This window comes from Palaemon carinicauda, chromosome 9, assembly GCF_036898095.1.
Source record: "Palaemon carinicauda isolate YSFRI2023 chromosome 9, ASM3689809v2, whole genome shotgun sequence".
NCBI lineage: Eukaryota > Metazoa > Arthropoda > Malacostraca > Decapoda > Palaemonidae > Palaemon > Palaemon carinicauda.
In genome coordinates, this window is record NC_090733.1 from 129095174 (window position 1) to 129156858 (window position 61685).

General features: G+C 35.9%; 1 long non-coding RNA gene across 4 annotated transcripts; it reads right to left on the minus strand.

The window, feature by feature from the left end:
• Window positions 1-19004: 19004 nt before the first annotated feature.
• LOC137647142 (uncharacterized) lies at window positions 19005-51960 on the minus strand. 4 transcript variants are annotated; one of them, XR_011045533.1, is made up of 5 exons: window positions 51821-51960; window positions 44661-44775; window positions 36498-36618; window positions 28198-28438; window positions 19005-20565 (listed from the first exon to the last, which is right to left on the minus strand). It is a non-coding gene; the product is annotated as an uncharacterized lncRNA (long non-coding RNA). The 4 variants fall into 4 exon arrangements; XR_011045532.1 differs by lacking the exon at window positions 51821-51960 and adding an exon at window positions 45237-45302; XR_011045535.1 differs by lacking the exons at window positions 36498-36618; window positions 51821-51960 and adding an exon at window positions 45237-45302.
• Window positions 51961-61685: the final 9725 nt, after the last annotated feature.

The window sequence follows — 61685 nt, forward strand, 5'->3', positions numbered from 1 at the left end:
GTTGTACGGAAGGCTAAGAAGCCTTTCGCATCCTGGTTGATTTGGCGGGTGGTCAAAGTCATTTCTTGAGAGCGCCCAGATTAGGGGTTTGATGAGGTCCTGTTGTATGGGTTGCAGCCCTTAATACTTCAGCTCCTGGGAATCTTTCAGCATCCTAAGAGGATCGCTGGGCTTCGTGAGGAAGACAGACTAATAAGGCAGAGTAATCGTCTAAGTCAACTTCCTTACCAGGTACCTTTATATATTTGGGTTTTGTTATGATATAACTGTCAAAAACTCTAAGCATATACGCTGTAAACTTAATTAACTCTGGTCTCTACCCACCACCATGGGTGTGAATCAGCTATTATATATTCACCGGCTAAGTTAAATATTTAAAAATGATATTTTAATTATAAAATAAATTTTTGAATATACTTACCCGGTGAATATATAAATTAAAGGCCCCCCTTCCTCCCCGATAGAGACCCAGCGGGATGAGAAAAATTGGGTCTGTTTACATGTATATGCGGTATCTGGCCGATAGTTGGCGCTGGTGGGCACACCCGCAACCTTCATAGCGATCGCTCGCGAGTTTTTGTGTGTGTTTTCTGTCGAGCCGCTGGAGCAGCAGCTATTATATATTCACCGGGTAAGTATATTCAAAAATTTATTTTATAATTAAAATATCCTTTTTGGGACCAACTCCAAAGGGATTTTCCAAATACAGTAGCTCTGTAAGTTTTCCGGAGAGGTTTACCATAGGAGGGATATTCCTTCACTCAAGGCTGTTAGTCCCCTATTTGTAGCAAAAGGCTATTGTTTGCCCTTGAGCTAAGTCTTTAGGCTAAAGGTACTCATCCTCTTCTCTTCACTGGGCCCTCAGTTCTCATCAGGAACTTCGAACAGACCTGCCTCCTCAGGAACTCAAACCCCCGCTTTGGAATGTGATTTAGGTTCTTGGATCCTTTAAGATGGCATTCTACAAATTCTTACAGAAGCCTTGGACAGTGCCCTAACCCTGTAAACTGTCTTCCTTCTTCCCCTGGCCTCGGCAAAGAAGGTAAGTGAGTTGCATGGCTAGTCTTTTTTTTTCCATGGGTGGAGAGAATTATCCTTTTGTTTAGTTCCCGAGTTTGTGGCTAAAACCTAAAATCCGGCTATCAATGACACCAGATTTGACACAAACTCGTCTCTCAAAGAGGTAATTGATGATCCGGTTAATTGTCCTGTAAATGTAATCAGGAAAGGTCTGAAGAGTACAGCCTCTTCCAGGCATGATATTTCTAGTCTGTCTTTAAGCATTGGTCATTCCAAAAGAAGGTTCCCAAAACACAATTCCTTTTAGATATTGGAATTTAAATTGACAGCCGATACATCCTCAGGGAGAGCGCCGCCTGCCTCCCCCCTCAAGCACATGATGTGCATGGTCTTGCCTCAACCTGGAGGTTCCACAAGAACCACTCGGAGGCCCAAGGCCGTATTGCATCTAGATCCTCAGGGAATGCATCGGCAGGGGCCTCCCCTCAAGCATGATGTTTGGGGTTTTTGCCACAACCTTAGCATTCTGCTAAAACCACTTGGTGGCACAAGTCCTTAGTGTGGGGTTTACAAGAGGCAGACCACCTTCACCATTTACAAGACTATACCTTCTCCTTAGCGCCTATTGTTACAGCACAACAATTAAACAATTCCATGCCCTTATGGTACACTCAACCCTTTGTCATGGTGTCAGTCATTCTCTGCACTGTTAGGGTATTAGAGCCTGTACAACCTCAGGGAAAGCGCTGCCAGAACCCCCCCCCCCCTTCGAGCACATGATGTGCATGGTATTGCCACAACCTTGATGTTCCGAAAGAACCGCTCAGTAAAAGTATTTGCCTCCTTCAAATAGGGGACCTGGGAGTACTCTTGTAAACCACACACTAATGCAGGTAAGAGTGACCTGTTTTTATCCATTATATTTCATATGTTGACATAATTCTCTTGATGGCTGTTTTTTGCAGTATTGCATTTTTAGTTAGGTCATTGACTTAGAGGGAACTGACACTTTAGCCCCGCCTCTGCATGAGCCAGCCGGCCAGTCAAATTCGTATACTTATTCATTTTATCATCTGGCCATTCCTTAATGGTATAGAGCTTAACGTGACCTCTTGACGGAGACTTCCTTCCACCTAAGGAAGACTCCTAATATAAATGACTAAAGTTTTTATCCACAGGAATGAACTACAAATTTAAAATACAATTTATGTTTTTCCTAGCATTACAAACCTGAGTCATTTATGCAAAGGCCCCACCTCATCCACCCCACAAGTCTTGATCGGGATAGAGTGAAGCTTGCCTCAGAGCAGCTTGTAGTACTGCCCGGCCGTGGATATGCTTAGTAACCTATTACTCTATATAGATGCTAGTTAGGCACCCTTTCTTTCTTTCTTTCTGGTCGTAGAGAATCGACATAGGAGTAAACCCCACGTAAATGACTTGGGTTTGTATAGCTAGGAAAAATACAAATTCTATTAAAAATTTGTAGTTTTGGATTTTATCTAACAGAAAATTCCCCCATCTTTCAGACAAATACCAAAACCTATAATGTTAGAATTTCTTTTCAATTGTAGAACAACTTGGGTATACATTTCCTTTTTACTTTATGTTGAGTTTTGTAGATTTTCCAAGAATCAATTTTACTATTTTTAGGTAGGAGACAGACAGAGTCCATTTACAAAGTTTTGACCATGAAAATTCTGTTGTATAATTATTTATGAAAAAAATTAGTTGAACATCTGTTGAAGTTACTTCATTTTTATTTTGTTATCAAGTTATAAGAAGTTAAAGTCCATCAAATTATCTTGATATTGTTAAGATCCTTTATGAACATCTTTGAGACCCTGCATGTTTTAATCTTGGATCATGACCACCCATATAGGAATATTTTAGCTATTTTGTTATACTCAAATTATGTCATCTCTTGTGATAATTTTTGGAGTCTGTAACTGAAACCCTTTCTTCTCAACAGCATTTGGAAAAATTTTAACTCATTACTCTGCCTTCTGGCACCTCTTGGGTTGCATGGGGCACGGAGTGCAGTGTGGCCATCCACTTGAAGAGAAGGAAAAAGGAAAGAAGATGAAGAGTTGGTGGGGAGGAGGTATGGCATCCCAGACGCTTCTTTTTCATTCCCCCCTACTCTCTCATTCTCCCTCTCCCTTTCCTTGGTGACTGTAAGTTTCTCTGATTCTTTCCCTCAGTGTCTCACTCTCTCTCTCTCTCTCTTGCCCAAGTGTTTGTTTCAACCATTTTCCTCCAAAGATTTAGTTCTGTAGCTTTGATCTGAAATATGACTGCTTAGTATTGCCTCTAGTCAAATTGACTTGAAGGAATATTTTATTTATGAGTGACCCTTAAATTGTTCTTGCCAGTAAGTTTGTTTATTTGTAAAAGGACTTTTAATGTTTTTTATAAAAAATATGTGGTTCACTGAAGTTAGTATTGCATTTGTCAAAATCATTTGCCTGTTACTCATTGTGTACTGCTATTTTGATCCAATTATTTTAGTACTTAAATTTTTTAATGAATACATATCAGTATTTCCCTGTGTTATTTCTGTATTTTAAGCAAATGTAGAAATTATTATAAACATTATTTGATGTGTATTGTATGAGAAAATATGACTTAACAAGTAGTGCTTAACACTTTTAAGGTTATATTTGAAATACTTCTTGTTTTTTAATAAGGAATATGGAAATCATTTACTGTCTCATATAACTGGGTAGCAAGATTGTAATTACTATTTACATTCTGATTTATATCTTGTTGACAATAATTGCAAGTCTTGGGTTGTTATATTTTAAAGAAAGATAATGTCATTACTTTTTTTAAGTACAGGGTATTGTAAAATTCTTGATTTCTTTAGCTGTTATAGATGCCACTTATTTTCAGTTGAACTGAGATGCAGAATGAAATGTAAAGTATCATTTAAGCAGGAGTCACATGAAATGTAAAAGTCACTTTTGTATAATGGTCTTAAAAGACTGTGTACAGCATTCTTTACCTGCAGTAATTGAATTGAAGTTCTGTTAAATTGTCATTAGGAATACACGTCAACTTTAGTCACCATTTGTGCGGACAGATGCATTGTTATTGCGGGTGCGTTTAGATCTCTTGGTCTCAAGAGGATCGTACAGAGTGAGCCTCAGTCAGTATATGCCGTTTAGACCTTTCGCGACCCTGTAGGAAATTCTGGATAGGGGTGTCATGTTGTCGTCTTGTACTTGTCTGTGCTATGTCACTGAATAGGTGGGTCTCCAGATGTCTGGGGATCTAGGAAGCATGGTTGGATGATTATGGATCTTGGAAGGAATTATAGGGAACACTGGTTTTTGTTTTGTGTATCCCAAAAAAAGGCTTTTATTCTTTTCCTGGTTTTGTTTCAGGAATATTTAAAGTTTTGGATGTTTGGGCATTTATTTCGTCTAATTGTTGTCCTGACAATCTTGTTTTACGCATTCTTATTCCCAGTTGTTTTGTTGCGTTTGAAAAATGTTTGGTAATGGTTTACCATGTTTTTTAGAGATATTTGTTAATATTACTCACAAATAAAATAGCCCAAACTCATTTATCTTTCCAGCTATATGTCTTGAGACAAATAAAGACAAAAATTTGAAATAAACTACATATGGAAATGATAAATAAACATACATATTCTGTGTGCAGAACACACATTTGGCTAGAGTTTTGAAACAAATTTAGTGCATTGGGAAAGTTCCTTCACTTTACTTTTACATGTTTTCGACAAGTGTGGAGAGAGATAATGGACAAAATAAAAAGGAGTGTTAACTGCGGTAAAATCTTAACTCTTGATAACTGGCTCGCTGAATTTGAGTTTGGCTTTAGACACGTTCATTTATCTGATATGTCAAAGAGATTTCCATTTGCATTGTTCTTTTACTAAATTTCTAATGTTCTTGTAATCTAAATGTTGTCATTCCAATCCAATCTCTTGCATTATATGCAGAAGGCTAGGACTTATTCCAGGTCTTTCCCCTTCATCAATTGCTATTGATTTGAGAATTGATACTTTGAATTCTATAGGCTTTGTCCTTAGAAATAAGAAGTGGGCATTGGAACAATGCAGTGTGTTGGAGAAGGCCAATTGCAACCAGACAGAATAAAGAGAGTAGAAGGCCATTTAAAACCAAGGGTTCTAATTGATTCTTCAAAGAGCTTAATGCTCTCACTTTTCTAGAAAAGCAAATTGTGTCTGGCTTCTATTCTTAGTCAGCTGATCACCTTCAAGTAGTGACTCATTGAACTAAAAAAGCACATGCTGTTTTCAAATCTTGTAATAAAGTCAATGAAGCAATTGTGATATTTATAACATAAGTCTTTTGGCAAGTTCAATGAAATATGGAAAGGAAAATACATAGAGATTCTGGTAAGATGTTTTCAGGAAATATTTTGTACAGTCTCATTTTCATATTGATGACTTGGAGATCTCTTTGTTTAAATTGAGTTTTGAAGACTGTTTCAGGTTAGAAAGAGCAGATATAGTATTTGAGAAAATAAGTGAGAGCTTAAGTTTTACAATCCATATTCCAAAAAGCTCATATGCAGTGGAGCTTTCTTCTTTACCATTCACATCCAGACTGTGAAATTTGGGTTGATGTTTTCTCAAAGAATAAGACCAGTGGGGAAGTATGCTTTTTTTATATGCATACAGAGTAGTTAATTTTGGACCAAAGAAGATCATATTCTTATTTTTGATATGGGACTAGGATTCAAAATATCCACACAGTTCCGCTGGACGAGACCTTTCTTTGGGATGGAATCTTCTTCAAAATAGAAAGTCCATACTTGAAAAAAGAGAAAGAAATATTTTCATACCCAGTTGGTAAAAATGCGGAAAACTTCAAGCCAAATGATATGTCACTTTAAAATACTGGACTACCCTGTACAATACCTGTATATTATATCATTACTACCCTGATACTTATGAGGTTCAACTTTTGAAATTGTCACAAACTAGACAAGAGACAATGATATCCTTAAAAATTTTGTGTTCAGGATGTCAATGGAAGCTTTAAAATCTATCTGAAATCATTTTTAACAGATGGTATTTGCCTGGATGATCTTCCTCCGGTTTCCTTTGACTGGTCATATTTCGAGATGAATACAAGTGTAGCATTGTCTTCCATGTTTTTTATGACTTACTACTGTTACTAGCCAAGATGTTATAAGCTCAAGTGCTCCAACAGTGATCAATAACATTGTTAAAATAGATCTGTCATATAATCTATGAAAAGAGATTCAAGTCAACTTGTTCAACAGAAAAGCTTTTGCAACAAGTTTAAACCTGAAATTCCACCGATTCAACTGTGATTAGAAAAATTAGTACACAAGCTGGTCCCAGCTGCAATAAAACTTCTAAAATATTGTGTTGTATTGAGCCTAATGATGAAGAAGGCATGACTAATAGAATTAACTGCATACCTAGGATTCTGAGTAAGATGGTACTATCTGGGAAGATCTGAATATAAAGGATGGTCAGAATTATGAGAAATCTTATGCATCATGCTCAAAGAACTAACCGAACGACAGTGTCAGAGTTACTATTTAGGTCAGGAATAAGAAATTTAATAGACCGTAAGTTCCTGTCCAACCAATTAAGATGATAATCAGCAGCTAAAGATCAGACAGGAGAACAATACTCAAAACTATGTAGAATGAAAATAATTTCTTCAGAAAAGATTGATCACCAAAAATCTACTAATTTTTATGGAATCGAAGAAGAAAGACTTGAATATGTTTCTCAAAAGTAAATTTGCAATCAAGAATCACATCTAGAATTGTAAATGAGTTGTGTATAATTAGAGAAACATTATCAATACTGAGATCTGCATGTCGAGGAGCCAGTCCTCAACCTACTTACAATCATTATTTGAGTTTTGTTGGGATTCAACTTCATCCCCAATAATTTGCACCTTGCACTAATTTTAGCTAGATCTCTATTAAGGGATTCAGCAACCCCTACATTCAGGAGGTGAAATTGATCCAAAGAGACTATACCCTTCCTTCCTTCAAGAGGTACAAAGGTGTCTTTTGTTGATAAAGGTTAAGTTTCCTTAACCTATCATTCTTTCTTTTCATTTTTCTTGCTTTCTTTTGGGTCCGAGCTCTGAATAGTTATAATTTCCATTAACATTTGAAGTTTATAAAACGAAGTGGTGTACAGTAAAGCACCTGTTTTTTTTTCCTTTCCTTGTTTCTGAAGACCCAAGGTTAGATTAAGGCCCTCATTTGCCTTTTCCTGGACGATGAGCTTCATCTTGAAAAAGAATTGTTACAAATTTTCAAACTAAATAAGCTTCAGTACTTTTCAAAGAGAAATCAAATTGTTTGATCAGTTGGGATTAATTTTCAATTGTTGGAGAAAATTTGATTGAAAAGTATTTTGCTTGCAATTCCAACATTATGAAAAAGTCTCATCTGTCCTCACTGAGAAAGAAAGTACATTAAACTCTCATCTTGTTGTAACTGAATATGAAGAGTGTATCTCTGTCTCCCCCTTTTTCTCTTTTGGTCTTCTCACCAAATGAATAAAAAGTGTACAATACGTTTCAAGTGTTAACGTAAATGTTGGTGTTTGAACCAGTCAGCATCTGAATGAAGTAGATAAGTCAGAATCAAATAATAGAACACCTGTATTTTTACCTGAACATTGTCGTCAAGAATGAAGTGACATAACTATTTTCTGCCACACTTGGATTTAAATATTTGTATTATGAACACTTGGCGGTGAAGAAAACTGCTTATCAAATTAAAAAGTGTCAAGTTAATAGACAAGCCTTCCTGTTTGTGAAAATATTGCAAGAACAATAAAAGGTTAATGGAAATACCTTGAGGAAGCAATCAGCCAACCAGTATTTATAGAAATGAACGGCTAATTTTGAAAGGTATCTACTGTTTACGGTAAACATGAAATCAAATGATTTGTAGCTCTATAAAAAGAACCATACATGATTATTTTATGTATGATGGTACCTTTTCATATGACATCTCTAATATGGAATCTATAATGCAAAATTATTTTTAAAAAGCATTTTCAAGTGTACTCATGTTCATGGACGAACTGTTACCGTACTTTGGTAATTATTTCTTATGTTGGCTTTTCAAACCTCCAAAGGTCTCTCTTAAAAGCTTCTGAGTATTGATTTATGAGATGAGGGTGCTCTGGCTATGCCTCATGTAGTCAAAGAAATTCTTTAGGGCTCATTCTGTCATCTTTATCTCTTCCGTAGTAACGGTTTCAGGTTTCGGAAATGTTGCACAGTCCTTGAGCTAGGCTTCTGCCAATGAGTTTCACAAGAGATATCTTGGTTAAAGTTGAGTCTTGTATTATGCATTTCTTTCCTCATTTTGGAATTTTCCCAAAAGAACTTTGCTCATCTTATGAATTTTATTACCATGTCCAATCAGTTTAGCTGCCAAGAAAAACCAATGCCACTTTTATCGAATAAAGGAAGGTAAAAAACTACCTGAATAGTATATCAGTGGTGGTTTTCATCCTTCTTTGATGTTAATTTGAAATAGAATCAGGCAATGGTTATGAGTCTTGTTTATTGACTACTTTTAATCTGAAGATTGGTTAGGATCTTCTACCTTCTTTCATTTTATTGGAGCTGATTAAAAAGGCTGTCTCCTTAAGCATTATTATATTAGTTGCTTTACCTCCTGACTACCATGTCAGATTATTTCTTTACTTTACACTAGTGAAGCATTTGTTCTTTATCTAGAGGGGAAATCTATAGAAAGAAAAAGCTGATTTGATAGCCATTTGTAGAAAGAGCAAAAGGAAATTATGAAATTCAGTTTTAATTAGAATGTTAAGAACATTATCGTTGAATATTATTCGTTTCAATTGTGTGATAAAATTGCCTTTGCTGTAGGCACTTTTTCTAAATGTATTTTATTGACGGACAGCCGTTTGTGTTGAGCATCTGACAATAGATTTAATCTCATCTTCATCTTCCTTTTTTCCATGTGTCTTGAATTGGTCACAAATAAAGATCCCTGGAAAGGAAGTATTGAAGGTAGAAGTGTCTTAGTAGATCTTGTTGATCTTAGATTCAATCTATTAAATTCTCTTCTTGCATTGAGTGAAACCACGTTGAAAGTGATGTTGAGAATCCAGACATTGTTGGTTAACATCTTTCTACTTATTTTTGAATTTGAATTCCCAATAATGATTAGGTAATAAATATCCTCTGGGGATATTTTATAGTCATCTTTACCTTTGTTTTGCATCTGGAACCTTAAGGGCACCAAATACTTCATAGCTAAAGTTTTGTATTACAGTATAAGGATGGAGAGAGCGGAGGAAGTAGATGTGACATTTCTGCTTTTATGTTGGTGACTTCATTTTATTTTATGGAAAATTTAACGTACTAGAAGACCTTCAGGTCATTACAGGCTTTGGGGTAACTTGAGTCATATTTATCTAAGTTGACCCCATTTACCAGGTACAGTGATGAGAGCTTGGTAGTCTTTTTCTGGCGTTGTACATTAGTTGGTAATTTGCAGTGGTGTTTGGGAAGGGGAATTACTGCTTTGCTTTTCCTCTTATTGCCTTTTCCCAATAGAGGTTTAGGAGGAGAATATTAATAGATAAAGACCTAGAGGTAACCTATGGCACTGAAAAAGTGTTGTTTCTATGTATACAGGTACTTGTATTTTCCTTAATGAACCTCATATTCTTGTGGGATTACCTTAGAAAACCTCATTGGTATTATCTCTTCAGTTTTTCTTACTTAATGTGAATATGATATTCTCATTTTTTTATGATCCAACTAAAGTTTTTACTGCATTGAGATGTCAAAAGAGTTTTTCAATGCAGGATGTTCGATGTCTCGTATGTGATTTCATTAACTTTCCTCCAATGCAATAATGTGAAGATTATTTCTAACCTAGAAGCAAAAGCTACATCTTACACAAGTTTGATGTGAAGCCCTTTGGCAGCTTGGCAGATGTACACTTATGGGAATACATGAAGTGATTCTCTAATTGTTCTAATAGATATTCTTTGTTTGTAGGAAGTTTTGTTGATATTGGTAATTTTATGACTATGATTTGCAGTCATATCTTTTGTAAAGCTCCCTCCTAGGTTTTGGTTGCTTTACCTTGTGACTACCATGTCAGCTTCCTTCTTTCCCTCAGCTGTAGTGGAGCATTCGTTCTTTATTGAGATGAAATCTATAGCAAGAAAAATCTGATGATTGGATAGTCATGTGTAGAAAGAGCAAGAGCAAAAGAAATGATGAAAATCAGTTGAATTGGAATGTTAAGAACATTATCTTTGAATACTACAGGTATTTGTTTCAATTATGAGATAAAATTGCCTTTCTTTTTGGTACTTTTTTTAAGTGGATTCTATTGACAGATCTCATCTTCATCTTCCTTTTTTCCATCTTTCTTGAATTGGTCACAAATAAATATCCCTGGAAAGGAAGTATTGAAGGTAGAAGTGTCTTTGTAGATCTTGTTGATCTTAGATTCAATCTAATCAATTCTCTTCTTGCATTGAATGAAACCACGTTGAAAGTGACGTTGAGAATTCAGACATTGTTGGTCAACATCTTTCTTCTTATTTCTGTAATTAAATCTCCAATAATGATTAGGTGATCCACATCTTCTTGGAATATTTTATAGTCATCTGTACCTTAAGGACACCAAATGCTCCATAGTTGAAGTTTTGTATTACAGTATAAGAATGCAAAGAGAGGAGGGAATGGACTTGAAATTTATGCTTTTATGTTGTGGTATCATTTTACTTTCTGGGAAGTTGGAGTTACTAGAAGACCTCTAGGTCTTTACAGGCTTTGGGGTAACTTGAGTCATATTTATCTAAGTTGACCCCATTTACCAGGTACAGTGATGAGAGCTTGGTAGTTTTTTTTTTTTTTCTGGCATTGTACATTAGTTTGTAACTTGCGGTGGTGTTTGAGAAGGAAAATTTGTGCTCTTTGCTTTTCCTCTTATTGCCTTTTCCTACTAGAGGTTTAGGAGAATATTAATCGATAGTGACATGGTGGTAGATTATGGCACAAAGTGTTGTTCCTATGTATACAGGTACATGTATGTACATGTATTTTCCTTAATTAGCCTCATATTCTTGTGGTATTACCTCGGAAAACCCCATTGGTACTGTATTATATCTACAGTTTTCCTTACTTAATTTGGATATGATATTCTCACTTCTTGATGATCTAACTTGAGCTCTTACTGCACCAAGATGTCAAAAAAAGTTTCTCAATGCAAGGTGCTCTTTGTCTTGCACGTGATTTCATTTACTTTCCTCCAATGCAATATTGTGAAGATTATTTCTAATCTAGAAGCAAAGGTTACATCTTACATATGTTTGATGTAAAGCCCTTTCTTTGTTGGGCAGTTATACATTTATGGAAATACATGAAGTAATTCTTTACTTGTTCTAATAGATATTCTTTATGTCATTCTTGAAAACTTTTTGTTGATATTGGTAATTTTATGACCATGATTTGCTGTCAAATCTTTTGTACAGTTTGCTCCTAGTTTTTGGACTTGTCCACCATGAAATATTTTTTAGCCAAATTTCAGTAGAGAAGGCCGTTAATATACGTATGGTTCTTTCAAATGAAACTACTTATAGTGAATTGTTTGAAGTAGATCTTTAGTTTTGTGGTCAAACATTCGAGAAGGTACAGTAGGTGCCTGGACTTGGTACTGTAGTGTATTTTTCTTTTTGGAATATACATTTGGTGGCCATTCCAAAACTATTTTATGTTGATGATCCAAAACAAATTTAATTGATTTATCATGAATTCATTTGATGAATTAATATTCGGAAATGTATTAGAGGGTGGTTCAGAAACATGTCATTTGTTGAACAGAGGTGACTCAAATACACTGGACATCAGCATTCCACTTAAAAGACTAGAGTCAATAGGCTGATTAAGTGTACCAACAAGGAAAAAGAGCCCTGTTAGGAAAGTGTTCCATAACTAGCTGATAATGTCTTCCTCACATAGCTCTGACAAGCACTTGGGGATACCATGGTTCTTCTATTCAGGATTTGTTACAAGTCTAGTGTAAGAGGTTCGCATAGGATTCGGTCGATTACGGACTGTGGTTTTCTTTGGAAAGTTTTCTTAGCTCAAGAGATGGAAGCGTGTGACCCATGAAGTATTGTGTGTCTTTGTCTGCACAATTTGGTGGTTATGGTTTTCGTGTAATTTTTAATGGAATTTGAAAAGAAATATTTTAGCAATTATTGCCGATGTGAGAATTGCCTTGTTATGTCTTTTGATACCATTTTATTGAAGTGACTTTTACTTGCATTTGATCGAGGATGATATTTTAGAGAAAGATTTATGTATCTTATCTCATTTGGACATGTGGCATTTTAGCAACCAAAGAAATTTTGTAAATTAAGTATTAAATTTCAAAAATTTAATTTTTGTTGAGTTTTTCATAAGATTGTCCAACCACGGAGATTGAGACAGAATGTAAGCAGTAAAATTAGCAGTTTAAACTTAATTGTAAAGATTATATGTAAATAAATCTTAAAAAAAGAAGGAAAAAAAATGAATTGAGAAAATGAAAACATTCAAGGACCTAGTAACACATTTATTTTAAGAATTAAAAGTGCTTTAATCATTTGTTACTAGGTGGGACTTGGGGAGGGCCTTGGTTGGGTTTTCATTTTCTCTTTTTATCCAAAAAAAAAAATCTTGCAAAGTTTATGAGACGGTGATTTTCTGTTCCTTTGTAAAACGAGATTTAAAATATTTCCTTATCCATGCAGTCTTTAGAGTTATTTTCTCATACAAATATATATATATCAAATCATGTGCTAGTGTTTCACTCAACATTTCTAGATTTGCATTTGAACAATCTACAGAAATAATATTGCAGGTTACCTCTGATATTTATTCAATAAGAAACTTCTGTTACAAAAATAAGTGGATCACATCCTCACAATGAGTAAACAGGTTTATAGATTTTACAAAAGTTAAACTTATTTCACCCACATTATTTTTTTCTGAGGAACATGACCAAGTCCTTTTAGATGGACACTTACAGACAAAGACATTAAAGGGTCACTCTAAAGTATCATATTCCAATAAGCTAAATTGACTAACTTAGAGGCAATAAGGGTCATTACATTCCAGACCAAAGTTACAAAACTGAATATTTGTTTGAAACTGGTTGGAACAGAGACTTGGGGAAGAAAGAGAGAGTGAGCGAGCAAGACACTGAGGGAATGAATCTGAGAAACTCACAAAGTCACCAAGGAAGGGGAGAGGGAGAATGAGAGAGTAGGGGGGAATGGAAAAGAAGTGTCTGGGAAGCCATTCCTCCTCCCCACTAACTCTTATTCTTCTACTTTCCTTTTTCCTTCTCTTCAGGGGGATGGCCATACTGCATTCTGTCTCTAATGCAACTCAAGATGTGCCTTTAGGCATTTTGACTTGTGTATAAGTATTTGGGATTTGAATAAAAATTAATATTTCTTTTGCATTTTATTGTTCACTTTTCTATACATTGGTTTTAAATTCTTACATAAAATTATTTCATATTTTAAAGTTTTAATACTAGTTGCAAATCTGCCTCCAACCTATCCAACTTGCACACTATCTAGCTTATATTAAATTGCACGAGCATATAGTAACCATGCATTGATTTTTACTGGTATTTATATTGAACAAACAAGACCTTATACTGTAGGCAGTTAAATTATTTTGTAATATCTGCCAATACTCAATAGACCATACCATGATCAATTTGCAAAAACTCACCTTGAAAATTCTTTTTAGCCCCATGACCCCTGCAAATTGGTAAAATAATGTTTTGAAAATGGCTAACATTTTAAAACTTTTACTTTCAACTTCAAACTATATAATGTATTGCAGATGTGAAGGAACAATGCATGAATATATCTGGTCTGGACTATTCGTCTGAGAGACTAAGGAGCTTTTTTTTTTTTACAATTAACTTCAAAGTTATTGGGGGGATAAAATATGACTGGTATAACGATGTACAAGGAGAAAGATTAACCATAAGAGAAACCTCTCCAACATTTCTCATTTGGACCATATGGTATTCTTAAGCCCTGAAAGGACATTAATCATATAACTGCAACCAAGGGAATAACACTGCAGTTGCACTACAGAGTAAAATTCAAGAGGTTGGGCACCTCTCTGGAACAAGGGTGGCCAATACAGAAGTGTAGCAACTGGCTATACACAGCTGGAGAATAGCAACTGGCTATACACAGCTGGAGAAAAGTAGCAAATAGAGAAGTGTAGCAACTGAAACACAGCTGGAAGATAACTAGCAAAAAGAGAAGTGTAGCAACAGGCTTTACACAACGAAGTAAGAACATAAGTGTAGCAACAGGCTATACAAAGTTCAACCACCATTTTCAAGTTCTCTGGAATTAAAGATCTTTCCTTGAGACAAGTTTACAAATGAAGTGAGCCACACAGGAAAAACCAGGCCATTACTGGTGATAGTGTATATGATAAAACAAATTACAAGCCTAAGGAACCCAATAGGAAAGCAGGCTAACAGAGAAATATAGAATAAACTATGATATAGATATATATATTAATAAAACTTGAAACAGCACCCAACCATGGTAATTACAATGAATATGTTCGACAAGAACCAATACGGTCAGGACAAAATGCATTGCAATTGAAATAATGCAAAGGAATTAGTTGTGCAAATTGGGTCTAAAGGGTCAAGTAAAGAATATTTCTTAATTTTTCAAATGCAATGCAACGAACACACTAACGGCAGCAAGATAATAAGCCTTGTCCAATTGGATACAGCATAGATTTTTAAGATCGAAAACAGGAACTACTTCCCAACTTTGGAGCCAAAGTATTTTCACTACTTTTTCCCATCTTAACCTTGTGGAACAATGTTGGAACTCTACCTGTTATTTGAAATGAGCAAGAATTTCTATGGAAACAATAGGAAAGGAATTCCTAAGTGATAAAAGATAATTCTATTGCTAAGAATAGCGATACCATTAGCATTCAAGATCATCCATCCATATACCAAGGCACTTGCCCCAATTTTAGGGGTAGCCGCCATCGCGCAAATGAAACAGAAAAGAGGACCTCTCCTCTCTACGTTCCTCCCAGCATTTGAGATATATAGGCATAATTTAAATAATTGAAGCTTAAAACCTTGAACCTCCATGACCAGGTAAGTTTCCAAGATACCAACGTTCATGATATGGCAATCTAAAATAAAAAAAGGAATCCCAAAATTCTGATTCGGGGCAAGGAGATACGAATCTGACCGCTACCCCTCAAGCAACAATTCTCACACTGAAAGACCATTATGATGCCATAATCTTGAGTTGCAATTGGAGAAGCAATGCATTCTAATTCTCAACTGACCTAAGAAACAATAAGGGGACCTACTCTTGAATGCAATATTACCATTAATGAAGAAACCGTCTAACAAAGACAGGGCCTTGAAGGATCAAGCTAGTTCAGATGTACGCAAACCACCAGATAACTCCCAAGTTTGGAGAATGATCCAGGACTGTTCTCCTTAAGCAACATGCATTAGTCATCTTAAAGGATGGATGGCATCTTCATTTTATCAGTAGATATAAAATGGTCAAGAAAAACAGGACCAGAGAAACCATTGTTAAATCTAGGGGAAGATTACACAATTTTCTTGGACATAGAATGGTGTGTAAATAGCACAAATTTTTCCTGATGATGAAATGGGCAATACAATAATTGACTGTCAATTTGAATAAGTGAACAATATCAAGGACATGAATGCAAGTAACATTCTAGTCATTCAAATCCGTCATAGTTTGGCCACAGAAAACTAGTTACGATTGTAATACAACCAAGAGGAAAAGTAAGTAATAGTTTGGTTGATTAATTTCTGTCACCTTGAAAAATCCATATTCTGGGTGTACATGAAATCCAAACAATTATTTCACACATATATGGTGTATCAGGACTAATTGCCCCCCAAAAATGCAAATGATAAAAATTTTGATTCATCTTAGAAACCTTCCTTCTGCCATTTTTACTAATCATGAAACTATTTTATGAGACATCAAAAAAATCTTTCTTACACAGAAGCAGATAAAAATTTTGATTTATCGTAAAATCCTTCCTTCTACCATTTAATTTGACTAATCATGAAATCATTATACAGGAAAAACAAAAAGTATGTGCATAACTAAATTTCAGAAAAGCCTATATATGCCTTAAACTAATTTACCTTAGACCTATTTCCCTGCAAGAAAAACAAATGCTTATTACTATAAAACTATCAATAAACTAATTTTTTTAATAAGGAATCTACTAACCGTTCATTAAACTTTGACCGCCCTCATTACAAGTAATACTGTAATTGTGACCAATGTTCTGTCGAGCTAAAAATAAATAAAGTCAACAATGTTAAAAAGTTCAACAACATCCAATTCGTTAAGAAATAGAATCAGGACATTATATTCCAGAAATATCTAATAATTTTATATTAAACCTGTAGATCTTCAAGAAGGTCCAAGAAATTGTGGGAACAGAGGACCTACAAAAAATTAAAGTGCAAATTACCAGAGAATGCGAACAGTGAACAGTTATAGTCTAACTCTGTACAAAGTTTCAGAAACACTTATAAGTATGGTAATGGTGAAAGTTCGTCTAATGATAAAATTTAAAGTGGTTCTAGAAGAATGTTCAAATTACCGATGAAAATGTAAAATTGGCATAAACTCACAAAAATAAATTATGGTAAAAATGCGATAAGCACAGTAGTTAAAAGTGTTCGTAACAGACAGCAGGAAGACCCATACAATCACAGTTAAGTAAACAAACTATAAAAATGTCAAAGACGATAATCCTTTAATTCTGTAGCATTCAAGTGAAAAAATATTAAGGAAACAAAGAGGAGTTCTGTGACTCAACTGAGAGGGAAGCAGTTATAAAAATACAAAATGACAAGTAATTTCCGCTTTAGTTCGACAGAACATCAGACAAACATTACCCTCAAGTTATTGGTACGACTTCCAGGGATTTCAACTTCATATTACACCTGTTTAAATTAATGCAATAAAGACGCATTCTAGGATCTAGTCTATTTCACAATACTGTATTATCATACTTTAACATACTTAAGCTTGGATTTTGACAAAATACAAAATCTTAAAACACACTATTTACTGCCCTAACAGCAATCCCATCAAAGCATGTTGCTTCCTCAGAGGCAAGCCTACTACAGTATAATATTCCCATACAGATGCAATCCCATTAACAGTACACTTTACCCAATATTCATGGATGTACCTAAAATGGTTCTTGCTTCAAACAAAGTCTAAAAAGATTCTTCCAAAGAACTAAAGATTAGTTTACACAATGTCTAAATAAACAATGTACTCTTATCTATCCTTAACCTGAAAATTAACACCTCTTCAGTTCAAAACAAACCTAAACCTCAACTCATTTTAGAATATGTTAAAACCAACAAAAGACACAATTCTCTGTCAAACATATAAGTTTCATGATTTTGTCATGGCAGTAAAAAATAACAAATTTTTTCACTGTAAAGGTTAATAAATATTAAAACAATCTTTTTATTTACATCATAACCTTGAAACCAATGCTCCTAATTTTCATTCCTTAACACCATTTGCAAAATATGATTCAGCTGAGCATAACTATGAAAAATAAAGTAAAAATACTTCAACAAGCACTAGGAATCTGAATGTGTTACAAACAAATTTCAATTGTTGCAATAGAAGACATTTCATTATTCTGAAGTCTTAAATATAAGAGTTTATCTGAAGTGAATGTTGGATTACAAGATAGATAAGTGATTTGTAGTTGATTACCAGCAAGCTAACAATAAAAAGGCCACAAAAATTGAGAATTCTGAAAAGGGCCTTATGCAACAAAAAATGACTGTACAAGTAAGGGTGATAAAGGAATAGTGTGAAGTGTTCAAACTGCAGGATAAGTTATGCAATTGAGTTCAAGTACTGCATGTAGGCCAAAGTAATTTATAATGGAGTTTGCAGTATGTGCTTGTGTTAGTTGTCATGAGTATGCTATCTTGTGCAATCTTCTTGTTGGATATTGGGTACGTAGTGAACAAAATCATGTAAATAAGTAAATAATTAAAATGGAATCTTGTGGCTTCTTTTGCAATTATATTTATGCTTAAAATTTTACAAGTTGAATAGTTTGCAATCAAACCTTACGCACATTTTGTATTGTATATTTTACTTTATCAGTATGAAGGTTTAGGTTACCGGATAAGTAATTTATAGATATCAACAGGGTTTAAGATGGGCAATGAGAAAATTGTAATGTATTGTCAAAAGGACAGTCCTTCTGGCGAGGTAGTAATAACCAGCAAAGGGGAGGCTTTCTATGGATGAATTTTGTTATCGAAATACAGTAAAAGAAGTCAAATGTTTGTATTATCATAAGGAAGAATAAAATATCAGTACCAATAAACTTCAAATTACTCTAATAAAGACAGACGTACTATTTTCTGACAAATATTTCATCAAAATTCTCTAGATCAGAAAACACCAAATTTTCCCAGTGTAAAGAAATTAATAAGTAAAACTAAGCAAAGCCCAAATGTTATCCAGAGGAACAACATAAGTGTGAGAGAGAGAGAGAGAGAGAGAGAGAGAGAGAGAGAGAGAGAGAGAGAGAGAGAGAGAGAGAGAGAGAGAGAGAAAGGCCGTAAACAAACTGAAGATCATCTGTTACTAAAACATTAGCAAATTGTAAAGGTAATCTATTAGCTTCCTTGCAATGTAAAATGGTCAAATGTTTCAAATGCCTTATTTAAGAAATGCTCATGAAAAAGAGAAAGATATTAATTCCTAAATCTGGCGTTGTCTTCTCTACAGCTTTGTCTTCTCTACAGCTTTGGAAAGAGCTATTGTCAGTATGTTGTGTTATTCTTATGTAATCAATCACAGAATATCTTGTAAGTTTCATGAAAGTTATAAAAAGCTTTGTGAATTGATTCAAGAAGCAAGATGTTATAAAACAGAACAAGTCAATGAAAAAGAAAATATCTAAGAGGGGAGAGAGAAGCAAATAATATGACATATGTGACAACATATTTAGGAGACATAGCGATCTCGTTTGAAGTTAGGATCAGACAAAATCTGTCAAAATTGTTCATGTACCTCATCCTTTGTGCTTTGTAAACTCCATATCAACATTTATGACCTATCTGCAGTACGTACATCATAAACCTCCCTATAATGTAATGACTGTAGTTGACCTTGCAAAAAAACTATGCAATCTAAGGATTCTATCTAGTAACCCTTTGATGGCTTATATACTGTACTTCAGATACTGTCTGATTCCTTTGACAGACTTGTTTCACAATCTAATTAATGTTGTATTCAGACCACACACAGAGAACTTGCCTAGCGATCCATGTGTTTTTGGGAAATGGTATGGTCAAGACGACTGTTTCACTAATATATGTAGTAACCAACAAGAGCATTTCAATGAAATATTTACAATGTTTATCTTGGTGTTTACCATTTTTAATTTACTGTGTCAAAGTACTAGAATGATTGGTTGTGTAATGATATTTTAAAATGGCAAACCAATAACTCATAGACCATGATTGACACTGTTTGATAAAGTACTGTAGAGTTTTGAGGAGTAATCAAAGGAAATAAATTTGCCTATTGAACTATTATATAAAATTACATATAAAATATATTCCTTATATTCCTAAGGAATATAAGAACTTTATCAATACTGTGTATTAGCACAGGGAACAATTACACCCTTTTGGAGTGGAGCTCCTCCAACCTCATTTTCAAAGGTTTAATCATGTTTGGACAGATGAGTTACTAAATGTAGATTTTACAGATTTATCTAATCTTTATCCAAATGACCATACTACCAACTCTAATCTCTATAATCTCTTATGCCTGAGGTAAAGGATCTGTTCTAAAATGTGGGAAGACTAACTTGAACAAGACAAAGGAAGTAAGGTTAGAAAGTTGTGGAAAGCCTTCCAACCATTAGGGGCATATGAACTGATACTACAACCAACGATTTTCTTAGCAACATAATTCAAAAACCTTTTCATGAGGTAAAACAGTTATGCAAAGCATGAGCTAAACTATTTGAAAATCTAAATTTCAAGACCAGTGCTTTATCAATGAGGTATAAGAAAGAGGTAAACTGTTTGAACATATAAATCTCAAGACCAGTTACTTACAACAGTGCTAAACAAAATACAGAAGAGTATCCGTGTTTACACAAAAATGGTCTTTTCAACAAACATATTATTCTGGAAATTTGAAAATGCCAAAGTCCTTTCTCCCATCCAATCTGTAATGGCCTTTTCTATTACTGACTCTTCCAGGAAGTGAAGATTTAGTCCAAAATGCAGACTGATACGGCTAACAAGTTGGCGAAGAAGTTCCAGCTCATATTTTCTTCCTATACAGAATTACAAACATTCTATGTGACTGGGGAATAATATGGATCCTTCAGTTCAATAACAGAGGAGCAAGTCTACCTGAAAGAGAAAAGAAAATAATATCAAAAAGTTAATGAACACATTAATGACCAGATTTATAATGTAAAAGTTCTCGTGATATTCAAGTGTTTTATACAATATGAACAGTGTCTTTGAAAGACTGAACAACTATACTTCTATGCATGTTATTAATACTTTTTTTGAATGAAAGGTGGGTATCAAAGGAATATCAAGTTCAAGAAAACAAACAGCGTGGGAAGAAAATGACAAATTATTATTATTATTATTACTAGCCAAGCTACAACCCTTGTTGGAAAAGCAAGATGCTATAAGCCCAAGGGCTCCAACAGGGAAAAAATAGCCCAGTGAGGAAAGGAAAAAAGGAAATAAATAAATGATGAGAACAAGTTAACAATAAATCATTTCTAAAAACAGTAAAAACGTCAAAACAGATATGTCCTATATAAGGGATTTTGACAAAGGAAAAATCTATTTCTGGGCGAGGAACCTGTGTCGCCCAGTGAAATGTCTAGCACCATTTCTAAGGCATAGTTATTGCTGAATATACCAGAGAAAAAAAAAAAAAAAAAAAAAAAAAAAAAAAAGAGATGCATGGAATGCCAGGAATAAACCTAGCTCGCTCATTCTTTTGAGAGTCTGTATAGAAAGCTGGGGCGTGCTTGAACCACAACCATAGATCCCTCACCAATTAGACCTCTCCTTCATCAACATCCCCCCTCTCTACCCCTACTTCTCCCCACCCCCTATCCTCATTCCTCCCAGCACCCGAAGCTTGGACCAACCAGGGCAAGGGAAGAAGGGAAAGGGTGGGTTCACTGGGTGACACAGGTTCCTCGCCCAGAAATAGATTTTTTCTTCGTCAAAATGCCTTTTCTGGGCTCGACCTGTGTCGCTTCGTGAAATCATAACAGAAAAATGGTACAAGCTTAGGAAGTTAAACACAAGGGACTGAAACTAAAAACATATAATGCAAAAAGTTTAATAATATAAAAATATTTACAAATATAAAACATAAGATATACAAAACAGACAGAAAAACTGGGTACTCTCTCAAAATGAAAATGCCATTACAACAAATAAAAATACAAATTCCAAGCAAACAATGTAAACTGAGGTAAGGATGCACATCAAAAATAAAACAAGAACGGTAGGGGGAGTAGGCAAGGCAGGCTAAATACGCTCCTTATAAGGAGACGATAAAAAAATATAAGGGGGAAAGAAAAAAGGACCTATTTACAATGGTTCGTCTCTATCCGGAGGAATTATACTCCCAGCCGCCACTGTCGCAAATTTAAGGGCCTCCAAGGATTTTAAAAAGTGATGCGTAAAGAATGTAGATTTCCATCCGGTGTACCTTTTCAAATCTTCAAAATTCATGTTATGGAAATAATTAACTGAGGTTGCCACAGCTCGGACATCATGGGCATGAGGAACCGAGAGAGGATTGGCTTGTTTAATAAAATAAAGCATTTGTTGCCGAATTCCCTTTAGGGAAAGTTCCGCCACGTTCCCGAATAAACAAAGGACCTGAAGATGTAGTAGTAGTTCTACGCAAATAACCTTTGAGAGTGTAGACAGGACACAGGGAAGGATCCTGAGGAAGTGGAACAATTTTCCAAGGGGTCCATCTAGACTGGGGATCTTAATTTTTAGCCAAGAACCGTCTATCCGGCGAGAGTAAGACCTCCCCAGACGGAAAAATTCAATGTGACCTGGATCTCTGGATAAGGCTGACAGCTCAGGTATTCTAGCACCAGAAGCCAAACTCAACAAAAATAGTTTTCCAAAGGATTGTTATGTAAGAGCATGAATCATTATCAGCATCAAAAGCCAGCTTAAGGACATCATTGAGGAACTAAGAAACTGCAGCAGGTAGAGTTGCTGGTTTCAATCTAGCACAAGCTTTGGGAATGGATGCAAAGTACGAATCCGAAAGGTCAATATTGAACCCGGATTGAAAAATTCTCTTCAAGGCGGACTTAATCGTGGTAATGGTCCATGCAGCTAAACCCCTTTCAAATAATGTTTGAAAAAAGGTAACTGCTAGATTGGGAGTCATCGTTCTAACATCCGAATCCCTCAGAAACTTGGCCAACTTCCTAACAGCAGAATCATACTGCCGAAGGGTAGAATCCCTCTTATCCGAGTCCAGGAACAAAGTGTTAATAGAATCGATAGCAGCATCCTTCTGAGCAGCAAATTTCATGAAGTCCATAAAGTTAGTGCACTCAGAATTCCTGAGGAAGCTGACACTCTGCGAGTTTGTACTGTTTGAGACAGCAACGGGTTGGGAAGCCGTCGAAACTGGAGACCCAGCTCCACTAGGAGAGGAAACCAATTGCTCTTCGGCCAGCTGGGGGCCATGAGGGCTACTTGACCGTGGAACAGATATGTCATATATAAACTATAAAAAGGCTCATGTTAGCCTGGTTAACATAAAAACATTTGCTCCAACTTTGAACTTTTGAAGTTCTACTGATTCAACTACCCGATTAGGAAGATCATTCCACAACTTGGTAACAGCTGGAATAAAACTTCTAGAATACTGTGTAGTATTGAGCCTCATGATGGAGAAGGCCTGGCTATTAGAATTAACTGCCTGCCTAGTATTACGAACAGGATAGAATTGTCCAGGGAGACCTGAATGTAAAGGATGGTCAGAGTTATGAAAAATCTTAAGCAACATGCATAATGAACTAAAAAAACGACGGTGCCAAAGATTAATATCTAGATCAGGAATAAGAAATTTAACCTTTCCAACAAATTAAGATGAGAATCAGCAGCTGAAGACCAGACAGGAGAACAATACTCAAAACAAGGTAGAATGAAAGAATTTAAACCCTTCTTCAGAATTAATAGATCACCGAAAATCTTAAAAGACTTTCTCAATAAGCCAATTTTCTGTGCAATTGAAGACACAGACCTAATGTGTTTCTCAAAAGTAAATTTGCTGTCGAGAATCACACCTAAAATTTTAAAAGAGTCATACAAATTTAAAGAAACATTATCAATACCGAGATCCGGATGTAGAGGAGCCACCGTGCTTGACCTACTTACAATCATACTTTGAGTTTTGTTAGGATTCAACTTCATACCCCATAATTTGCACCATTCACTAATTTTAGCTAAATCTCTATTAAGGGATTCACCAACCCCAGATCTACATTCAGGGGATGGAATTGATGCAAAGAGTAGCATCCTCTGCATATGCAACAAGCTTGTTTTCTAGGCCAAACCACATGTCATGTGTATAAAGTATGAAAAGTAATGGGCCAAGAACACTACCCTGTGGAACACCGGACATCACATTCCTATACTCACTATGGTGCCCATCAACAACAACTCGAGATCTATTACTTAAAAAATCAATAATAATGCTGAAAAACGACCCACCCACTCCCAACTGTTTGAGTTTGAAAACAAGGGCCTCATGATTAACAGTCAAAGGCAGCACTAAAATCAAGGCCAATCATATGAACTTCCTGACCACAATCAAGGGATTTCTGTACAGCATTGGAGATTGTAAGAAGGGTATCACATGCTCCAAGGCCTTTACGAAAATCAAATTGCAAACTAGGGAATAGATGATTACCTTCAGCAAACCTACTAAGACGTTTTGCCAGCAGACGTTCAAAAACTTAAGAGGATATTTGAGTTATGGAAATTGGGCGTTAATCAGTGGGACTTGGGCTACCACAAACACATTTACATAGATGAGTAACAACATTACCAATTCTCCAACTTCTCCAACAAGTGCTAAAAGCTCCTCCTCTTGCTAACTTGCGCAATATAACATAACTTTGGAGTTAAGAAATCTGCTGTCTTTATAAAAAATAAAGGAAAAATACCATTTGGGTCTACACCTCCATAAGCATTAAGGTCCATCAACAGAGCTTTAATTTCACGAGATCAAAAAGCTAAACTGGTTAGTTTAGCCTCAGGAAAACAGGAATGAGGAAGTTCAAGTTTTTCATTACTCTGTTTACTGTCAAACATCAGCCAAAAGGGTTTAAAGGATCAAGAGAGGATTGTACTGAAAACTGGATTTCTTAGATAATTTTGAGAAGTATTCCCTTCCAGGATATACACTTCTTTATTTTGAATGCTAATCTGACATCAAACAAAATACTTGAAAAATATAAGATGCTGAAAATTCCTCTAATAAATAAAAGTTTTGATAAAATACACAGGCTAGATTTAGGGAAATCCTTAATGGAACTTTTTCAGTAAGAAAAGAAAAAAATTGTCGATCACTGAATACTAGTATAACCATTTGTTAATCATAAGAATTTACATGCTAATATGTATTCATCTAAAAACAAAATTTAAGATCCATTGCAGAAGAGAAGAATGGTACTTAAGAATGCATATATAAAGGTAGTAAAAACTTACTACACATACAAATCACATAAAAAAAATACAATGATTGTAAATTAAGTAGAATTAGACAACACTACAAATAAAGGCATTAGTTGAAATCTACGAGTCAATAAAATCATTCCATACAGTCATTGATTTGCTACTTGCAAAATTTTATTGTTAGGAAAGGCCTAGTATTCTACGAGGCAATAATAACGGGTATTTATTCAATCACATAAGAGCAAGTAAAGAAAACAACCCATCATAGTTATTACAAAAGTGGTTGAAAATTATCTAGCATAATAGAATAATTCATGACTAGAGTTGATAGGGAAGCAATGTGGAATGTGATGAGGTTGCATGGGGTTGGTGGAAGGTTGTTGCAAGCAGTGAAAAGTTTCTACAAAGGTAGTAAAGCATGTGTTAGGATAGGAAATGAAGTGAGTGATTGGTTTCCGGTGAGAGTGGGGCTGAGACAGGGATGTGTGATGTCACCGTGGTTGTTTAACTTGTATGTTGATGGAGTGGTGAGAGAAGTGAATGCTCGAGTGCTTGGACGAGGATTAAAACTGGCAGACGAGAATGACCATTAATGGGAGGTAAATCAGTTGTTGTTTGCGGATGATACTGTACTGTTTACAGACACAGAAGAGAAGCTTGGCCGATTAGTGACAGAATTTGGAAGTGTGTGTGAGAAAAGGAAGTTGAGAGTTAATGTGGGTAAGAGTAAGGTTATGACATGTACGAGAAGGGAAGGTGGTGCAAGGTTGAATGTCATGTTGAATGGAGAGTTACTTGAGGAAGTGGATCAGTTTAAGTACTTGGGGTCTGTTGTTGCAGCAAATGGTGGAGTGGAAGCAGATGTACGTCAGAGAGTGAATGAAGGTTGCAAAGTGTTGGGGGAAGTTAAGGGAGTAGTAAAAAATAGAGGGTTGGGCATGAATGTAAAAAGAGTTCTATATGAGAAAGTGATTGTACCAACTGTGATGTATGGATCGGAGTTGTGGGGAATGAAAGTGACGTAGAGACAGAAATTGAATGTGTTTGAGATGAAGTGTCTAAGGAGTATGGCTGGTGTATCTCGAGTAGATAGGGTTAGGAACGAAGTGGTGAGAGTGAGAACGGGTGTAAGAAATGAGTTAGCAGCTAGAGTGGATATGAATGTGTTGAGGTGGTTTGGCCATGTTGAGAGAATGGAAAATGGCTGTCTGCTAAAGAAGGTGATGAATGCAAGAGTTGATGGGAGAAGTACAAGAGGAAGGCCAAGGTTTGGGTGGATGGATGGAGTGAAGAAAGCTCTGGGTGATAGGAGGATAGATGTGAGAGAGGCAAGAGAGAGTGCTAGAAATAGGAATGAATGGCGAGCGATTGTGACGCAGTTCCGGTGGGCCCTGCTGCTGCCTCCGATGCCTTAGATGACCGCGGAGGTAGCAGCAGTAGGGGATTCAGCATTATGAAGCTTCATCTGTGGTGGATAATGTGGGAGGGTGGGCTGTGGCACCCTAACAGTACCAGCTGAACTCGGTTGAGTGCCTTGTTAGGCTGGAGGAACGTAGAGAGTAGAGGTCCCCTTTTTTGTTTTGTTTCATTGTTGATGTCGGCTACCCCCCAAAATTGGGGGAAGTGCCTTGGTATATGTATGTATGTATGTATTATATAACGGAGCGTGTTGTGCTGTACTTGGGATTACAGTAGTACCATGCCCTACAATGTTAATTGGTTTCTATAATGTAAGGTGATGTAAAGGAATCCCTGAACATGAACAAGTATATCATTTTATAAAAAAAAACACAACTACAAAAATAAACCTCCAATGGAAGTACAGTCAGTACTTAATTATTTTATGATTTAGAGATTGATGTAATGCGAAATAAAACTAAGTTGGATATCAGAAATGAAGTACAGTATGTTAAATTGAAGTATAGACGGCCATTACAGTATGTAACTCTGTGCTATTATCTTTCCAGACAAGGTGCTCTCACACTTGTATAATTGTGAATGTACCTTCAGTGAATAGAGTACTATTGAGTTATATAAGACCATAAACTGTACAGCAAACTCAGTTATAAAACTGTGTGTGGTGCCCTCTTCTCTGATAGGGTGTCAAGAGCTCTGTGCTGGTAACAAGCATGTAAACAACTGTATCTTGCACTGCTCAGAGCGGGCTACGTTCTTGGTACGCACCACTTGTACCACTTCTGGAACATAGCTTCTTTGCATACTCAGGGAAAGATCACCAGAGACCATCGGCTACTCTAATCAGACGTCTCATTCTTTTGGGTGAAGTAGCAGCGCTTGGTTGAAAGTACATTACTTCATTAGGTATGATACAGTGTGCAATAGTGGCACGAAATGCTTCCTTCCCTTCCAAGGAAGCAAGTAGAGATCGTCCAGGAAGAGGAAAGAACACTTTCTGTACCACACAGTCTCTCCCGAGGGGAAAGAAACATTCCAAGTTACAAGTAGTGACTCCTAGTCCTCGGAAGTCTTCCTTTGTAGGATCTCATGAAGAATACACTGTGTGAGTGCTGATCTGGCACTCTCATAGGGTTCTTGCTCTAGGGTATCGGCACTATGGATCAAGTGAACCGAGTCTGTGCCTACTAGAAGAAAAAGGTACTCTCTCAGAAAGGGACTAGTGAATGCATGCAAAGTCCTCTTCATCGAGTTGTCATCATCTTTGTCTTCAGCGAAGGGAGTCGAGGAAACTCCTAAAGTGGCAAAGTCTCTCCTACAGGGAGAGAAATGGTAGGAGTCGTGCATGTGCACATCAATGTCTATAGATTGCCAACCTAATTAGGAATATGTTGTCTTCGCTGTCACTCGGGCACACAAGCAAGGGAATAAATAGAAATTAAGGATGAAGCCTAACATGAGCAAGAATGTGGATATCAGCAGTTTCCCCCAGACAACTGTCACAGATAGAGTTATCAGGAAACAAGGCAAATCCAATGACAATCCCCAAAACACAATTATCTAAAGGAAAACGAAACGATCAGTTGAGGGTGGCAGAAGTTTCTCTACTATAATGCAGCTGAAAACAAAATAAGGGCTCAGTGGCCTGACAGACAGGAGGGGCTTCACCACCACCCAGCAGTTTAACTACCTCCACCTCAATGAAGTTCAAACAGTCTTATCAGCTTAGCTAAAATCATACTTTTATTAATTACGCAGGTTTGTGTTTGTGTAGGAACAAACAACCTTCATGCTCAACATGAGAAGGCAACGTGTGCTCTAGAAAGTGCAAGGTTTTAATAAAGTAATACAGTAGTAAGACCTGGTGATACTCACACACTGACCATGGCCAGAGTAAGGATAAGAGACAGCAAGGCATTTGAGAAGCATCTCTAAGTGGTTAGACTTGATTAGTTTCAAGATGGGAAGAGGTCTAGACTCTTGAATGGGGAGTTGTCCTTGATGTGCCGTGCCATGGGTCAGACTGGGCTGCTATGTAACCCGAGGGTATCGGCAGCCGCCTCCTATGCCTGTCATGGCTGGATTCATCAGTGTAGTTTAACATTTCAGCATCTCACTGGTAAATAAAAACACCAATATTTAGTACAGTAGATACAACAGGATCTAGTTGGTAAGGGCACTATATTGTACGAAAAGGCAGGCACCTCAAAGCAGATAAATATCTTAGCAATTGAGCAGAAAAATATCTTAGTAATAGATACTAGTTGGTACTGTTTACATATCTACACCATTATATTATAGAAATTAATCTTAAAAAATCCATAATTGAAGATTTGTAATGACACCAGACTCTAGCTAGTGAGGACACAGAGACAGCAGGAGCAGATTTTATGAAGTGAACTATTTCAGAAATTATCAATAGTAAATAAACACATTTATCACATGAAAATTATATAAATGAATCATCAAAATACTCCATAATTACAACAGTATCAAAAGCAGTAGGCACAGTAGAAGATTAAGCAGGAGCCAAGGCAAAAATATAAAATATGTTGGTAAATGATAATAGTAAATACCGTTCCCATATTTGCATACTATATAAATTATGAAAAAAAATTTGGATGAAATTATCAGTAATAACAAGACCACCACTTCGACACGTTACACTAAGCCCACCTGCGTTCTGTAAGTATAGCACAGTAACAACTTGGCTATCGCAGGTGTTACGTTCAAGAGTGTTAGGTTCATATTTTATCCTCTTGATACACTTAAGCTTTTATGAATTGTCACAACATTCTTATAAACCCATAGGTAGTAGGTTGGCCAGGGCACCAGCCACCCAGAGATACTACCGCTAGGGAGTTATGGGGTCCTTTTACTGGCCAGACAGTATTACATTGGATCCTTCTATCTGGTTATGGTTCATCTTTTCCTTTGCCTATACACACACACACACCGAATAGTCTGGCCTATTCTTTACATATTCTCCTCTGTCCTCAAACACCTGACAACACTGAGATTATCAAACATTTCTTCACCCAAGAGGTTGACTACTGCACAGTAATTGTTCAGTGGCCACTTTCCTCTTGGTAAGGGTAGAAGGGACTCTTTAGCTCTAGTAAGCAGCTCTTCTAGGAAAAGACACTCCAAAATCAAACCATTGTTTTCTAGTCTTGGGTAGTGCCATAGCCTCTGTACCATGGTTTTTCACTGTCTTGGGTTAGAGTTCTCTTGCTTGAGGGTACTCTTGGGCACACTATTCTATTTTATTTCTCTTCCTCTTGTATTGTTAAAGTTTTTATAGTTTATATAGGAGATATCTATTTTAATATTTTATTTGTCCTTGCTTTCTTTTCTCACTGGGCTATTTTCCCTGTTAGAGCCCCTGGGCTTATGGCATTCTGCTTTTCCAACTAGGGTTGTAGCTCAGCAATTATTATTAATAATAATAATAATAATAATAATAATAATAATAATAATAATAATAATACCTTCTTAAACCATTTTTAAACTAAAACCCCCTTTTACTGAAGACACACCCTTGCATATATGTTTATGAAAAAATTTAAAACTCAATCACCACTGAAGATACGTAAAACCCATCCTTACAATGGCCTAACTGAAATTAGTTAACCTAATCTAACCACCCGTTTTGCTTTTACCAAGTGACACAAGGCTTAAAAGCTATTAACAATTTTAGCCAATTACTTAAAAAAACACAGAATAACACGGATAAAGATCCAGAGTGATGTTATATATGTATGCATTGAAGCAAACAGGACATCATGAGATACTGATCCGTATGTTCTGATTGGTCGCGTCTCCTCTACCAGTCAATAGTGCACGTTGTACACAATCATCTGGGACAACTAAGCTACTGTCCTCACTTCCTGAGTTTTGTTTTTCTTATAGATACGTGATTCAATGCATCACAACGGCACATTAAGCATTTTTTTCTTCCCAACAAACTGTACAACATTGTATTCTTATTTCTGAACCAACTCCTGTATTTTAGATCCAATAACAGTTACCGGTGATTTTGATATAGCATAAGTAAAATCTGAAAAAATATAAAACATCCACTCAGAAACTTTCAATAGAAAGAGGAGACTATGATATAGATTTAAACCTCTATAAATCTGCAATTTACTAAAGGTGCAATATGGTGAGGAATTAATGTACAACAATTGGTTAAACTGAGGAGCTAACAAGGATTTGATGGGTATAGAGCCAACTGGTGTAGTGCACTACGCTTTTTTTTTTTTTTTTAAATACACCAATATATCATTTTAAGAGTATTATTATTATTATTATTATTATTATTATTACCACCTAAGCTACAACCCTAGCTGGAAAAGCAAGGGCTCTAACAGGGAAAACAGACCAGTGAGAAAAGGAAATAAGGAAATAAATTACAAGAGAAGTAATCAACAATTAAAATAAAATACTTAAGAACAGTAATATTTAACTAAAGCTTTCATATACAAAATATTAAAACTTCAAAAAACAAGTAGAGAAATAATATAGAATAATGTGTGAGGCACCCTCAGAATACTGTACCAGAAAATCAGAATACTACCATGAAAATTCAAATTAATATATGAGCATTATATTAGTGGCCAAGAAATTATTTCCTTCCACATGCCTATTCATGCCTATTTTTTTTTTTTTTTTTTGTACAAGTACAGTACTAATGAGACTAGCATACCATGAGAAAAAAAAAGTCGCGTAATTTTCCGTTATCTTGCTAGCGTCTTTAGAGGTTTCTTTAGTAAAGTTGTGACCGAGTGTTCTTTAAAAAATGGGTGATCGCTATAGCTACGATAAAGTTTACAAGAGAGTACTGTAAAGCATCTACACAATGCCCCCCTCCCAAAATGATCTAGAAAGATGGTAAGGAGATAAATGATCTTCGAGGGGATGAGAGAAATTACTAAGAAGCATGATCAAGGTATGCATGTGGAAAACCAAACAAAAATGTACTACATCCAAAAGTTGCTTCTCATCTGGATCAATGAGAAGCAGTTAGTATGAAATACCGTATTCTCTCTCTCTCCTTTCCTACACACACTAGGCTACAAGCGTGAGAAAAAAAGCTACTTAATAAAGTTACCACTAATTCATTTACAAAATATGTAGGTTACCAGAAGTTTGCACACACAATCGAAGAATTGAGTCAATTTTGTAGAATACCTCAAGTTGCAAACCCTAATTCTGTAGTCTAATAATGTACCAATGAAACCATAAAACGGTAATCTCAGATTCATCCGCCATCCAATTAAGTCGCACCACTCCAAAGAAAGACAACACTCATTACACTTATATATCAAACACACTTAGTAAAGACCAAATATTGTGTTTACTGCAATCCACATACCTAATTCATATGAATTTAAGAACATAAGCTGAAATTATTAAGAAAAAAAAATATGAACACCAAATTAAATTCCCCTTTACGGCTCCAAAAATTATGCCGATCAGGTTGGAAGAATTGTAGATGGCTTTTGACCTATTGCATCTTCTCCATTCCAGAAACAAAAGCACATTGATATTCATCAACAATACCTTTAAGCAGCAGTTCTCAGACACTGCAAAGGATAATCATAAAATCCACGCTAAAATAAACTGCTTTTATCTGTCCTGTCGTCAAAAATACTCTTCAAAAACATAAATTAATACTGTATTGGGAAAAATTATCCAAAATCATTTATATTAATGTCACTTCTAATTACAGTACTTTACTCTTGTCAACATTTCCATCACCTCCCTATTAAGTTCAAACATACCCTGACAACCTTTAGGAAGAAAATATGAAATTTGGAAATAATTTCTATTAGTCCTAACCATTCAAATCTGAGACTCTTTACTATGGTGTCATATTTCAGCTACATTTGAAACCAGTTGTAATACTTTTAGCGAGGTGCTACTACCCTCCACACACACTCGCAGTAGCTATCATAAGCCACTTTGCAATTGCAGGCTCCTGGGGGGTTAGGTGATGGCAGGACATTGTGTAGAGAGCTTCAGGTTTGTATGGTTAGCATACAATTATTTCCAAATTTGTCATTTGTTCCGACACCAAATAAAAACCATTCAGCGCTGTACTACGTGGAAACCATCGTTTAGGTGGGTGGAAGTACAAGATCAACTGGCTGGTCTCTGACCTGAGGTGCAACTCTTGTGCTTCGCACGAGCTGTGGAAGAGCACATCCTATCACCTAGCGAACTCCTAATGAGAGATAACAGCCTGAGCAATAGTGCGAAGGAGTGAACCTAAGCAATGTGACCAGGCTAGCTAAGACTTTACCTGGAGCTATGCTCCTCTTACCTAGCTGTTACCCAGCTCCTACCTCGCTCTGAGATCAAGGACGTAACACACACACATATATTAGGTTACACAAGATACAATGACATGAGGTCTTTTTGTATAGTTCCTCGGATTGCTTGACCCCTAAGAGAGAGGAGAATGAAAAGTGAAAAAGCCAGTCATCCACCTATCATACTAGACTTACAGCCGGGTATCATCTACCCTCTACCGACTGCTACTTATCCTACTCTAGAGCCAAGGTGTTATTGATCATGTTTTATATAGCCACCACAGGACCTATGGAGAACGTGTCGAGGCTCCTGTGGGTTAAGTCTCGCAGGTCATGGGTGGTGAATGTAGCTCGACGTTTCCACTACATGACCCCATGTAAGACCTGCTTCGCACAAACTCTTTGCTAGCCAGATGTGCTAATGCCTGTGGCGTCATGAGCTCTATGTCTCCTGTCAGAAAGGGACGAATCCGCTTGTAGAGTTCGTTCAATCAACCATTTCATGGAGCGATTGATTTTTTTGTAACTTCTTGTGTACTGTCATCTGTAACAGTACAAACTCAATTCGGAAGGTCCTGAATTCATTCACAACTGTGTCAAAAACAGCACTAAGATTGAGTAATATTAAAATACCACATTCATTTTCATCCATCATTTCTAGCATATTTACAACAACAGATAGCTGTCTCTGTAGAGTATAATTATCTGTAAGCAGACTGGTTGTCTGGTAAGGTTCTATTTCTTCTAAATGATTAAGTAGTTGTTCAAGAATTACATTCTAGCACTTTAGAAATAAAGGATAGATTCAAAATAGGACTATGAGCTTCACTCCTGATAATCTAGAGCACTTTTCAGAACTCGTGTGATTAGAGCCCTTTCCTCAGACTTGGGAAACACTCATCGATGCTTGTATTTTCTATTCTCATAATTATATCGGCTACACAGGAAAATTTTCTTACTCCAGTTATTTCAGATATTGGTATTGGATCGATTGCACAGTTTGTTTTCTTTGCTCTCAATGATCCTCGTGATATCTTGTTAGGTTATTGAATCTCGTTAATTTTATCTGTGTATCCGCTGTAGCATTAATCTGGTGTTGAATATTTGCAATGAAAATCACTGAAGTAATGAGCAGCATCCTTTGGGATAACAAGACGAAGGCTGAACGGACCAACTATCTTGCAAGGTCTAGAGTACAATAGTACATCATACAGTACATCAGGCCATACCAGAAGGAACGAAGGGTTGCTATTCCAAGATAATCATGAAAGCAGACTCTGTTTACCTATCAGGCTGTCCTGGCATTTGAGCAAAACCCATCAATTGAACAGATGGTTTTCTTCTCCTCAAATACTGATGTCCTAGTATTAGTCACAGCAAACTATGACCTCAGCTGAAGAGCATATCCATTTCCATGGCCTCTGAGGTTATGGGGATAGAGCTGAATGGAGAGCAATATGCAATATGGACACAAAGAACAAAGGTTTTGTCAGCCTTCCAAGCGCTCACCGACACTGACAACACTGGACGATTTTCATATGGGAAAAGCAACTTGGCATCAAAGGCCACATGAAGTCAGATAAGAGATGTAATCAGTTCGCTATAAATGCTTCCAACAAAAGCTACGTTGGCCACTCTGGCTAGCTTCGACTGTGCAGCCTACTCCTCCAAAAGCACCTACATCAAGACCATCTTCAAACTGCAATGGCATCTCTTCAACAACCATATGACAGGAAATGACAAGCTACCTCCTGCCCTTTGAGCTCTGAGACAACATGACCTGAGAGTCCATACCCAAGACAGTGTGGGGACAGGACAGCATTGCTCTGCAGGATCCTCAGTTGGATCCCCTGCAGAGTAGCTGTCATAAGGAGTCCAATGATTAGCTGAAACTAACCATAAAACATATCCTTCCAACTCCAAAGGCCTCCATTGACATGGTTATTTGCCAGTGCATAATAGATTGTTCTTCTGCTCGATGTTTTTTGCAGAACAAAGAACTTATCCTGCAACAATCTTTGCCAATACAGCAGGGTGTTAAAATGATGAGGACATGCAGAGCAATATGAAACTGATGATGACGATGATGATGGTATGAAAAGACTTTTTGGTTGCCTAAAAGATTAAAACTTTTTGTAATGAGGATCATATTGGTTCTTAATGAACACTAACTTTGTGGAATATTCATGTCCGATTATTTGTGATATTCAATAAAATGGAATATTTCAGTCAAATAAGTTATGGTTGAATCTAGCTTAAGCATTTTAATATCATTGAATTCCTTAGCCCTGAAAATGTTGATTTAGCTGTCTAAGTCATATTTTTAGGTATTTTAGAAGCTGATATATTAACTAAAACCTTTTCTTATGGCATCCATTTTGTAACATTCAGGATATCTACCATTTAACTATCACGGCAAATAAAAACATTCTTTTCTAATTGCTTACACAATAAGGTTTCCAAAAAATGTAGTTTTGGTACTCTACATAAACCTGGCATAATTACATAGTGAACATGACCAACTGTTTCAAGGGTTCTGGCAATTCCCTTAATCATACTGTATGTACACTAAGAGCTTCTTTTAATAATCTTTATTGTAGGTAGGTTGGCCAACCAGCCACCCATTGAGACTAGTTATTGGGTTGTTTTGACTGGCCAGATATTACTACACTGGATTCCTCTCTGGTTACAGTTCTTTTTTCCTTTGCCTACACATACACCAAATAGTCTGACATTCTTTACACACTCCTTTTTTCTCAAACACCTGACAACACTAAGATAACTGAAAAATTTTTCTTCACTCAACAAGGGGTTAAATCAATACTGTAATTGTTCAGTGACTACTTTCCGCTTAGTAAGGGTGGAAGAGACTCTTAGGCTATGGTAAGCAGCTCTTTTAAGAGAAGGACACTCTAAAATCAAACCATTGTTCTTTAGTCTTGGGTAGTGTCATACCCCCTGTACCATAGTCTTCCCCTGTCTTCGGTTGGAGTTCTCTTGCTTGAGGGTACACTCAGGCCCATCATTCAACCTGTTTCCTTTCCTTTCACCACTGGTCTATTTTCCCTGTTGGAGCCCTTGTGCTTATAGCATCTTGCGTCTTTTATAACTAGGGTTATAGCTGAGCTAGTAATATTTTTATATGGATAGCTTTTTGTCAAATAGTTTGCAGGTGTTACACACAAAGTTATTTTGTAAAGCACATACGATTATTTTAAATAGTTTTACCAAGACTATTATTATTGTTATCATTATTAAACAGGAAAGTATCAAATTACAGCAACTCCAATAAATGGTAAAGAGTATAGTACGAGAGATAAAAAGGAAAAGGAACAATACAGTACAGTATTAAGGAGAGGAGATGGGGGAGCAAGAACATCATGGAATGCACCAATCATATGAGAGAACAGCACAAGAATCCATAAAACCCCAAAATTATTAACCAATTCAAATCACAGGTCTCCATGTGCAAATAAACTAAATCACAACCTTCGAGGGATGACTAAGGAGCAAGTGTGTGTATTATCTAAACTCTACTGGGGTTATATTAAACCCTTTACTAAGGTTTTGCAAAGATGTGTTGTGTAAGCATTACAGTATATTTCTCATGAGATATGTTCAAAGCTTTAGGATAATTTTGGTAACATAAGGTAGTTTCCCAAAAAATGTGTAAAAACCATCTGTTCAATTACAAGACCATACTGTAGATATACATTGAGTTATTGACAGTAAAACCATGAAAAAATAACTATTGTATATTATCCTTTTAACTCGTCAGAGATTGGTCATAGACTTATGTAACTACAGCTCATAACACATCTCAAAGTACAGTAGTTACTAAAACAACAAAAATCTTACCCAATTTCTATTTCTTTTGCATTAAGCAAGCAAAGTGATGATTCTAACTTGCTCATACATGGCAGCGCTTTTAGAGACATTTCGGAAAGTTGCTGGATGATTTTTTTAAGGCATTCATGAACTGAAATAAGAATATATTCATTCATTATCACTACAATTAACAAAATTACATTGTCGCCCCAAAATTTAGATCTTTTACATCAACCTTATCTTACAAGTGTTAGCTAAGTTTATCTTAGGGTTTGGTTTGAAACGACCCTATATGATGAATTTGGAAATAATTTTTGTTTTTCCTCACCATACAAACCTGAAGCTCTTTACTATGTAGATATATTTCAGCAACAGCTGAATCTGGCCGTAAAACTTTTAGTAATGTGTAATTACCCATAACTAGCTAGCGGGAACGAAGACCAACCATCCCCCTCACACACGCTGTAGCTAAAACAAGCCACTTTGCAATTGCAGGCAGGACTTCTGGGGGTAGGTAATGGAGGGCCAGTATGTGTAAAGAGCTACAGGTTCCGAACTTGTCGTTTGTTCTGGCATCAATTACAAACCTTTCAGCTCTCTATTATAGTGTCTCACATTTAGGTGGGTGGAATTCCAAAACCAACTGGCTGGTCACTGATCTGAAGAGAGACTTATGCTTCGCATGAGCTGTGGAAGAGCGTACAGTATCATCTCTCCACCTCTCAATGAGAGATAACGGCTTAAGCAATTGTGCAAAGGTGTGAGAACTAGGTATTGCAACTCAGCCACTTAAGACATACCCTGGAGTTAAGCTCCTCTCTTACCTGTCTTTCTCTATTCCTCCCTCGCTTGGAAATCGTAGATAAATATTGCACATATCAGGTTACACAAGGGACAGTGGTACCCACCTGCAGTCACATGAGACCAGTTTGCAGAGTTCCTCGGATCTTCGAGCCCCAAGAGAGGGGAGAGTAAAAGACCAAAAGGCTAGTCATATGCACATTCATAACAGAAACTTACAACTGGGTAACATCTGCCCTCAACTGCTTGCTACTTGTCCTACAAGGGAGCCAAAGTGTTATTGATCACATTTTGTGAAACCAACACAGGACCTATGGAGAGACTGTCAAGGCTCCTGTGGGTTATGTCTTCCTGATAGAGGGAGGTGAACGTTGCTAGATGTTTCCACATGCCCGTTTTTAAGACCTGCATCGAAATGAAGTTTTTTTTTAATGCCAGGGATGTACTAACACCCCTGACATCACCAGCTCTAGGTCTACAGTTAAGAGGGGTCAAGTACGGGTGAAGGGCTAGTTCGATCACCTACCTTATCTAAGAAGAGATCATGCTCTTTATAATTCTACTCTTGACCCTACTTGAGCTTAAGAACAGGCTATTGACCTACAGATGAGCTTGAACATTCTGTTTAAGGATTTCCTCAGCACCCTAAAAGGGCATAGTAACAGTTGATCAGGGTCACTTGTTACAGTACAGACACACTCACTCTGGAAAGGCCCAAATCTAGGATCCGCTATACTGTAGCTGGATTTTGAGTCTTGGCTAAAATTCAAAGAAAGTCGAGTCACTTTCCCCCATCCCTTTGAATGGACAATGTCATAGGATAGACCGTGTAGCTTGCCGACTCATTTAGCATAGGGCAGGGCTAACAGGAAAAAAAATCTTTAGGGTCAGGTCACGATCTGAGGACAGACTAAGAGGTCCGTAAGGCGCTCCTTTCAGGGATTGCAGCACATGTACTACATTGTAAGGTGGTCCGATTCTGACTGAGGGCATGTGAACTTGAAGAAGCTTCGTATGAGGAGAGAGAATTCCGTTGAGGAGGAAATGTTAATCCGTTTAGTCTAAAAGCAAGGCTTAAGGCCAAACGATAGGCTTTCACCACCGACACTAAGAAGTGTTTTTCCTCCCTGAGGTAAAACAAAAACTTCGCTATAACTGGGATAGTTCCAGAGCACCAACCACAGAAGAAAGACCATTTCACCTGATAGGCGGTGGAAGATTAGTCTCTTGAGGTATCCAGCCATCCTTCTCACAACTGGCTGTGAAAAGCTTCACGCTGTGAGAAGTTTCTAGATAACATCCAGGTGTGAAGCCGTAGCGAAGCTACTGCCCTATGGAATATCCAAGAAGCGGCTTGCAAAAAATACTTTGCCACCTGCTCCACGTTTGTAATGTCCACTTCAGAGAACCCTACCGACAAAAAGGAGAGCTTGTCCTAGGGTAGATTCTGGATCAAAGCCACAATTGCCAGATTTAGATGGAGAAGGGATGGGTCGTCGTCCACCACCTCGTTGAACTTCCTTTAACTGACATATAGTGGAGGATATAACCGAGACAAGTTCACGCACCTCAAAGACCGTGAGTTTCCTGTCACTTGAGCATATGCTCTTCTTTTGGCACACCTGACCCCCTCTCAACCAAGACAAAGCTACCTTAGCCTTGGTGGGACAGGGAGTGTCAAGGAGATCAAGGACGGTGTCTGTTCTCTCAGATGGAATAGGTTCTGACTCCCTCAAGGAGTTGACCTTCCCAATGCAGCAGAGGACTTGCAGAAAGACATGATCGGCATCTTTCTGCTCCAAGGAGGTGATTTTAGGGCTGGCGGATGAAGGCAGTATGCCCTCAGTGAAATCAGATCTGTCACCAATGGGTTATTCCTCTCCCGAGCTCACATCCATAGGAGCCCTGGGAAGGTCAAAGTCATCAACTGATCTACAGAGTAGAGGAGCAAGACCTCGGGAAAAGGCTACTGTATTCCAGTCATACGGGGAGAGGACCTAGAAACTGAGGTGTATTCCCGGAACTCCGTTGGCAAGAGGCCGAGGTCCAACTCTTTGGAATTGTTTTTGTATCCTTTCGCTCTCGTGGAAGGATGGTGAAGTCAGCAAGAAGTGAAGTGGTGTCCTTACTCACCGATTCCCTAGGTATAACCTCCTCAATGGGCAAGGAAAAGAAGGAAGGCACTCTAGGTGCCGAAGAACTTGAGCCCGCCAGATCCAGATCTATCGGTATGAGTCGATACCATAGTTGTCGTAGTTGTCCATATACGTGACCTCTCTCAGAGATCTCAAGCCTCAACTCGTTCTTGGATGGACAGAGTCCCTTAGAGGAGGGGTATCCGTTCGCTGTTCCCGTCTCTTCTTCCTCAGACTTGATGGGAATCATGTCTACTTTCCCCAAAGCAGAGTCGTAACCAATGTCAGAGGACTTGGTACGCAGATACGACCAACCTTCTTCATCTAGGATCATACATCTGATTTGCAACAGTCTCTTCGCTAGTGAGTAAAGTTAGCCAAAATCACCACATTCAGTTCCTCTCCAAGGAACCTGAAACTTCCAAGGGAATCACTGGAGTACCTGGAGGTGGAACTGCTGGAGTAGTTAGGGCCGGTCCTGAAACCGCCTGCTTGATTGCCTGCGCTAGGTCTTAGAACCAAAGCTTCTCCTTCAAGAAAGTGACCACCTTTGAAGAGGCAACAACCCGTTTCATCGGTAGAGGTGAGAGTGCACAAGGCGAGCCTTGACAAGAGGAGTATGGCAAACGCTAAGCAGGTGCGTTCTGATGATAAGGTGAACGCACATATGGCCAGTGTTGAGTAGAAGGATCGTAAGCAATCTTGGGTGAAGTAAGTATGACGTCGCCCCATATCCCTTGCTGCAGGATACCAGGAAGCCATTTCGTACAAAGGGCATCCGGGAGCCCCAAGGACGGACACAGCTGATGCATCGCTTGAAGGGAAAAAGGTTCCTCTACGGTCAAAGTCTGTGCTGCTTCTCTAGGGTAAGCAACAGAGAACGTATCAGCAAGGTTGTCTGAGGGTCAAGGCGTCTCCACTCATACCCGAGCAGTTTCCAGACGAGACCAACCAGGCAGTCGGAGTGACAGGACCGAGCTGTCTGAGAAAGACAGCAAGGTTTCTTCGACTTCGAGGATGACCCTGAAGGCAAAGAATCCCCCTTTTCCATCTTCTGCAGACTGCTAAATTGCTGTGCTGGGAGGGAGGCCACTCCCTACACACATTACAAGGAGAATCTTAGATCATGAAGATCTGCCACCCGGCAGACTAGGTTCCGTAACCGAGTCCTTCCCTGCCTGAACAAACCCGCATTCTTAAATAGGGATGCAATCACTCTTACATACAAGAAAAAGGGAAGATTTTATTTTAAGTCCATTTGTCTTCTACATGTTGAAAACAGAGTAAAGTGGAGGAGAAAGACGTCTACTCCCTTCTCAGGCAAAATGATAAGTACTGTAACTTGTTTGGCTTCTGCAAGTGTGAGTGGAGTGGTGGTTCCTACACGCCGCTACCCCCCCTCTAAAATGTGGAGGGTAGTTACACCTTGATAAAAGTTTTACGGATAGTTTCAGCTGTTGCCGAAATGTATTTTAATGGTAATGAGTTAAGATTTGCTTTTGGTGCCGGAACAACTGTTACGCAACTCTGCGAGTAGAGGCCCCCGACTAAAGCAGACTTAATCTAAAACCACAATGACCAAATAAACAATTACAGGTACAACACTTTAAAAACCTTCCCACTCTAGGGAAACCTAACCTCCTTTGAATGAACTCACATCTTTTACCCTCACTTCTAAGTGTAACATTTGATGTAAAATTGCTAATCATGCACAAACTGGAGGAGTGACAAGGAAGGCATCATGACATACAGTAGGGCAATGGTAGCTCTTTGCAAAACATCAAGACTTCCCTAGAAATCAAGGAATAAACCAGTGCTTCACAAGAATTAATGGAAATATACAGCTTTGACACAAAAGTTAAAGAATGGACTTATTATGCGCCAGAATGTAAGCCAAGCAAGTCTAGAAATTGTGTTCTTATCTATTGCCATCATTTCTTGCAGAAACACTATAGCTAAACGACAAGAGTAGACTTTCTTCCTGTGTGTCTTTGACAGAAATAATTTTTAGGCAGCTGTCCGAGACTTCCCTAGACCTTCCCTAAAATGTACTCAAATCCAAATTAATTTCTCCAGGTAGGCTATTTTTCAACAAAATTGAACCAAAAGTAGATGTTAGCCTATGCATAGAATTTTGAATATTCTTTGACTGTAATATAGCTTTACTTTGATCAATATAAATTTTGCCAACTTACAAAATATTTTTTTTACACAAAATGATGGGCTTACTTGTACTTGGATTTCAATGTGTTCTCTGAAAGATAAATTCGTAAAATAGTTAAATTGTGTCGTAACTAAGGAAAACTAAATAAAAGTGCCATATGTCGTTCTTACTCTAAACTAGTCTGTTTTCTCCAATTATAGCAGCAAACTATAGCACTTAGGTACTGTATGAGTTGGAATGGGTCATAATGAGGCTTGAATCACATGAATAAGCAAATAGAATCTCTCTCATATCTAATACATCAATTTCAACTACTGTAATGACTTACTAAATCAAATTGAGCTAAATTTCCTAAGAACATAACTCGCATAATTATGTTGCAATGAAAATGCATTAAATTTCCAAGTCTCTTCACTAGTGAGTAAAGTTGGGAAAAATAACCACTGACAGCTACTAAAGTAACAGATAGACATTAACCCGGCTTAGACCTTCAGGAATTAACTATACGAGATAAAACGAAAATTTCAACCAAGACATTTTGATTTGCAATCATTTCAAAAGGAATGACCTCAATTTTCCCGATTGGGGACCCTGGGCTTATAGCATCTTGCTTTTCCAGCTAGGGTTGTAGCTTGGATAGTAATAATAATAATAATAATATCATTTTCTCCCTCTCTAAGAAATCGAGGTAAATCGTCCTTGTTTTCTATCTGCAACCATTGGTAGACTTGATTTAAATGTATTAATACCTGTCAATCACCAATAACAATTTACAGTATCTATTTCCTTGGCCATAAGTTTCCAGTTTCAAGTATCCTATTACTGTATCCTAAGAATAATAGAAATTTCCGCTTTTGTGGGATTGGTCACAAAACCTAATTCTACTTCCATTGAGACCAAAGACTGAATCTGCATTGAAGAAAGCTCCACAATTTATGGCAATTACAATGTGGTTAAACAGAAGTATACAATGATTTTAAACACTGATTAAAACTGTGTTACAAAGGGATAATTAACACTTTACACCTTTGCTCCGTAATCTACACTAGTTAACTCATCCAGGATACAGTAGTTAGTATTTGAACTTTCTCTAGATACTTTATAGTGATTTATACATACATATACAATTGATTTTAAGTAGTACCAATGAAACAGCAGCCTTTAAATGGCACACCCTATTTAAATCTCAATCTGGTACAAACCTCTTATTTTCAACAGGAACCACTATTCGATGTTAAATCTAAAGAAAAAAAAGACAGTTTGATGCTAGACAAGACTATTTTCTAGTTTAAAGCTCAATTTTTCTCAGCCGCTAGCAATATGTGGTTGTTGTTGGGGTATTAAAGCCAACACTTGATGTTGGCACGGGCCTTTCCCTTGGTTGGCCCGTAGGATAAATATGTGGCCCGCTTCTTGACCTATAGAGCAGATTAACGCTTATCTAATGCTATGCTTTACAAATTTTATCCAATTAAAAATTTAAATAACATTGTATCACATGACGGCATTCTAAAAATATAATCACATACAAATATGATAAAAAGCCATGTTTCTAATTGCAATTTTTTCATCAGCTTTTTTCTGTACTAATGAAGACAATTTCACATATAAACTTCTTAGTTGATACATGTATACCTAAAAGACAGGTCTACCCTAGACCTTTTACATACTGTGTTTTTGGAAGTCTCCATGCTGGCATAAGGACTAATCTAAATATATAAACATTTACATCTGGGGTTTTGTTTCTTGGTCTTCATATGGAATGATTTTCAAATGATTGGGGCATTCTAGCATTAATTAGAGAGAGCGAGAGTGTGAGAGTGACCGAGAGTGAGTGTGTGAGAGTGACCAAGAGAGAGCGAGAGTGTGAGAGTGACCGAGAGAGAGTGAGAGTGACCGAGAGAGAGCGAGAGTGTGAGAGTGACCGAGAGAGAGCGAGAGTGTGAGAGTGACCGAGAGAGAGAGCGCAGGCGAGTCTTGGAAATAATCGAGTGGGCATGGCTGATACTGCGAACTATTAAAATAGGCTGTAGACACTGAATGTTAAGAGGACCCCCTGGGAATAACTTGAGCATGTGTATATTTGTCACAGATTGTGAAAGTATTTGCAATCAAAGGATATTTTTTATACAGAGGGTCTATAGGCTACAGTTATAACAAAGGATTTATTTTACATATTAGTTAAATAAGTTGTCCACAGGCTGTACTTATGTCAATAAATCCTCTAAAATTCATGATTCTTTCTTACACTTTTATAGGGCAGAATATTTACAAAAATAATGCAGTCTTCTCACAATTTCATCACCAGCAACAGCTTCACGAAAAAAAAAAATCTTTAGTAGGACCTAATTTCATTACTGTCAAATAAAAATCCATAAAAATACGTAACAAATATGATTAGATTATAAAGTGGTAAAATCAGTTTCAGCCAATCACGAACATTCAATAAAAAAAAAATTATTTCTAGCTTAGTGTTTTCTACACATATTTAACCTTAATACCTACTGTACAATAATGGGGTACACAGCAGGGAATTGTGGCTTTTGGGTAGGAAAATACAGAAAATAGGTTAAATAAAACCTATCTTACCTAAAAACCCCTGCCTACTCTAAACACATCCACCTAACCTGGGAGAAAACGTATACTGTAATTAGCCATCTAACATAAATAAATCCAACTAACCTAACCTTGGAGAATCCGTCCAAAATAAAAGCCGTCTAACCTAGCACACCTAACTGAACTAACCTATGGGAAAATGTAGGTATATTTTAGGTTTACCAAAATGTACAAAAAGAAGTTGTCTAACCTGAACACACCCACCTGACCTAACTTAGGAGCAAATGTATAAAATAGAAGCTGTAACCTAAACACCACCACCTAACCTAACCTTGGAGACAGTGTAAAACCAGAGATGTCTTGCCTAAATTAACACACCTAACCTACCCTAGGAGAAAAAGTATAACATAACGGAAACCGTCTAACCCAAACACACCTTCTTAAGTCCCAGGGTCCCTGTCCCCTTACCTCACTTAGAAAGGTGGGAACATGCCCCTGTAAGACAAAATACATCTTTTGGTTAGCCAATTCACTTACCTTAAATAGAATAACCGGTGCAAATGGTGGAAGTAGTGGATCAATTTCTTCTATATAAACTATTAACTTCTGGAGTTCGTGTAATTATGTGATGTCCATGAAAACGTCCAAAGACCTTAAAACAGGAGAAGCAAGTTAGATAGCAACATTTATTGCATGTCTGAATAACGGAAAAAAAAGGTTGATTGGCAGTTCCGACAATTCATAACCAAAAACAAGGACAATAAAGCAATATATTGACGAAAAAACAAAATACCATCGGGAGAAAAAGTAACATGGCAGTATAAATAATCCTCGAGATAACAATAAGTAACAATGCTCATCGGCATATATCTCCGTAATCCTTAATTTGCGGAAGATTCTAGAAAATTTTTCGTTAAAATCCTCTCAAAAATATATAAGTAAACAATAAAAAAATAAAAAATCCCGAATTTGGCCGAAACTGTAATCCCAAATTGACTTCGGCCTTTTAAGACCCTCGTGATATTATCGCTAGTTATTCACATGTCCAGATATTTAAGCAATAAAATATTAGCGAGAACTTAAAGAAAAAAAAGTTAGAAATGGTGTTCTTACATAATGTCTTCATTTCTTGGAGAAACACTATAGCTATAAACGACAAGAACTTTTCAGTCCGCCTTGTTCTTCTGCGTCTTTGACAGTAATAATTCAATATGGCTGTCAATCATAGGGTAGATTTCCCTAGACCATCCCTAAAATATCCCGAAATCAGAGTTAATTTCTCCAGGTTAGCTATTCTTCTACTAAATTGAAAGATGACTAAATGTCATACATAGGCTTACTGTTGTATATTCTATAGTTGTAGTATACTGTTTCACTTTTATAAATTTTTTTTGCGAACTCATATACCCTGAATTATATTTCTTAAACAAATGACGCGGTTTTTGTGCTATGACTTTAATGTGTTTTCTGAAAGATATATTCATAAAATAGTTGAATCAAGAAACCTAAAAAACTCCATAAAACGTAAGTTATTCAATTTTTAATGTTTACAGGTAGATGGGTATTCTCATGCTTGTGTCCAAAACAACTAAAATTTCCTAAGTAGGGACAAATTCCCTAAAAGTGGGACCCCTGACAAAAATACGTCCATCACACTGGGTGTTTTAGTTCTTTTTATAATTAGGCCATGGGCCTTTTAAGTAAATTTCCTATACGGCTGGCTGAACTATTACGGGCTTTCTAAACACATTTTTTACTAATATCATTTGTCATTTATTGGATTTATAAAGTTTAAAAGTAGCAGCTGTTTTGCGTTGTTTAGATACTTTTCATGAACGCACCTACTATTTTCGAGAACGACAAATGGTAAAAGAAAACGGTACATATATTTTATTAAAGAAAATTTATTTTGACGGTAACTAATGTATATCTAACTGACAAGCTACGCTGATTGTAATTTTCATTATAAAAGCACTTCAGCAAATTCTATGAATTATTACCAATATCAATACTATCTTAATTAACTTGTACAATTTTAATATATTGAATAAGTAAGATTTACTATTGAATAAAAAAGTACCGACATAAAATGGCAGTAGATAATTTTATATGAATAAAATCTGCGAAAAAACTATATAATTATGAGCCATCATGAAGAAACTGTGTGTAGAGCGTATGTATATATACGTATACATATTAGAACTACCAGTTATATTAGACAGAAAAATATCTATACTTAGGCATAGGCCTACGCCTAGTTTACTATCATACTTTCTATGCCACTATATCACATTAATCCCTACTTTTGTGCTTGTGTATCAAAATAGCTACTACAGGCTGTATTCAACATAGTTTAATAATTAAAAAATTACATACATTAGTTTTCACATGAAATTTTTGAAGTATATTTTGTACACTTTTGTAAATAAATAGATTCCTCTATTATTCCATCTATTACTTTTAAAGCATACCGTTATAACATATGTAACTCAAGTGAAGTTTGTCTTGATATCTCTACTGTGAATAAACAACAGATCTTTGCAATCTATTACTTAAAATTAAATGATAATGCTAAGAAAAGACCCACCTACTCCTAACTGAGTTTAAAAACAAATGCCCCGTGATTAACACATTAAAAAAAAAAATACTATAATCAAGGCCAATCATACAAACTTCCTGACCATAATCATGAGATTTCTGCACAGCATTAGTAACTTTAAGGTTATCACATGGTCCAAAGCCTTTAAGAAAGGCAAATTGCAAACTAGGGAGAAGATGATTACCTTTAGCATGTTAGGAATAATCTCTCGAAGGGAGGATTATTAAGAATGTTTTAAGAGCTTACAATCAATACGATATTATGAGTAGTGATATTGTCCATTTTTATTATTGTTACCCTTATGTTCTTATTATGTAAACTCTCAGTAAAAAAAAAAAAAAAAAAAAAAAAAAAAAAAAAAAAAGTGTTACGTAACGGGATTGTAAATGCTGGTGAATTTGGTGTACCAAATACTGTAATACAGGAGCTAAAGTGCTCCATGCGCATCTAATGGGTTGTTTTAATCTCACTTCATAGAAATTTATTCGGGAAAATCATGTTACGTGTCAAGTTTGAAGGATTTTAGAAGAGGAATGTAACGTTTATAAGGGAAATTACGTCACTTGAAATAAGTTTCACTTTCGAAATTATATTTTATTTTAGTTGATTGGGGTTCTTTTATTAACTGATTTATCAAATGATTTGGAATAAGTTTAGATACTTTCTATTTTATCATAAAAACGTAATATTGTATGGAAATGGAACAATATTCAACAGATTCAGTAAATTTGAAAACAAAGCCCTTTTGCATCAAGATTTATCATTTATTATTTATGTAAGCTGCTATTAATGCCATGTTAAGTATTGATATGTAGATGGAAACCAATTGTATGTAGAATGGGGCTTTAGTCTGAAAGAAGCACCTAAGTGTCTTTTGTATTTAATGAATTGAATACTAATTAGATTTCTCCAGATTTACTACATACTGCTGCTACCACGGAAGTGCAGTAATCTGTCGATTGAAAACGATTTTATGATAGACCGGTGCTCTTGTTTGTAAGTAGCACCTATAAGTGTCGTTTGTGTATCATTGGAGTTTCTCTGGATTTATTATAGGAACAGGTGAACTGATGATGTTATAGAAATGACAACCGAAAGATCAACCAGTGTTTGAAGAGCGTTAATATAAATTCTTTGGACCATTTTTTTAATGGTAACGTTCTCTGCATATCTGGTTAATGTAGAGATAAGATATCATAACATTTTCTATCATATTTTCAACACTTGTCTCGACTGCAACATATAAATGGAACGATGAAGTACGAGATGTAACGTAGACTATATCATCTGTCATTTTCTAAAGAAACTTATTGAGTTTGGTTTTGAAACTTCTTTTCTACAGAGATGCTTTTTTTCTCGTGTGAGAATATTCCTTTGTTTTCAAATCCTTGATAATACTAGGTTACCTAAATGACTCGTATATATGTTCCTGTAATATTCATCCCCACAAAAAAAAATTAAGATTGGGTTAATTATATTTCGATCTGTAGGATAGATATCATATCTGAACCATATGGAGTAAGTACATTAGAGGTTACATTACCATGTAATAAACTACAATGAAACCGACTAGAATACCATAATGATAATTATATTACATATAAAATCAACCTTGCCATTTCATTTTGGTATTACATTTCATTAATGACAAATTTTTTAGTAACTTCAGGCAATGAAAAATAATGAGAAGACTTAATAGTTAATTTCAGTTACTAAGTTGAATTAAGGTACTAATTATAACCTTAAATGAATCTTAGATTAATTACAAGCAACATATATAATTTTCATACTTACTTAAGTCATCCTCCTAAAATGTTTTCATAGAAAACGAAAACATAATTTTTTATACAGAAAACTTATTTTGAGGTAGACTAAAGTAAAAGAATATGAACTTCATCACTAAAACTGCCTTCGTAATATTATTCCCAAACACATAAGTATACATTATATCTGCTCACTTACTAATTGTTCGAAATGGTAGCTTACCCTTTTCAGTAACTAAAGGGACAACTAGCATTTCCCTAGCAGCTATAATATGACAGTGCCCTTTTCTAGCAATTATATCAACTTTCCATTTCCAAGCAACTATGATAACTAATTTGCTATTTACTAGCGACCATACCACTAAATTACTCTTCCTCGACAACTATAATGGTAAATTACCCTTCCCCAGCAATCACAATGCCAATTGGGTCTTTTTAAGCAGCTGCAACACTAACTTGGCTTTACTTAGCAACTTCAATCCAAACTGGACTTTCCCCAAAAGATAAAATGCTAAAGTGTTGTCTCCAAACTGATATAATGTTAACTTTACCCTTTCCCAACAACTGCAATGTTAGCTTGCCCTATCCCAGCAAGTACAATGCTAACTTAACAATCCTCAGCACCTACAATAACTTATTCTTCCCTAGCAGTTACAGTGTTAATTTAACTTTCCCCAGCACCTGCAATAACTTGCCCTTCTCCAATAACTAAATGCGGACGTAAATATGATTTCTATTCTTAATTAATCCTCATCTTCATCGAACTATGCTAAAATTGCATCAGAAAACATATGTAATCTAGAATTTGTTTAGCGAGTTAAGGATTAGTTTAAAAAACTCTTATAAACATTTTAATTGACCATGATAAACTTATGCCATTTTTATGGTAGCTTATAGGATTACCTTCGTAACCATAGGTGTTCACTCTAAAATACGGTTATGTCTTAATATAAAATTTTTTAATTCAGTGTCACAAAGATTGCATGGAGAACGAATGACGATTTCAACAATATTTTACACCCAAGTATTGTATTTAGCTAGGCACCATAAAGAAATTAAGATATTTCTCCATTCAAATGAAGTTAGAAAGATACAATTGTAATACAAAAGTGCAATGTATATGTAATACTTACAAAGCAATGATATGCAACCTTCAGCCATTATGATTAGATAAGATGACATTTAAGAGTATTCAGTAAATCATCAGCTCAGTTATTCATGTTCCCCAACCAAAATTAATGCAAGCAAGCTATATTAGCAAGTAAAGTATATAACTTACAGGAAGTTGAGAAGGACCAGAGAAAGGGAAAGACCAAAAAAAAGCTAAATGTAGTAAATAAATGAACTCCATTTATGAGAAGAAGACTCCTCTTACCGCGCATGTCTAAATAGCACTGTCATCTCATACTAACTGCTAATGTTATTACAAGTTTCGTATACGTGGAATGGCCTTGACTTACTTTTATTTACCTAGCTTCTACCTTAAAACTTCTATACCCAGTATAGTGTTGCTATACAATCCAGTACAACATATCAAAGTAGGTTGCCTCCTGTTACCAGTCGAGCATTTGCTCTTTTTAATATATTTCGTGAAACTGTTTCAATTTTTGTTTAATTTTCAAGTAATCAAACAGCAGAAAAAGACATGACTTGGGCAAACATCTAGTGGAATGTTACTGTCCTTAGCATAGGAATATTAAGTTGATGTCATTTGAAAATGCAATAGCTGGTTCCTAAGACGATTTATTGATTAATGTTAGATTTATCATAGGTAGTAAGCATCCGTTTTATGAAAAAATTGCAACTATGCTGCAGCTCTGTTATTCTCATGTATAAAACGAGTGATCATCACTCACGAATGATTGGTCAATTTTCATGTTATTCCTAACATGGAAAAAAAGTGTGTGGAGTGCTATGTGACAGGAAAATAGGGGTTAAGTTGAAAGGTAAAATACACATGACAGTTATGAGACCGGCAATGATGTATGGAGCGGAGACGTGGGCAATAAAGAAGGCAGAAGAGAAGAAACTGGATGAGCAAGAGATGAGAATGTTGAGATTGATGTGTGGGGGGACAAGAAGAGATAACATACGGAATGGGGTAATTAGGGGTACCACAGGAGTTAGAGAACTATCAGATAAGATCCAAGAAAGTAGACTGAGATGGTATGGTCATGTCAAGAGAAGAGCTGAACAGTATATTGGGAGGAGAGTGATGGAAATGGAGGTACAGGGAACGAGAAGGAGAGGGAGACCAGAGCGAAGGTGGATGGACTGTATCAAGGATGACCTTCCATCAAAGGGATTAACTGGTGATGAACTGTGGGACAGATGTAGATGGAGAACGCTGTCCAGAAACATCGACCCCACATAAAAGTGGGAAAAGATGCAGACAAAGAAGAAAGAAGATTATAAGGAATGAAGGAGATTAAAAACATATAAGAGGTAAAATCATACTGAATGTTCTTGCAAACAATGAAGAGCATTATCCCAATAGAGAACCTAAATTGCTTAAACACTGGTTAACATTAAATAGTTGCATACTCATGGTTTGATTTTTTAAAAATACTTTCAACAACATTAAACATCTCTTCATATGCAACCTTGCAAAACTAATAAGATTATTCTAATGAAAGAATTAAGTAGTCCACCTCCTAAACTGTTTATTTAGCATTTGGGGTAAATTCTTTTTCATTTTTTAAAAAAAAACTTTACGTAGAACTTACTAATAACTGTGCCATTCACGAATTTGCTTACTCACTACCCAGCTGAGGCAGCGGCTTGACCCATATATGTATTAGAGTTATTTGTTGTGCCCAATATTAAGATAGATATGCCCAGTTAAGGACAAGATTTCCTAAGTGAGGCTAGGCGAGGAGTTCTAGGTTAGGTCTTATTCCTATGTTTGTTTCCTTGGTGAAATATGATATTTCAGGGTTGAATATACGTCTGGAGTTGCAAATGGTGGCAAGGCTCTAATGCTAAGGAAAACTTGGTAATTTACACAGAAATATTAGAAGGAGGTTACTGTTTGTAACAAAAATTACAAACAAGAAAGGGATTTGACAAGAAGAGCTTTGAGAGCGTACAACTACATTAGTACCTTAGTTTAAGAGATTAATTCATTCTGAGAGCAAGCTTGCAACCAATAATAATCTAAAACATTTTTCTCTAAGAAACAGAGGAATTTCACTCTGTGCATTCCACAAATCCATAAATACATATATACAGTTATGTATAAATGTTTTGCAATGCTAATCATAGAACAATCTATTACCCTTAACATCAGAAATGGAGAAAAAAATGAAATACTACATAAATAATTGACAAATTACCTTGAGGAGAGTTGTGACTAGCGTGAAGGAGACGAGAGCAGGTCTGGTACTGTATCGGGAGTTCTCTCTCTAGAACGACGTTCATTATCACTAAATAAATCCCTTGATTTATGCTTTATAGACACTTTAGTGTATTTTTTACACTCTTACAGTCAATTTTGACAAGAAAACTATCGAGAATGGTCTGATTTTGCTTTAAAATGACATGAAACGGTATAAAAATCTTGTGAACAAGGTGTAGGCCTAAACATAGAGTGTGTGGTGTAGTGTATTGGCACAGCGTGACTGATTTCGGCTTAGTCTTGTGACCCTTCTTAGTATTTGTCCACAAAAGCTGCCTGTACAGCGCGGAATATTTACTCAAAATCTGGTGCAATGCTTGTAAACTAATTTGTATTGGTTTTATTTTCCCTGTTGGGGCCCCTGGGCTTATAACATCCTGCTTTTCCAATTAGGTTGTAGCTTAGCAAAGTAATAATAATAATAATAATAATAATAATAATAATAATAAATAATAAATAATAATAATAATATTAAATATTAAATAATAAATGATAATTAATAAATAATGAACAATAAATAATAATAATAATAAATAATAAATAATAATAATAATAATAAATAATAATAATAATAATAATAATAATAATAATAATAATAATAATAATAATATTAACAAATAATAATAATAATAATAATATACCGATTTGCTCATTTTCAAAGTTACTCATAAACCGAAGTACTCAGGGACGTAGGAGATGACTATTTTATGCGTAGCCACGGCTATAGCTATCCCAATGATATCAATCTCCAACAGATTTAGTAGATTTGAGAGCAAAGCCCCCAGAAGGCTATTGGTAGTCGAATGGCAGGACAGGATTAGAAATGAAACTATAAGAGAGATTACTCGAGTGCCATAAATAGATGAGATCATGGTGAGGGATAGATGGAGATGGTTTAGGCATGCTTTTCGCACACCCAAAGATAGATTAGTTTACCAAACCGGCTTCACAAGGCACTAGAAGAGTTTGAAGACCCGGGCCTACATGGCTGAGGACTATAAAGCGTGAAGTAGGAGACGATGAATGGAGAAGTATTGCATTAAAAGTTCAATATAGAGACGATTGGCGAAATCTAACTGAGGCCCTTTACGTCAATGGGCGTAGGGGATGAAGATACACACACACACATGCACACACACACACACACACACACACACATATATATATATATATATATATATATAAGTATATATATATATATATATATATATATATATACATATATATATATATATATATATATATATATATATATATATATACATACAGTATGATACACACACACACACACACATATATATATATATATATATATATATATATATATATATATATATATATATATATATATATATTTATATCCAGGCATTAAATATTTGTCATAATGTAAACTATGAATCAGATGAAATTAACAACTTTAAAGCCGTTAAGATTTAAAGGTGAAATTGGAACTGAAAAACAAATGATAGATATGATAAGTAGTAGAACATAATAGGCTTAGAAAATTGATAGCCCCAACTTTATCGATATTGGGAATGAGTTTAGAGCAAAGAATCAACATCATTAGTATGTTTTTGGTAAATTCATCAAGAAGGCCTACCGGTGATTTTCAAAAGCCTTTTATAGTTTACATAATAATGTTACTGTTTTAGAGAGATTCTATTTTGATTGATCATTGCTTCCCTTGTAGTTTGTTACCTTATTTCCGTTTCTCACTGGACTATTTTTCCCTGTTGGAGCCCTTGGGCTTATAGCAACCTGCTTTTCTAACTAGGGTCGCAGCTCAGCTATTAATAATGATAATAGGACACCCACTCCCCGAAAAAAAAAAAAAAAAAAAAACGCTCCCACGCCCTTGGTAGGCCTACATGTAACAAGGCACACTTTATAGAAGATTAATATCTTTAATTGGGCTTATGATTAGCGAACAACGTATTTGCTGCGGAGATTGATATATTTTGATTAAATTCTGGGTTTTTAATTCTATGGCTGAGTTCCAACTCTTTTCTTGTAGAATATTGTGATCTGCTCTACATATTTCTATAATACATATTATCTGTGTTTTACATATAACTATCATAACTTAGATCCTTAAAATCAGAAGAAAATTAGTATTATTTGAATTATGAAACTTTGATGCATTAATTTAAAAAATACCATGAAATTATGTTTCGATAATCACACATTTCTCCAAATTTGAATAGAATTCGAGTGTTTCTACTTGATAAAAGATAGCGGGACACGTCCCTTGTTCCATTCATTTGAATAATTCTATCCAATTGGAAAAGGATCATAGATTGATACTTATTTAGAAATATTTGTGGTAGGTATAAATTATATTTAGCTCCCATTAAGTAGGCTCTTTTGGGTTAATTTTAAACCTAAATGACGTCACGGAAGGTTCCAGAATGCAAGGATTAAAGAGCTCTGCACATTGCTTCTTTTCATGGCCAATAGATGGCCTTAGCAGTAGAGTACCAAATTGCTAATTATCCCCATCATTAACTCATTATAATTTTTATTACTTAATCTATGTTGCTATTTGGACACAAAACTGCTATAAAACAAACGCACGTGGATTTGAATTTCCTTGTTGTTTGGCCACAACTTAATTCTTGGGAAAGTACAAATTTCACAGAAAATATCACAAATATTTCCTCAGCAAACAATCGTTAGTTCAATTACATTTGGGGGTCGGGAGGCGGGGGTTCGACAGGCATGCCACATGTACTGAAATCGGTGAGACAATCAAGTAATTACACAATTATTTGATCTAATTTTCAATTACCTTTTATGAAACCGAAATATAAATAACATGTTTCATGGCATGACATGTATTGATAGTAAAAACTACGTATAATAACAATATTGTTATATTCCGAAAGGCATAATGACGCAGACGCCTACTCCCTTACAACCTAACGAGTTTTACTTTACTGCCAATAGATGGCAACAGAGGCACCTTGTCCTACCTAATATAGTCAATTATTTGATGACCACGTGGGTCAAAAAAGTGTGGTCGGAAGGTAGAGGCTAGAGAATAGATAGTTGGTTAATTATCAAACGATCGTTTCCTTATTAAGAATGAATATTTTTATCAGAAAATGGTGTGATTTTTTCATATGCTATCAGAAGCAACCTGAGTTTACTTATAATAGTGTTTAGTATTTCCTTTCTTAATCAGAACACATGGATACTAAGTCATGTCCCTGTGCAAGTGACCAAGGTAACAATCATCAGCATAGTTAAGGTTGGTGGGACGAGTTTGGGACAGCGCTGCCAAATGAAATTTCCTGAACGGAGAGTATCATTATTCATTACAGATTCAAACCATTTAAAGTGTAATAATTATATGCCAGAAGGTGCATTGCTATGGCGCAATTTAATGTTCTTATAATCAGCTTATTCAACATAGAAAAATCGAATAATGAATAAAAGGATAGTCACATTTCTGTGTCTTCGCAAACGCCTGGCTGTGTTGCGACATCCACTTATGAATTTGTTTGTTAATAAGGGCGTTCCGGGGTCTAAATAAGTTATAAAATGAACCTTACCATCATTTCGTTAGCAAATGTCTGAGAATTTGTGTTTGTTAATAAGGGCGTTCCAGTGTGTAAATAAGTTATAAAATAAACCTTATCATCATTTGATTCATTTCCTTAGTAATGTGTGAATTTGTGTTTGTTAATAAGGGTGACCCAGAGTGTAAATAAGTTATAAAATAAACCTTATCACAATTTCCTTAGAAAATGTGCGAATTTGTGTTTGTTAATAAGGGCGTTCCAGAAGGTAAATCAGTTATAAAATAAACCTTATCATCATTTCCTTAGTATGTCGGTAAAGCTGTTTCTATGTTCAATATACAGTAGGTTAAAGGAAGCCATTAAATATATATATATATATATATATATATATATATATATATATATATATATATATATATATATATATATATATATATGTATATATATATATATATATATATATATATATATATATATATATATATATATATATATATATGTGTGTGTGTATGTGTAACATCTAAGTTTTTTCACCAGTAACGGCCACGATCTTCCTAAATCAATGATAGGGCAATTGTGAATATTTATATATGAAAAAAGGATTCTGAAAGATCGTTGAGAGAGAGAGAGAGAGAGAGAGAGAGAGAGAGAGAGAGAGAGAGAGAGAGAGAGAGAGAGAGAGAGCTACCTACTAGACAGGGATGCTGGTGATCTCTGCAAATGAATCAGAAGAGACGGAGTATAACTATAATAAGAAGAGCCAATGTTCATTTATATAGGTGAAGTGTGGATGTTGCATTAAGCTATTAAAAATATATGACAGTTATTTATTTGTCAACATTTATCTTTATTAGTACGAATATTGATCGTGATGTTTTTCATGGATTTGGTGCTGGGCAAAGAGTTGAAGATGATAGTTTGGAGAGACGAATATGTAGGCGTACATGAATTATAATGTCTCCGGGTTTAGTGAGAATATAGATAAAGTTTTGCTCTATAGAAAAGTTTGTTTCTAAAGAAGGGGTTTTTCAGTAACGATATCAAAGACTGTTTAAATAATTGGCAATAAATCACAAGATTTTTTTTTTTTTTTTTTTTTTTTTGATTCGATGGAAATTTCAACAAAAATGACAGGTTGTTGGATGTCAAGAAAGGTTAGTCGAGATTTTTCCAAAGTATTAAAAAGGTTTTAAATAAAGATATGCTACATAAAAAGGTCATACGTGAGTGATATTATTTTGATTAAAATCGAAGATAAAAACACTTTGGATGATTAGCAAACTCCAGCGACGTTTCAGGAAAAAAACACTTTGGATGATTAGCAAAACTCCAGCGACGTTTCAGGAAAAGATAAAAACTGCAACTATGTTAAAATATGGCAAGTTAAAAAAAAAATTGAAAGAAAACATTGGATGTTACGCTTCCTGGCTGATGGAAAATATTTTCGGAACTTTGAAATCAGAGAAACGAATGTTAAAAATGAATAGTTCTTGTGAAAGATGTTTTGAAGAGAGATAAATATATATTTTTTACTTCCGCAATCTATATATATATATATATATATATATATATATATATATATATATATATATATATATATAAATATATATATATATATATATATATATATATATATATATATATATATATATATATATATACATTTACATATATATATATATATATATATATATATATATATAATACGTTGAACAGTTGGAGATGGTGGAGAAGGAATTGATTGAATTAGTAATAGGAAATTAGCTTACCTACAGTATGCCGATGATGCTGCCCTTATTAGCAGACCACCACAGGATTTGCAATGCTTGCTGACCAGAATGCATGAAATATCACAGGGGGTTGGGCTCATGATAAATAGAAGAAAGATAGAGATGATGAGAATGAAATATATAATGGAAGAGGAAATATAATTGGAAGGAGAAAGGATTAATGAGGTAGAATCATTTAAAAATTTGGGAACTATGATCTCTAATACAGGGTCTTTTGAATTGGATTTTAATGAAAATTGAAAACAAAATCTGACAATGGGTAGGATAAGTAAAATTTGGAAATCAAATCGCCTGAAATTACATATAAAATCAGGCTATAAATCAGTTTACTGGGGTCGGTGTTATTGTATGGACATGAGTCATGTTATGACAATGAAACAATCTCCAATAGATTTAGTAGATTTGAGAACAAAGCCCTCAGAGGGCTATTGGGAGTTAAATGGCAGGACAGGATTAGAAATGAAACTATATGAGATTACTCGAGTGCCATATGTCGATGAGATCATGGTGAGGGGTAGATGGAGATTGTTTGGGCATCGTGTTCTTCGCACTCTCCAAGAGGGATTAGCTCATCAAACTTTAAACTGGGCTCTACAAGGCACTAGAAGAGTTGGAAGATCAAGGCCTACATGGCTCAGGACTATGAAGCGTGAAGTAGGAGATGATGAATGGAGACGTATTGATTTAAAAGCTTAAGATAGAGACGATTGGCGAAATCTAACCGAGGCCCTTTGCACCAATAAACGTAGGAGATGATGATGATGATGATGATGATGATTATGATATGTGAAAGATTTATTATTATTATTATTATTATTATTATTATTATTATTATTACTTGCTAAGCCACAACCCTAGGTGGAAAAACAGGATGCTATAAGCCCAGGAGTCTCAACAGGGAAAATAGCCCAATGAGGAAAGAAAACAAGGAAAAATCAAATATTTTAAGAACAGTAATATTAACATAAATAATTCCTGTATAAACTATAAAAACTTTAACAAAACAAGAGGAAGAGAAATTAGATAGAATAGTGTGCCCGAGTGTGCCCTCAAGCAAGAGAACTCTAATCCAAGACAGTGGAAGACCAAGGTACAGAGGCTACGACACTACCCAAGGCTAGATAACAATGGTTTGATTTTGGAGTGTCCAAATAGGCTCTTTAGCTATGGTAAGCCGCTCTTCTTACCATAGCTAAAGAGCCTCTTCTACCCTTACCAAGAGGCAAGTACCCACTGAACAATTACAGTGCAGTAGTTAACCCCTTGAGTGAAGAAGAATTGTTTGATAATCTCAGTGTTGTCAGAGGAGAGTCTGTAACGAATATGCCAGACTATTCTGTGTGTGTGTAGGCAAAGCGAAAGTGAACCGTAACTAGAGAGAAGGCTCCAATGTAGTACTGTCTGACCAGAGAAAGGACCCCATAACTCTCTGGCGGTAGTATCTCAACGGGTGGCTGTTCTTGAAATATTTTGTTAATTGTTCATTACTTCTCTTGTAGGTTATTTCCTTATTTCCTTTCCTCACTGGGCTATTTTTCCCTGTTGGGCGGTAGTATCTCAACGGGTGGCTGTTCTTGAAATATTTTGTTAATTATTCATTACTTCTCTTGTAGGTTATTTCCTTATTTCCTTTCCTCACTGGGCTATTTTTCCCTGTTGGAGCCCCCGGGCTTATAGCATCCGGCTTTTCCAACTATAGTCCATTTCTTTTATCGAGGCATATTTGCACCGACTCGCTGGGGTGCCCTTTTAGTTGGGAAAAGTTTCCTGATCGCTGATTGGTTGGACAAGATCATTCTAACCAATCAGCGATCAGGAAACTTTTCCGAGCTAAAAGGGAAACCCCTGCGAGTCGGTGCAAATATGCCTCAATAAAAGAAATGGACTATAGGGTTGTAGATTAGCTAGTAATAATAATAATAGATAAAGGATAGGCTAAACGAGATTGACTAACCCAGAACCCAACTGATATCACCCGGGGTTCTTGGAATCGCTACTCATCTTGCAACATTGCCCTTCCTTCGGCCTTACCTGGGAACCCTTCATCTTCCCTTCAGCCTTGATAGGAAGGGCAGGCACTAAACCAGCAGGAAAGAGACGATGAATAAAAGTCCTTCCTCCTTCCCTCAGGACCCACGTGAATCCCAGGACAGGTATTACAGTGGTTCACAAAAACTTTAATTATTAGGTATTAATCTGTTGTTGCCAAATGACTTCATCGTTAATGTAAACAGCACAAGACAACTTGTTGGCTATTCAATATATTTTAGATATATGATATCAATTAATTATTGCCAATTGAATTTCTCGTTATCCAACTTTTATGGAATTTACAAAGGGTTTCAGGACGTCACACACCATAATGATAATTTTGATGATAATAATTCTAATAATTTTAATAATGATAATTTTAAGAATTTTAATGATAATAATATTAATAATTCTAATAACAATAATTTTAGAAATTGTAATAGTGATGATTTTAATAATTTTAATAATAATGATAATTTTTAGAATTTTATTAATGATAATTTTAATAATCATGATAATTTTTAAAACAATTCCAATAATTATCTTAATATATATTGCTGGAATAGAGGCATTGAGGGGAGAAATACCCCTTCCACGACTCCAACCACAGACCATACTCCACTTAGCCTGAGATTCTGACAAGGGTTGTGGTAGCCGATGTGGTAACATCCATGACTGATGAACGCTAGAATGGAGTTCGAGTCCCACTCAAACTCATTATTTTCTTTGGTAGCTGCAACCTCACCATTCTTGTGAGCTAAGGATTGGGGATTTCGGGGAGCCTATAGGTCTATCTGCTGAGTCATCTGCAACCATTGCCTGGTCCTCCTTGGTCCTATCTTGGGTTGAGAGGGGGCTTAGGCGCTGAGCATATGTATATATAGTCAGTCTCTAGGGCATCGTCCTGCTTGATAGGGCAATGTCACTGTTCTTTGCCCCTGCCATTCATGAGAGGCCTTTAAACACCGAGATAGTGTGACGATCTGTAACTTCCTGCTTATGTTTCTCCTTTCTGGAACTTATTTCATTATAGTTTTTATTGTTTATATATGAACGATCTATTACAATGTTGTTACTTTTCTTGAAACATTTTGTATTATTCATTACTCCTCTTGTAGTTTATTTGTTCGCTTTTATCCTTTCCTCACTGGGATATTTTTCTCTGTTGGAGCCCTTGGGATTATAGCATCGTGCTATTCCAACTAGGGTTGTGGCATAGCAAGTAATAATAATAATAATAATAATAATATGTGTGGTGAGAATTTCGTCAAAATCTGTCGAGTAGTTTTGACGTAATACTGTCCACAGACACACAGACAAATAAATAGATAAATAAATAAATAAACAAACCGACTCGAAAATATAACCTCCTCGGTGGAGACGATAATAATAATAGTAGGCGTTTGCTACGTCCTTCATTGTAAAGATCTTAGGAGAGAACGGCTGTGTAAAACTACGGATTGTATAGTTGAAACAAAGGAGAGAATAAAGTATACAGTTACTCAATGAAAAAAAAGTGCTGGGAAGGAAATACAGTTGGACAGTTGATGCGTGTTCTAATCATAAAAGTAGTTGATAAGATGAAAAAAGGCTTTTACAACAATGTCCGATGTAAATAAGAACGTGAAAACCATGTCCTCTTGAGTGAACTGATCATTCATCATCATCATCATCATCATCAGCTTCTTCTACGCCTATTGACACAAAGGGCCTCGGTGAGATTTCGCCAGTCGTATCTATCTTGAGCTTCTACTTAATACTTCTCCATTCATCATCTCCCACTTCACGCTTCATAGTCCTCAGCCATGTAAGCCTGGGTCTTCCAGTTCTTCTAGTGCCTTATGGAGCCCAGCTGAAAGTTTGATGAACTTATCTCTCTTGGGGAGTGCGAAGAGCATGCCCAAATCATCTCCATCTACCCCTCACCATAATCTCATCCACATATGGCACTCGAGTAATCTATCTTATTGTTTCAATTGTAATCCTGTCCTGCCATTTAACTCCTAATATTCTTATGAGGACTTTGTTCTCAAATATACAAAATCTGTTGGTGATTGTTTCATTGTCATACCACGATTCATGTCCGTACAGTAACACCGATCTCACTAAACTGATCATTAGGAATTCATAATTTCCTAAAACGATTATTTGTAAGTACAGTATACTTAGCCAAGGGGAAATGGTGAAGAGTTTGTTCATTCCTTTATTTGAAAAGAACACTTGGAAAACTTAATTGATGGATGTATTCGTTAGAAAATGTTGGATAAAAATATGCTGAAAATACTTTTTAAATATCTTTCAATAGATTTGTAGTGGAAATACAGGTAAATATTATTAACCCTTATGTGAACGTAGAATTAGTTTGTGTTTTTCCATAGATTGGCAAATATATCTTGTATTGAGAAAAAGTTAGAAAATAGTGATAAGAAAAGCGAACAATCTACAACGTCTAGCGACT